At 54.5% G+C, this 70,983-nt stretch overlaps 1 long non-coding RNA gene across 3 annotated transcripts; it reads right to left on the bottom strand.

Moving 5' to 3' along the window:
• Positions 1 to 3,323: 3,323 nt before the first annotated feature.
• LOC122241978 lies at positions 3,324 to 7,707 on the bottom strand. 3 transcript variants are annotated; one of them, XR_006222096.1, is made up of 5 exons: positions 7,538 to 7,707; positions 6,359 to 6,990; positions 6,120 to 6,255; positions 5,064 to 5,137; positions 3,324 to 3,557 (listed from the first exon to the last, which is right to left on the bottom strand). It is a non-coding gene; the product is annotated as an uncharacterized LOC122241978 (long non-coding RNA). The 3 variants fall into 3 exon arrangements; XR_006222097.1 differs by adding an exon at positions 4,028 to 4,210 and having other exon boundaries at positions 6,359 to 7,707; XR_006222095.1 differs by having other exon boundaries at positions 6,359 to 7,707.
• Positions 7,708 to 70,983: the final 63,276 nt, after the last annotated feature.

Here is a 70,983-nt window from a genome sequence, read left to right on the forward strand (position 1 = left end):
ATGAGAAAGCTTATTTTAAAAAACTCTCAGCCAAGGAGGAAGGTGACCTGCTCACCTAGATAAAGGGTGTGCACAGAACGGCTACAGCAAATACCACACCTGGCGATGAAACACGAGCGTCTACACCGGGTGGAAGCCAGCGCAAGAGGGGCGCCTTGACCACCACTGCCGTGCGAGCAGTACATCTGAGGTGGCACCGGGAGCCCCAGCCAGTGCACGAGGGGAAAGTACAAAGATTAGACGGAAACAGCATCACCTGCACAACTTGATCCCCCACCTAGAAAACACGAGACACGATCGCAAGCTGTGCGCATAACCGGCATGCAAACCCAAGAGGCTCCCTGCACGGCAGCAATAAGCAATTAGAAACGTAACTGGAGAAACCACTCAGCACGTGGTAACCGTGGGCACAGGGCAGGCTGCTCGGGGAGCAGTAGGCTACCGGCTAGCCAGCGGGAGAAATGTCACACGTCACTTCCAACCATATAAAAGCAAATTTCACATAGGTTAATGAGCTAAGTGAGGAAAAGAGGCCAGAAGAAATGAAAGAGGAATGCTCCTGAGGCGGGGCAAGTGTGCTCAGACGGGACTCAAAGCCCAGGTCGTAAAGGAAATGTCCAATGCATTTTAACATATAAACATTTAAAATCGCTCTCTGGAAAAAAATAATAAACTCAAAAGACGTAGGAAAAGACCCAGGAAAAGACCTGTAGCCGCGTGAAATCCCCGATATGGGCCTCCGGTGTCCCCATCAGCCAGGGCCCCCGACCGCCTCCCGGGCACAGCGCCGCCTCCCACTGGAGCCAGGTGATCCCGACGCAACCCCCCTGCCCCTCTCCCCAGGAGTGGAAAGCACAGCTCCAGAATATGCTGCACCGCGGGCTCAAGGCCACCAGAATTCCAGTAAGATGGAAGGAGAGGGTTTCCCACTGGATACAACTCTGAATCCCCAATGGCAGCTCAGACGATGGGAGGACCGGGTGGGAGGACCAAGGAGGTGACCCCATCCTCACCCTGAGCGCCACAGGTGTCTCGTCATGTTTTGTTATGTGCTTTTTCACCTTCCTGTTTTGAAACTATAGGCTTACAGGAAAGCCGGAAACAGTAGAGAGTGCCCACCTGTCGTTCGCTCAGCCTCTCCTAACGTTTGCGTCTTACCGCATCACTGATAAATTACTAAGCTAGCAGATGATCCCGGCACAACACTATCAGCTCAATCACGAGCTGCATCTGAATTTCACCCGTTTTCCTACGAAGACCCCTCTGTGCCAGGAGCCCATCCACAACCCACGGTGCACTTCACCATCATGTCCCCCCAGACTCCTCTGAGCCTCCACCACCCCTCAAGCCTTCCTTGTCCTTTGGGACCCGGACGCTTGAAGAGCACAGGTCAGGTGTTCCTCTGGGGTCCACTACCTCCTCGTGAAAGTGCTGTGATTACGCATCTGTGGCAAGAACACTAGACACATGATGTGCCCGTGGGGCATCTGGGCTATATGATGGCGACCTGTCTTACCACAGGTGACGTTAACTTGGGTCACCTGGGTTAGCTGGTGTCTGCTGGCTTTCTCCACTCTAAAGTTACTATTTTTCCCTTTTTAATAAGTAAATAACTTGGGGAAGAGATAGAGCCCAGGCAAATATCCTGTTTCTCCTCAAACTCTCACCCACTAATCTCAGCCCCCATCCCTGAGTCTCACCTAAACTAATCGTTGCTGTACTGTCTTTTCTACGTCCTCACTCTTTCTACACTAATTAGAACCCTTCTGTCGGGAAGAGCTGCTCCTTCTCCCCCCGTTTATTTGCTTCTTGGTTCAATTATTTGTTTATATCAGTACAGAGTAGTGGGTATTTATTCTAGTCTATGGATTATAAACCGATCCTATATCATTTTATTTCCTCGCTCAGACTGACTAAACTCTGGCCATCTTTCCCGCTTGGGGTGGGCCCCCGTGCCCTCTCGACACACCCCACCCTTCCTGAGCACCTCCTTACTGTCTGCACGGCCAGGTGTCCTGGCTGCACCTGTTCCTTCCTATCGGAGGATGATATCTGGGCATACTCGCCATTGCTGGGGCCTGTCAGGGGACGGAGACCCAGGGCACGTGCGTGTAACCCTCATGCTCACATCCATCTCTGCGCGTCCCTGTACACACCTATCCCGATGTGCACACGTTAGAGACCGTGGGTTTACACTGCGACCTGGCTCTGGTCGCCCACCCAGACGGACGACCTGTTCGGTCCTGGGTGCACACAGAGTAGGTTCACCCTGCGAACCTCAACCCCATGACAAGCACGGTTCTGTACAGTCCTCAGCCTCACAGAATGCAGCCAAAATGCCGTCTTCCAAGATGAGGCTGCCACCTTTCTTCCCGTCCCTTTTCCTGTGGCTCCGTTGTCGTTTGTGGGGACACTGAGGTTTGCTTCTGTGTGTATTCCACTTTAGCGCCCCCCACCTCCTGGCTGAAGTTAATGTGCTTCATTTGGGCGTGTGTAAACAGCGCAGTGGCTCCCAGAGTCAGGCTGTAGCGAGCGGTGTGCTTGGAGGGGCACCGCGCCCCCACACCTGCAGCCGAGTCTACTCCCCTGTCCCTCCCAGCCCCTCCCACCCACCCCCGTGGAACCAGTCCAGCCCCTGGCTCCGGCTCGTCCGTCCCGTTCCCTTTGGCACGAACGCGCAGCCGCGCCCGTGTCTTCCCACGGCCCTTCTTCCTGGTGGACAGAGCACAGCACCCTCTGGCAGCGTGCCTCGCTCGCTCCCTGGGTCTTGGAAGTCACCTCGAATCAGTTCACAGAGGCCGTACCATCCTGCAGGTGGCACTTTGTGCCGTGGTCGACACACCTGCACGGATACGTAGGTCATTTCCATATGTGTTTCCATAGAGTTGGAGGTGCGCCCTCAAGCTAGACTCCTAGAAGGGAGAATGCTGGGGCGAAGCACCGGGCACACGGGGTTCCGCAGGCCGAATGGGGTGTTTTCGTGCCCAAGCACACAGCACTGATCTCCTCAGGCGGAGGAAATAAACAGTCAAATGAAGGGAAAGAGCTCATCTGCGGGGCCCGACACGGAGGGCTGTCAGCATAAGCCACCCTAGTAGCCGACGCTCCGCATCAGGACTGTGACATCTCACCCTGGAAGTAAAAGGTTCACGCGAGTCAAGAAGCTCAGCGCACGGAGACAGACGTGGTGAGCAAGCCACCCAAAATCTAGCGAATGGTCTTTACTAGCACTGTCCGTAACAGTGAAATGTTTTTATCTTAAACCCCATTTCAAAGCCCACACCCACGCGAGCACATATCCACACACAGCCGTGTTTGCTAATGTTCGGATCAGCTTTATTCACAGTAGTCGGAAAGTGCGAACACCCCTAACGCCCAGCCCCGGCCAAGGGACAGAAAGGATGTGCTGGATCCACGCAGGCAGGACCACCGAGCAAGTGACAGGAACAAAGTGTCGATCCATTCCACAACATGGGCGGACCCCAAAAGCCTTGTTAAGGGAAAGAAGCCTGACCCGAAAGACTACAGGTTGCAATGATTCCATTGAAGTGCAATGTCTAGAAAAGACAGATTTGTAGACACAGATCAGTGGCTGCCAAGGCCTGCGGCTGGAATGGGAATTCACACAAACACAGGAACATTCCGGGGTGACGGAAACTTTTTTAAACTGGACTCTGGTGGGACACCTGGGTGGCACAATCGGTTAAGCGTCCGACTCTTGGTCTGGGCTCAGCTTTGTGAGTTCAAGCCCTGCATCGGGCTCTGTTCTGACACTGCGGAACTTGCTTGGGATTCCGTCTCTCCCTCGCTGTCTCTGCCTCTCCCCGACTTGTGCGTGCGCACTCACGCTCTGTCTCCCTCTCTCTCAAAGAAAACTTGAAAAAAACTTAAAACCGGACTGTGGTAAAGGCTGCACAACTCAGACATTTGTGAAAGTCACTGAATTGTCTTGTCTACAGAGGGTACATCTCATGACAGCCGCTTATACACAAAAGAAAACAAACCCTCCTCACAGAGCTTCCCCCACCTGTTATTTCCCGAGCACGTCCCCTCAGAGCACTCAGAAAGGTGCACCCCCAGACAGCTGGGTCGCACGTGCGACGGCACCGCTTCTCCCAACGATCAGCGGGACTGGGAAACACAGGTCGGCTCTCCCACATCCTGGCTCCTCCACTCACAGCCGGGCTCTGTCCCAGGAACCCAGCGTACCCTGCACAGGGTGGTCCCGGCTCAAAAGTCTGGGAACTAAAGGGAAGAAAACTCCCTTTCCTACGGCAAGGGCTTGCGGTGAGAAACACCTAAGTTCATCAAACCCCCCTCTCCCTGCCCGGCCCTCCCCCCACACAGGGAGTTTAAGGGGAGCTGGGGGACACCGCACACGGCGCTCTCCGCTCCCTCCAGAATACTCTGCCGGTTTGCGCAACACCCGCTCTTTCTATGAAAATATCAGGCCGCTCGCAGTTTCGTCAGAGGGAGAAAATCAAAGAATAGAAAGCTTCATAGTAGAACGATCAACGATGTCACTCGTTCATGTGCATGTGGGTGAAAGCCCTCTACTGCGTGACACAAAAAACGTTAATGAGGGAAAACCCCCAGAGTAGGAGTGACAAGAAGTGAAGAGAGCGCGAGCTACATTCGGGTGACACTGCACCACGTACTCAGGACACGCAGCCAGCAGTCCTGAGAGGGCGTTCCCTCGCACCACTGCCGAAACCAGCCAAAAGGTGACGGGAGTGACTTTTCCATAGGTCTTCGGTGATGGGCAAATCTAGGTTGAACTCTCTGACCCCAAATTATCACTGCTCCGAATTCCTGTGATTCGTTCCCATGAATTGCACATCTTCCTGGATTAAGATTCTGCAGCCCCAACTCCCAAAGCGGCTTCCAGCTGACGCAGTTTACTGCATGTGCCGCGACAGCCCTGAAACTGTTAACCTAAAAAATGACTACACGAGGCCCTTGAAACATTTAGATAACTTTTCGGTGAAAGTAAAGTTTTACTGCATTGCCAACCACAAAAGAGGCGGCCCGCCCAAGAGCACCGTGCTATGACAGAAACATACCGTAAAAGCCAGCGCGGATCATGGATTCAAGAGTGACCTCTCTGTTGGACTATTATTTGGGGTAGATTCCTATTCTGAAAAAGAATCAAATTCGAAACAATCCAGACTAATAAACATACAGTTTCACGCGACTGATGTCACGCATCGCCAGGACAGAGCAGACGTAACCCCTCAAATCGCTGCTCTGTAGACGGTGGCCTGAGCACGTAGGTCCCTCTTCAGATCGAGCCCAGGTCTAGACCACGTGAAGCATCTGAGTGAAGTCTCACCGTTGTCCGTCAGTCTTCGGATAGTGAGCGCTTCACACAGGACCCTACTCCCCGTCTCTACCTGGGGACGCCCCCTGAGTGAGCCCCCCTTCCTAAGGCAGAAGCCCTGCCCTCACACAGCCCCGGCACACATCAGAGGCAGGTCGCACCGACCGACACAAAGGCTGGCCTCAAAAGAGAGAAAGCTGGCAAAGCAGGTGCCCGGCAGAACCAACTCCTCACAAGAGAAGAAACGGAGATGGAGGAGAGCCGGGTGCCAGGTGGGGGGGTGAGTGTGGGCAGAGGGGGCCCGCGGCCCCGCAGGAAACCTGCTCCTTGGCCTCACGCACAGGGCGGAGAGCTACCCGTGTCCTCGAGTAAATCCCTCTCCTCAGGAGAACCAAGCGCGCGAACACCCAGAGAACCAGAGAATTCACGCACGCCGAGCCGAAACAAGAAAAAGAAGTTGGGTCTGTGTGTGCGGCCTGCACAGAAAGGCACAGAATACGAGGCAAGCTCCAAACTTACCCCCAGCCTGACCAACAGATACGTTAACAAGCTCAGTTCCTAACTCTATGATGTCACGGCAGGGGGGCTGACTCAATACCGCCTCCCAGGGAATGATCTGTACGATAAGCTTTAGACTTAACGCACCTGAAAACAATCCTCGCTCAGTTTAGTTCCAGACAACCAACAGAGTCTAGTCCCCTAAGACTAAGAAAATGGAACAAGGGAATCCCCTGGAGCCAGAACCCATTCCTCCACCCCCGAGATGCTGCCTCCTGACCCCCCTCCTCCCGCACCTCACCTCTTTCAGCAGAGCTGCCTGGTCCAGAGCGGGGGGGGACAGGATACCCTGTGCCAGGCGCTAGCCTCTGGCGGACCGTAGCAGCCGCGAAGGGACGGGACATTGCCCACTTTCAACACAGGACTGCGCACAGGTTCTAGGATAAACATTTATTCAACAGCTCGCTGAATGGCCCCTGAAACCCTCAGAATTTATTATTTTACTCTTGCATACGAGAGTCTCCTAGAAATGGAACAAACCTTGGAAGTCACCAACGTGACCGCCCTTGTTTTCCGCTCCAGGAGCCTGCGGCAGGGTGGGAAGCAGATGGCCCAGCAAGTTCAGAGGCAGAGCCGGGACGAAATCCCCAGCTTCCTACACTCCGGGACACTCTCGCTTCCTCCTCCACCAAGCACCTTACAAGCCGCCTTCTCTCCAGGTTTTAAACCGGTTAAGCCTCCACCGCCGAGTCAGGTGTTTTTCATCATATTTGGCTGCTTTTCTGAAACCTCCCAGAATTACTCATATTCTCATTTCTGTCACAATGTCGCTATATCCGTTACGTCCCTGACGGTCATTACTTAAGAGAACGCTTTTCAGTTGTAGGGCTGCCCTCCGGGGTTCAAATGGCAGCAGCAGGACGCAGCTGCTCTCGTAGGTTGAGGGCTCCCTGTTCGCAACAGACTAATTTACTCTACCGTACTTCATGGTTTTAGAACAATTTTGAATGTTTTGTAAATGTTTCTATTCTACGAAGAAAAGCACAAAAATCTGGAGATAACACAGACATACGGGGCATAAATAGATGACTGATTCACCGAGTACAACAGGAGCATGGGAGGGGCAGTGCGGGAGGCAGGCAAACAGCTTCGATCGGCTCGCCACTTCCTACCTGCGCAGAAAGTAAGAACACGTTAGTCATTTGTCCACAGACACTGACGACTGCCTCCTCTCTGCCATGCACCGTTCTGAGCCCTCAGGAGGGAGACAGAGCAAGACCCCCGCCTTCCGGAGGCTTCTGCTCAGAGGGCAGCCTGATGGGAGGGAGGAGGAGTGGATACGGAGGGACAGCAGGGCACAGTGGGTGAGAGGTGAGGGTGCAGAGGGGTGAAGCCCAGACCCCACAGCCAGAGGGGTGACCAGAGGGGACAGCGGGCCCCTGGGGGGACTGAGATGGGGGAACTTGCAGGGCTCCGAGCAGGAGAGTGATGGACCCGTCCTCCCCACTTAGGGCTCTGCTTTGGCTGACGGTCAGGAACAGGTGGAAGGAGGCCCGGGGCAGGAGCGTGCGGAGCAGAGGGTGAGGACAGTTCCACAGGAGGGGAGCCCCCTCAGAGCATCACGAGCAGCGGGCTGGATCAAGCTCGCTCCGACATGCCTGACACACGGGAGAGCTTCATATGCGTTAGCCAACACCACCCGGCTCTCCCAGAACTTACCGAGCCCCTTACATCAGTTCGTCTGAAACACAGAGGTGACCCACGCTCAAGGGAACACTCGTGAGGAATAACTAGGTACCCGGGACTCTCAGCTCCGGACAGTTCCGTGTCACGGCAGCTTCCACACGTGCACCTGTCTGTGTTTTACAAACAACATGGTACGCAGGCTCCTGATCACACGGAAGGATATTAACATTCTGCACGTCGCACACCAAGGGATGAGCAAACTGCAGATTCGAAGAGAACCCGCTGTGAGATGACGCCCGTAAGTGAAGACCCTTCACCTCGGGTCCTTCTGCCACCGAGCATCATGGCAAGCCAGGGAGCTCCAAGGGCACTTCTTAATCCCTCCGGTCTCCTCATCTCCTGGACTCGACCCACCGCCAGACCCTGCTGACTCCCGCTCACCCTGGCACCCCGGCACCCCACCACCCCTCCCCCCAAAGCCTTCCCGCCATCTGGAAGGGTGCAGAGCCGGGCCCTGCACGCCTCAACCTTGCCTCCACCACGCCCCCCCATCAACGGCTGGACGGGGGCTACTGCCCACCCCCCAGCTGCTCCAATAAGCAGGGTTCGGGCAGGGAATGCCCTCGGCCCCTCTCTGGGCAGGAAGAAGAGCTCATCTCTCTTCCGGGCCTCAGCGCGGCACCCCTCCCGAGAGAGGCCCCTGTGCAGAGCGACGCCTCAAGAAGGCACAGCCCCGGGACGCCATCTGCCGCAGCCCTCGTGCCTTTGGTCACCGCACAGACAAAGCAGCTTCGAGGATGCCCCGGTGCCCGGTTTAGCCTCCAGCTGGAACACTGGCCCAAGGAGGCAGAGGCCTTCTCCTCCAGAGTGTGTCCTTCCACGATGACTCACACAGAACCTGTCACTGCGGGCAAGGGTGCCAGGGCAGTGGAAATCAGTTTTCCCCTTTCCCCGGCACAGACGATGGGCACACAGGGAGTCGGGGGGGCTTCTATACACTTCATCCCCTTGGCTGAACTACAGAGAACATTGACATTTCAAAACTCCACACCTAAAAAAAAAAATCAGATAACCACAAACAACAAAAACCAACACGCAAGGAAGAGATTTTACCATTTTAACAGGTAACTTTTCTTTACATTTTTATTTACTTTTGAGAGAGAGAGGAAGCAGGGGAGGGGCAGAGAGAGGGAGACACAGAATCCAAAGCAGGCTCCAGACTGTGCGCTGTCAGCACAGAGCCCGACGTGGGGCTCGAACCCACGAACCATGAGATCATGACCCGACCTGAGTCGAAGTCAGACGCTCAACCGACTGAGCCCCCCAGGCGCCCCTTGAACAGGTAACTTTCAGCGAATGCAGCCGCCCTGATGACGTTTCAGCATAACTGGGCCCAAGCAACACCTGTCCGCCTCAGGAGGTGGGGGCTCTCCTGGACGCAACACCACCATCCTTCTAGATACTGTAAGACAAATGAAGCACAAAACAGCAGGCGAATCTTGCTGGTCCTCTGCTGTGGTACCAAGTTTGGTGACTAAAGGTGCCAACTTCTAGTTAAGTTAATGACACTTTTAGAGATAAGTGAATTGTAGGGGCACTCGGGTGGCTCTGTCGGTTAAGCGTCCAACTTCAGCTCAGGTCACGATCTCACAGTTTGTGGGTTCGAGCCCCACGTCGGGCTCTGTGCTGACAGCTCGGAGCCTGGAGCCTGCTTGGGATTCTGTCCCCCTCTCTCTCTGCCCCTCCCCGGCTCACGCACTTGTGCGCTCTCTCTTTCTCTCTCTCTCTCTCTCAAAAACTAAACATTAAAAAAATTTATAAGTGAATTGTTTTAATAAAGAAAAATGCCATTTCCACATATATCTTTCTGTAAGGATGCCCCAAGGCATGTTTAAACACCGTAAGCTAATAAGAAACTGATCCTAAGTCCTAGGGCACGATTCCCCAGTTTCTTGGACTGAGCACAAAATTATCTTTTATTTTATGCCCTCCTTTCAAAAGGGCAGCATGTCTCTGAGAAATATTTTTGAAGTGAGTCAGTTCCCACGTGCAGAGGTCCTGTTCCTTCAACAACCCCTCTCACCTTCTCAAGGACTTGCCTCTTGCAATTACCCTTTTTCCAACATATTATAAATTTGTCCTTCTCTACTGGATTGCCCCTTAGCCCATAAACGCACCGTAATCGTTTCCATTTAAAAACCCAAATTACATAACTCCCTCAAGCCCATGGCCCCTCCAGCTTCTGCCAACAATTCCGCCCTGTTTTAACAAAGCTCCCCTAGAGAGTCCTCTACCTGTGACATCCTCTGTGACACCCCCTCACAGTCTCCTCGGCCATCATAAGGCTCACTCAGGAAGCCCTGGACTCCAGGCCAGCAGACCCTCCTGGTTTCCTCCTTCAACAGACCCCTTTAAGATGGGTATTGCTAGACCCTCCCCCTCCTCCACTCCTCCCTTTCCCCTCCTCCACTCCTCCCCCTCTCCTCCTCCTCTTCCCCCCCCCCTCCTCCTCTTCCCTCTCCCCTCCTCCTCCCCCCCCTCCTCCTTCTGGGCCCCCTCCTCCTCCTCCTCCTGGGCCCCTTCCCCCTCCTCTCCCCTCCCCTCCTCCCTCTCCTCCCCCTCTCCCCTTCTCTTCCTCCCCCCCTCCCCTCCTCCTCCCCCATCTCCCTCACCTCCTCCCCCTCCCCCTCCTCCTGTGCACCCCTTGCCAGAAGCCCCCAGGCTTCATCCCTACCCTTCTGCTCATCTGTATCTATATCCACTGCAAAGCCCATGGTTTCAAATACCAGCAACAGGCAAATGACTCCCAAATTCACATATTTGACCCCAATCTCTTCTTGAGCCAAACTTTGAATTTCCACTAGTATCCAAACATCTCCACTCGGATGACTGCTTATAAAAACAAGTGAGGTACTATTTTCGGCACTTTACATTGGCTCAGTTTGTAGGCCCAACAACCAGAGGATCGAGGCTGCCACTGTTCTCCCTAATTCACGGATGAGAACGCCAAGACAGAGAAAGATTAAACAGCTCGCTCAAGATCACGCTTCTGAAACGTGACGGAACAGAGATCCATCCCGCCTGCTCACGGCCCAGTCTGCGGGTGTAACTGCTGAGGAACGGTCTCCCGCAGAGTCCGAGGCCTCACGGGGCCAGTCCCCAGCTCCCGATGCCAGCCTCAGACTTCTCTATCCCAAGGCCAGCGCCAGCCAACCGCTCAGGCCAACAACCTTGGGATCATTCCGGATGTTCCATCTCACGGCAAGTCTACTGGCAATCCTGACGGGCCTGCCTACAAAACACGCTACGGTTCATCAGCTCTAGGTGTGCACTTTCCCCCTCTGAACAACTGGGAAATCGGAGGTGTCCCACAATGCTGTCAGCCGGGCAGGAGGGGAGTGTAGTGACTCTTGCCCGGGCACACTCAAACTCAGCTGTTACTCTCGGAGGCAAGACAGGAGACAGGACAACACAGCCCGCCGACAGGTCAGTCAACAAACCATTTAAGGACCAGAAACCTCTCCTTACTACCTGCCAGTAAGATCAAAAAAGCATCTAAACTCACAGACCAGGTCTCAGCCGCTTGGAAGACACCCCAGAGGGAGGCGCCTGGGGGGCTCAGTCGGTTGAGCGTCCGACTTCGGCTCAGGTCATGATCTTGTGGTTCGTGAGTACAAGCCCCGTGTCGGGCTCTGTGCTGACAGCTCAGGGCCTGGAGCCTGCTTCAGATTCTGTGTCTCCCTCTCTCTGCCCCTCCCCCGCTCACATTCTGTGTGTGTGTGTGTGTGTGTGTGTGTGTGTGTGTCTAAATTTAACTAAACATTTTTAAAAAAGGGAAAAAAAGGAAGACACCCCAGAGACAGCAGTGGTGAGGTCTTAAGGAATGCCAGCACAGGGAACAACGTGGAAGGCAGCATGACATCACATCGATGCTTGGTCGAAGGATGACCGGGAAGAATCAGATTCTAAACGGAAAGAAATTTTAGAATTACTTATTTTATTTTACTTCACTTCTATTTGCCTTTTCGATGAAAGCACCACAGTCTGATTTTAAAAGTCTTCGCTTAAAGTCCAAGAGCACTGGCGATGAGCATAAGTGAGGCCCAGGCGATATGAAAGGACTGCGTCACAGGGTAACTGGCAACATTTGCCCGCTAAGAGTACAAGCCTGAAATACAGCCTGCCAGATCTGAGCTCACCACCTGTGCCCTGGCCCATCGTGGTCCCCCCACGCTCCTGCCAGCACCCCCTGGCGGTGGCAGGGGAGGCGAGAAGGGCCCGTGCAGTCACAGGGCTCAGCGCAGTCCTGCCTTTGCCACTGACGTGTGCCCTCGCTGGGCCCCGTCTTCCCCACAAGTAACATGGAAAACTAACGTGCCTACCTCTTGGACTAATGCAAAGCCAGCTAATACACAGAAGGTGCTTTAATCCCCTGGCACGTCACAAGGACCTAATAAACATTATTAGCTGCATGAGAGCCAGAGTGCTTCTTTTATTTTTTTAAGTCTATTTATTTTGAGAGAGAGAGACAGAGAGAGAAACGAGCAGGAAATGGGCAGAGAGAGAGGGAGAGAATCCCAAGCAGGCTCCGTGCTGTCAAGGCACAGCAGCTGGGGCAGGAGCGGGGCGGGGGGGTGGGGGATCCTCAAACCCACGAACTGTGAGACCACGACCTGGGCCAAGATCAAGAGTCAGATGCTTAGCTGCTTAACCGATTGAGCCATCCGGGTGCTCCCAGAGAGATTCTTTTAAAGATAGGTCATGACATCCCCTCCTTCAAAACTCTCTAAAGTCAACTAGGAAACAAAAAGGAAAGAAGGAAGGGAGGGAGGGAAGAAGGCTTCGCATCACAGGGTGATTACAATCTAAATTCCTCGCCACAGCTCCAGACCTCCTGCCTCCCTCCTCCTCACCGGCCTCCCACGATTCCAAACCCAAACCCAGGACGAGGACGTTCCTCCGGAGCTCCCAGCTGCCTGGTAGTGCCCAGCTCCCTCCGTCCCCTGCGCCCTCTCAGGCCCCCGCCCACCCTCGATCTCATTTTGTTTGCCCTTCCTGGCACGGAGGCCTTTAGCTGGGGCGCGCTGCCCCATCATGTGAATGTCATGAAGGCAAGAGCTACCCTTTACTGTGCTCACACCCAAGTCTCCAGTGCCCAGAAGAGAATCCAGCACACGGTGAACACCTGTGGGCGACCACATGTGAGAAACAAAACCGGCCTAAAGGCAAGCAGAATTTCTCTGCACCTGCAGTGAAAACACCAGGTACCTTCAAGCCACTTCCACACACACTCAACCCCTCTCCATTTTAATCCATCACAAAGACGCTACACCGAACACCAAAGTCATGTTTTCTTTGTGCGCTCCTAGAACAGCAGCCAGGAATACTGATCACATCACGTTTTTAAACGTGATAATATGACACTCGTGGTCTACGCCCAACAGCCATCAGGCTATGCGGCAAGGTTATGTGAAGACCTCTCTCGGCTGCTGCATATTCCCTGTCCGCACCCCAAATAAAACTTAAAAACTCATTCAAGGAATAAAGACATTTTAATTATTTAAATACGCAATTTTGGGGTTTTTTAATTTTTATTTTTTTAAGTAAGCTCTATGCCCAACACGGACGGGGCTTGAACTCACGGCCCTGAGATCAAGACTCAGCATGCTTTACTGACTGAGCCAGCCAGGTGCCCCCCAACGTACAATTTTTAAAGGAAATTCTCACTATAAAGCTTTTCTACCACACACGTTACGAATGTATTTTTAAAGGGTTTTTTTTTTTTTAACACCACCATTTCCATCACACAAATTATAAATTTGGAAACTCATATTTTAGAAAATTGACACACACACACACAAAAAAATCAAGGGTTTTTTTTAATAATTTTTTTTATTTTTAAAGTATTTATTTATTTATTTATTTATTTTGAGAGAAAGAGAAAAAACGTGAGCATGGAGGGGCAGACAGTGAGAGAATGAGAGAGAATCCCAAGCAGGCTCTGTGCTGTCAGTGTGGAGCCTCACGTGGGGCTTGATCTCACAAACGGTGAGATCGTGACCTGAGCCAAATCAAGAGTCAGATGTCTAACCAACTGTGCCATCCAGGCGCCCCTAAGTTTTTAAATCAACTTGGAACTCTGTAAGTTGTTCAGTTTCACACTAAGATTGACACTTTTTTTTTTTTAATGTTTATTTCTTTTTGAGAGAGAGGGAGGGAGGAGTGAGGGAAGGGCAGAGAGAGGGGGAGACACAGAAATCGAAGCAGGCTCCAGGCTCTGAGCTGACAGCAGAGAGCCTAACACAGGGCTCAAACCCAGGAACGGTGAGATCATGACCTGAGCCGAAGTCGGACGCTTAACCGACTGAGCCACCCAGGTGCCCCAAGATTGACACTTTTTCTTAAACAAAAATTTTACAGGCTGGTAAGTGCACAGTCTCACCTATTAATCTTCAAAGTATTCTTTCTACCTCCTATTTAAATAAGAGTCCTTTATCCTAAGTATTTACATAGCTCATCACAGCATTCCAGGGAATAAAACTCCATTCTTAAATAAAACTTACGCCTAAGGGATTCTGATGGCTAATAAAAATGATTAGTAGGTTTTGCTTGCACCCACGTATAAAAAATATTCACTGCAGCACTGTTATAGCAAATATTTAACACTATATCAAAACACATATACAACTGTGTGTGTATCTTGACTGCTGCTGGGAGATACACAATCAATGGGTCACAGCAGGTGGAATGAATGGAATGAGGTTTAAATGTCGGTACTTTCTCAATGTACTTTGTGCAACCTTCCATTTTTAAATCCATATGCAAAAATTGCAATGCTATACATTTCAGAGTCTTATATTTTATTTTTAAAAATCCAGTGCTATAAAAGCGGTTACTAACACTGCCCGTGCTTGGACTTTTTGAACCCTGCCTGTCCTGTTCAGCGCTGTATTGCCCAGGCCTGTAACAGGGAGGGCCCAGCACACAACGAGCCACAGATTAAGTGTCTGTCCATCGAATTAAGTTTGCTTTATTCATTCAGCAGACAAATACAAGTTCAAAGAATTTTCTTATCCCAAAAATCTGAAAGCAACTGAAATGTTTTTAGGGCGTGTCAATTCACCAGGGCGCACCTTAACCTATGAACCAAGAAGTTGTTCTCCGGTGATGTTCTTGTTGAAGTCTCGTCTCTTTGCCTCCCAGCACTGACTTTATGAGCACACTGCACCTCGAGATACATGTGTCATCAATTTCTCAGAGCCGGACCAATTTTGTTTTCACCACTGCCCCCTGCAGAAAGGCCTCCAACCATAGCTTCAAATTTTGTCCACGAGGTAGCTGAACACATTCAGTCCCAGGAACCCTGAGACATCTAACAGGGCGTTTACTCACCGACAAGACAAGCGTTCTTTCCCAAGCCCTGGTGAGTCCCCTGCCTCCACCCCCAGCAGGGCCCGGGAACGGCATCCGCACCCAGCTCGGCGCGTCTCACCGAATACTTCCCAAGCCCCTGTGTCGGGTGCCCACTCGGAGAGGACCCGCCCACTGGCGGAAGCACGCAGGGAAAGGCCCCTAATTCCCCGTCCAGGGTGGAGCACACAGCGCCTTCTCCCCTCCCCTCCCCTCCCCTCCCCTCCCCTCCGGGCAGCCCTCGGCAGGCAGAGGGTAGTCTCTGCCCCCAAGAAAAGACGGCAGCCAAAAACATTTCCTAGGGGCTGCTCTTGAGACAACCCGCTGTTTTAGAAAATGCAGCTCTGGTGGCACCTTTCAAAGGAGTAAAACACACCGGTGAATTTCAGAGAAAAGGAAAAGGACTACATAAACACTTCTATTCCCAAAGCTTACTGATCTATCGTCTTAATTAGGGCACTAAGAGTAAAGCAGCAAGTCTGATGATCCAGCCGCTTTCTTTATACTTAAGAACGGAACGCTAACCATTACGTTTTGTTTAATAAGGGGACAAAAACGTCCTTATCAGCAGTAACGACCAAAATCTGCTGGCTAAAAATATCAACTGCGAACCAAACACAAGAGTGCGGGACTCCGGCACATATGGGCACCGGAGCACCCTTCTCGGGACCCCAACACTTTCAGCGTCCACAGCCCAATGTGACACATTCCCTCGGACCGTCCACAGCCCGGTAATTTTCCTACTGCAGATCTGAACACGTCAGAATTCACCTCGGGCCCCCAGTCGCCCCAGATTGTTCCGGATCGCTCCAGACGCCCGGCACACGCCGCGGGAACTTGCCCGCCCCGGGCCGCCCGCGGCGCGCAGCTTCCCACGCGGACACGGCGCCCTCGGGAGGGGACGCGGGGCCATCGGGGGTGTAGCCCTCTCCCGGGGGGGCGCAGGCTCAGCCCAAGGGCGCACTCTGCCCTCCGCGCACGTAGAGCCTCTGCACGGACACGGTGCCCTCCAGAAGGGGACGCGGGGCGGTCCCGGGCGCAGCCATCCTCCCCCAGGTGAAGAGCGTCGGGGCGGACACGGCACTCCTGGGCACGGGAAGGGGCTGTCCCTGGCGCAGTTTCTCCCCCCCAGGGGCTCAGCTCCATTCCGGGGTGCAACGTCCCCTCCCAGGGACGCAGTCTCCCCTTCATCCCGGGGCGCCTCTTCATCCGGGGCGCAGTGTCCCCTCCACTGGGGCGCAGCTTTATCCCGGGGCGCAGCCTCCCCTTCATCCGGGGGCGCCGCCTCATCTGGGCGCAGTGTCCCCTCCACTGGGGCGCAACCTTATCCCGGGGCGCAGTCTCCCCTTCAACCCAGGGCGCAGCCTACTCTCCCCGGGGCGCAGCCTCTCTCCTCCCAGGAACGCAGTCCGCCGCCGCCCCCCCCCCAACACACACACATACACACACCGGCGGCAGCTTCATTCTGGGGGCGCCGCCACCCCTTCATCCTGGGGCGCAGCCCCCCCGCACGGACGCAGCTTCAACCCGGGGCGCAGCACCACCACCACCACGGGCGCATCTTCACCCCGGACACAGCCTCCCCTTCATCCCGGGCGCAGCCCCCCCCTCCCCGGCACGGGCGCAGCTTCATCGCGGCGCGCAACCCCCCCCCCCAAAAAAAAAAACCACCACGGGCGCATCTTCACCCCGGACACAGCCTCCCCTTCATCCCGGGCGCAGTGCCCCCACCGGGCGCAGCTTCGTCGCGGGGCGCAGCCTCCCTCACCCGCGGCGCAGAGCATCCCGCGCAGACGCGGCGCCTCGGGGAAGAGACACGGGCCGTCCCGGGCGCAGCCTCCCCACCCCGGGCGGCCCGCACCCCGCCGGGCAGCCCCTCCGGACACCCCCGCCGGGCAGCCCCTCCAGCCTCCCGGGCCCCGGGCCCCCGGCCGGGCTTCACGGGGTCCCGCTCGAGGCGCACGCCCGGCCCGGCCTCACCACCTGCCCGGCGGCGCTTACATAAACGCGGCCCCGGCGGCGGTGCCCGGCCGCGGGGTCCGAGCCCCCGCCCTGGCCTCGCCTCGCCGCGCCTCGCCTCGCCTCGCCTCGCCTCGCCTCGCCTCACCTCAGCCGCGGGCCGCTCCGCTCCGCACGCCGCGCGGGGCTCGCACCGCCAGGCCGCCCGGGCTCCGCTCGGCCGCCGGGGCTGCGGCGCGCTGGCCGTGGCCTGGCGCGGCCCCGAGCGCGGCCCCGAGCGCGTCTCCACCCGGCCGCCTCCGCCGCCGCCGCCGCCGCCGCCGCCGCCGCCGCCGCCGCCTCAGCCTCCGCCTCAGCCTCCGCCCTCCGCCCTCGGCCCTCGCCGCCGGCTCCGCCCTCCCCACCGCCCCCGCCGCCGGACGCGCGCACGCCTGGAGCTGGGGGAGGGGGGCGCCGCGACGCAGGACGTGCGCGCGCCCGCACGCCGCGCCGAGCCCCCCGCTCTCTGAGAGCCGGCCGGCGGCCGGGGGCGGCGGGGGCGGTGCACGGGCCGGGCTCCCGGTCCAGGTGCAGCCGCGGGGTCCTGGCCGTGCCGAGCAGGATCCGGGCGCTTGATAGAAGGTGGGGTCCCCGTCCCCAGGCCCCGGAGGTGTCTCCCTCCCGCTCCTGCGGAGAGCTCTCGGGGAAGTCAGCAGCCGGTCCACCGTATCGCAGTGGAAGCTGTGGTTGGGTTGGGTTGGTTGGTTTGTGTGATAATAAAGGCATTTTAAAGCTTTTTTATTTACAGCGTATGGAGTAAACTTACTTCTTTATATTGACCGACTTTTCTACGACTATACACATGATAATAAGCACATGGAGAAATGCAGCGTTTCCGAAGACCAGAGTGACCAAGTCAAGGCTGCACTCAGTTCAAAACAGAAAATAAACTAAAGCTTAATAAGGAAACATCTGTAGTTCTTGAAGGCGGGTGCTGAGACCAGGGCAGTGACTTCCTAGGAGACAGTGGTCAGAGTCTGGCGAGTCTGCGGCTTTTCACCTGGCTCTTAACCCCTGCAGAGCACGTGGCTGTGGAGGTTAGACACCAAGGGCAAGTTGAGCTGCTGCGGCTCAGAGGTAGACTTTGGCATCTCTTGGGCCCAGCTGCCTGTTTCCCCACGTGTAAAACAGGTCAGAGAAGACTCATGCCGGTAAAGAGCCCAGTCCAGAGCCTGGCGTGTGGAAGGCACTCCATCAGTGTTCGCTAACGCTGTCATTCCCAGAGTCCCATGGCAGAACACAACACCACAAGGAGCTCGGTGCCCTGGAGCATAAATTAACCACAGGGGACGGTGCCGCAGCAGGCCGCGTATCTGCTTCAGTTTGCTGTCTGACGGTAAAGGAAAAGCCTACCTTTCGGGCCAGCTAGCTAACAGGCGAGCCCATCGCCCTGCCTGAGGGCCACGTGCTAGGTACAGAGTCCAAAGGAGCGCTGGGACAACCAAGCATGAATCAAGACCCCTGGAATGCCCTTCAGGGACTCCTCCTTAATGAACGAGTATGTGCATGAGTACCTGCGATCTGCTACGAAACAGACCACCCCCAAGACCAAGTGGCCCAAAGCAGTCGTGTAATGGCTCACGATCCTGTGGCCAGCAGCTCCCGCAGCTCATCTCTGCTTCATGGCCTGTGGGGCCGCACCCACTCTTGCGGGCCGCCAGCAGGGACCACGAGAGGAACCAGGCCGCCAGCAGAGCGGCCAAGGTCGCTTCTCATGGCAATGTGACTCCCATCGGCAGCAAGAGGATAGGCCAAGCTCAACGCACAGGGCACTTCCAGCCTCTACACCACATTTACTAAAGTCCCATTGGCCAAAGTAAGTGAGAGAGCCGCGCCCTGAGTGGGCACGAGGGGGGCTGCCCAGGGCACGGTGGAGAGACGTGTGACCCCCTCTGGAGGCCGCCTCCGCGCCGTCTCCTCCCAGTATCGTCTTCCACAGAAAGGCAGCACGCGGCCCTCCCGCAGGCGCTGACCTCCAGCACGGACCCGGCGAGGAGCCCAGGATCGCTGACTGCCCTACCAGCTCAGACAAGTGCTCTCCAGAGCCAGGCTTGGGGCACCGACCCTGACGTGGAGGGATGGCACGCAGGACGCGCCTCTTTATGCTGACGTGGTGGAAAGCGATCTCCAGACGCTGGCGCCAAGACCTGGGATTGCCAGGTGTCGTGGAGTACCAGGACGCCCACTCGGTACCTGTGAGGTCCGCCGCCTTGATGACGGATCCCACAGCCTCCGTGGGAAAGCCCTTCGGCCGCCTGCTTACAGTCCGTGTCAGACACCTGGGCGCGGGGGCTGGCAGCTTACGGCACCGGTGCTATCACCTGGCAGGGCCTTCAGCGTGAACGGCAGCCTGCAGGCCTGGCCCTGCCCTGCCCCCCAAACAGTCTGTCGTTTACCTCACTCACACAGATTGTGAAAATGAAATATCACTTGGATGTCCTGGAAAACAAACCTGACGCTCAAATGCTTGTGTACGGGAATCCAGCCTCCCTCCTCCATCTGCCCCGGTGACGGGGTGTTAGCGTTGATATGAGCGCAAGGACCTGTCGTCTGCTGTGGGAACAGTCTGTACAACACCAAAAAACCACCGTGACCCCTTTTTCCCTCTAGCTGCCGTGGCCATGTAGCTGGATCCAACAAGGAGAATTAGAAATCACTCCGGGGCCCCCAGGCACCTATCGGACAGAACAACAGGCCTCGTGAGCCCGGGACGGTGGCCTCCGGCAGACTCCGGAGATGGCGTGGAACCCGGGCCGCAGGCAGTGGCCTGGAGAGCCCACTCAGGAACTGTGGGGAGAAGGGAGGGGTCCAGCCTGACCACACTGGAGCTGCTGTACCTTCATTCCCATCCTGGGCTTCCAGAAAGACGTTCGGTTGAAGGAAATGTTCCGGGCCTGCAGGTATAGAAACGACTCGTTTGTCCAGGCCCCCAGCAGAGTGTTAGCCAGAGGGCTGAACCACAGGACCTGTGCATAGAGGGGCGCTGTGGCTCTGAGCCATCAGGCTGGCCCGGCCTGCTTTCTGCCCCTCCTTTCTAGGCCTCGGGCCCACCGTGCCCTCTGCTCGCACAGGGTGACCATGTGACCCCAATACTGCCTCCCCGAGCTGATGACATTCCCGACACGTCCTGCTGAGTTACACCCTGGTCATAGTCACGGTTTACGCAGGTGGATGACCCACGTACCTTGGGTGTGGATTTCCATCATTCAACTCCAAGGACACCTTTTCCTTGTTCTTTTGAAGCCTGCTCCACTGGGATCCCTGCGTCCAACCAAAAATGTATCTGACAAAATGTGTGTTTCCTTGTTTTATTTAGTTCTGTCCACTGTGCTTGGGAGAGGACGCCCACGGTACTTTTAGATTGTAGTCTAAAAGTAGCCTATTGATTTCTTGGATTCTAAAAAAGTCAGGAAGATACAACTGCTAATAAGAGATAACCAGTACACTGCGATATGTTTATCTGAGACAAATTTTTTGTCCTATGTTTATAAAAAGCGTGACACTGGAGTGACAAGAGCCAGATGGTTCTCAGCCTTCAATCAGCTCTTCGTGGGAGCAGAAGGCCCTGCATGGAGCCTGCCCAGCTCGTGACGTGCCTCCTTTTCTGGGTCCCCCAGCTGCCCCCCCCCCCACCTCCGTGAGACCCTGCGGTCACAGGACCTTGTTTGTGCAGAGGAACAGGCACACTCCTCCTACTTCCCAGCTCCAGGACCAAGGTGGAGTCCTGACTCCGTATGACTTCACTTGGAAGCTGGGGCTGGCGTCCAGACAAGCCCGAGTCTGTGCCTAGACCTGCCGCGTGGAAACCCGGCGTGGCTGGGATGGCCTCATCACCTGCCGTGCACACCGGCCAGGGGAGCGAGCCCGCGGTGAGAGTCACACAGCGGGCGGGTGGAGAACAGGCTGGTGGCTCTTCGGTGCCTCGTGCTGTGTGTCACGTGTGCAGGTGAGCGCAGGCGAGGAAGACGACGAATCTGCTTCTGAGTTGCGGTGACACAGGGAAGGGTGTTGTGCAGACAGCCAGAGACAGGCGGGGGTGAGGAGCACAGCATCAGGTCGCACAGGGTCCAGACTCTGCTCCACCGACGTCAGCCGTGCGACCGGACGGCTCGTCTGGCCTCTCTGAGCCTGTTCTTCGTCCGGGAAAGGAGGGTGTTGCTCACCCCCAGCTCACAGGCCGGCCCCACGCCCCGCGTGTAGAAAGGCTCCAGCGGCAGAGAGCGCGGTGCCGTGATGGAGTGTTGTGGGAGTGTATCCCGCCCGGCTCCCCAGGGCCAGAACGAGCGTCATGAAGCCGTGGCCCTCGAGCCAAGCTTCAGGGGGGAGTGGGCTGGTGGTAAGGGTGCCAAGGCAGAGGGAACAGCATGTCCCTTTGACGTGAATTCAAAGAAGACAGGGCTTCTCCGTCAATCGGGGGAGTCATCCTGATGGGGCTGGGCCACTTGGATCTTCCTCCCTGGACCACCACCAGAATGGAATGTGCCCTGTGGCTAAACCAGAGGTGTGAAGGCCAGCGGCCGGCACACTAAGGCCAAGGGTCTGTGTTTGCACAGTCTACGTGCTCAGAATGAATTGTACCTGTAGAAAGGATTGGGGGGAAGAAAGAAGAGAGAGAGAGGTATGTGGCCCCCGAAGCCTGAAATATTCACCATCAGGCCATTTACGAAAAAAGTGTGCAGACTCCTGGTTGAAGCCAAGCCTCACCCCTGCACCGGGAGTTAGACCCCGTCCCAAGCGCAAGGACCCTCGTGGGGTCCTCGTGGGGAGGGAGAGAAATGCAAACCAAAACCAGGGTGCCATTAGTGTGGGTGCGGTGGCTTGTGAGCCTCCCAGTGCTGTCTGGCCTCACCCGGGCCGAATGCCGATTGCTTCCATCAGGCGGGAGCCGTGCGAGTGGCGAGTTCAGATGTTTTTGGAAACAGACTGGGTAACACTTGGTGATAGATTGGGTGAAAGGGTGTGGAGCGGGAAGGATCTGGCTAGTGTGTACTGGAGCGAGAAGGCGCCATGCACGGAGATGAGGGACAGCTGGGAAGAAGCCACCGGGCCCTTCTGTGCGGAGTTTGCGAGGCCTCTCAGATGTCCAAGCGGCTGGACGCAGAGGAGAGGTCCATCCGTGCTGGGACACACGTTTGAGACCATGAGAGTGGAAGTGATTGCCTGGAGAGGGGCAGAGAAAAGGCGAGTCTGGGCAGACCCGACAGACAGCAGGTGCACAGTGGGGTGGGAGGGGAGCAGAGGAGAGCGCAAGGAGCCTGCTGGGGAGCGTCTTTAGAAGGAAAGGAAAGTCAGTGAAATGGTGAGTCCAAATCAAGTGAGGGATCCACAGAGGTCATGGTGACTTTGAAAAGTTCGGAGGGGTGCTGGGGACAGAAGCAGCTAGAAGGAGAGGGCACTCCCCATCTTTTAGGAAGCCAACGTTGTCTGGACTCCAGAACCTGAGAGATGGACCGACCTCATTCGTAGACTAAATAAATAACCACAAGACCCTAAACAAACACCCAGCAAGCCCGAATCCAGGCATGTGATGTGTAAAATGAGAACAAGGACACTATGACCAAGCTGGGCTCACCCAGGAATACAGCTTTGACTTAACACTTAAAAATCTGTTACATGACAGGCGCCAGGGTGGCTGTCAGTTGAGCGTCGGACTCTTGATTTTGGCTCAGGTCATGACCCCAGGGTCGTGGGATTGAGCCCCACGAGCCCTGTGTCAGGCTCCTGCATGGATCCTGCTTGGGGTCCTCTCTCTCTCTCCCTCTCCCTCTCTCTCTCTCTCTCTCTCTCTCTCTCTCTCTGTCCCTCCCCAGCTCACGTTCTCATGCTCTCTCGCTCACAAAATAAATAAACATTTTATGTTTTTATTTCTTTTTGAGAGAGGAAGAGACAGTGTGTGATCGGGGGAGGGACAGAGAGAGGGGACGACACAGAATCCCAAGCAGACTTCAGGCTCCGAGCCGTCAGCACAGAGCCCGATGCATGAACTCGTGAACCTCAAGATCATGACCCGAGCCGAAGTTGGACACTAAGCTAACTGAACTACCCAGGTGCCCCAAAATATATTTTTTAAAAATCTATTATGAGAATCACCCATCAGGAGATCAGAGAACACCTGTACAATCATCTCAGCAGATGCAGGGAAGGCTTTTAGTAACACTAGCATCTTTCACGGTTAGAAACACGAGCTCTCAGAAACTAGGAGTAACAGGGAATTTCCTTAACCTGATGAAAGGTGCCTAAAAGCACCTGAAACACTCATCAAACACATGGTGAAGTGTGAGAAACATTCTCCTCAAATCAGGAACTTTCCGCTACGAGCATCGTGAGAGAGCCCAGACAAGAGAGGAAGCAACACAGGAAGATGTATAGAGACTGGAAAGGGAGAGAGAGAACAATGGCAGGTGACATGATGACACATGCAGAAAATGAAAATAATCTGCAGCTAAATTATTAGATTTAATAAAACCTAGCAAGATTACTGAGTATAAAGCCAACACACACACACACACACACACACACACACGCCAATTTCTGTGCATCAGCAACAAGCAATGTGTAATTTAGAAAAATGAGCCTGTTTACAATTGCACACAAAAGTATGAGTTAAAAATAAATCTCACAGAAGAGGTGTGTGATTTTTAGGGAGAAAAAGTATTTGTAAAAAGTTATTAAAAGAGCTAGTGAACGTCAAGACATCATTGTAATGGATGAGAAGACCCCAGGGTCATAAGGATGTCACCTCTCCCACACATTACCTGCAGACTCACGGAATTCTAGAGACATTCTAACAGGGATTTTTATGCAACTTGACTGATTCTAAAATATGTAACAGGAAGTCAAAGGAGGTAGAGTAGCCAGGACCCTCGTAAAGAAGATGAAGGGAGGGGATTGGTTCCAGCAACTATGACGGCCTCCTCTGAAGTTAGAGTAAGTGAAGCCACATGCTATTGGCCCAGGGATGGACAAACTGACCAGTGAAACAAAACGGTGATTCCAGGACCAGGCTCACTCGCGTTTGGATATAGGGCAGAAGAGGCAGAGCAGAGTAGTGGGGAAAGAAACGACTTCAACGGGTGATGCTGGGGCGTTTGCTTGTCCGTTTGGGAAAAAATTGGATTTAGGTATAAACCTACACCCTGCACAAAACTCAGTTCCAGAAAAGTCAAGGGAAAAGAACTTTTAAACTTTTAAAACATGGGCAAATATCTTATGACCTTAGGAAAGGAAGAAGGTCTCAAGCACTTACAAAAAGTGCTGGTCATAAAAGGTAGGATTGATACATTTGACCCTATGAAAATCAAGAATGTTCATCACAAGATGCAATAAATCAGGGCACCTGGGTGGCTCAGTCGGTTAAGCGTCCGACTTCGGCTCAGGTCATGATCTCGCGGTTTGTGAGTTCGAGCCCCACATCAGGCTCTATGCTGACGGCTCGGAGCCCGGAGCCTGCTTCGGATTCTGGGTCTCCCTCTCTCTCCGCCCCTCCCCCGCTCACGCTCTGTCTCTCTCAAAAAATGAATAAATGTTTAAAAAAATTTTTTTAAAGATGCAATAAAGTAAAAAGACGCAACTCACAGGCAGATGTTTGCAGTGTGTGTGAGCTGTCAGAGGATTTGCATCCAGGACATATATACAGAACTACAGATCCAATAAGAAAACACCAACGACTTAATAAAAATGGACAAAAGGTATGAACAGAAGCAGAAACCTGTATGGCCAAAAAGCACCTGAGAAGACGTTCAGCTTCTTCACCAGTGAGGAAATGCAGATTCAGGTCACAGTAATACCATTTTACACCCGCCATATTGGCCCCCGCTTGAAAGACTAAAACATCAAGTATTGGAGAGGACGCAGATCACCAGGATTCTTAAACATTCCCAGTAGGAGTATATTTGGCAACCGCTTTGGAAAACACTCATTTCATCAAAGTGAATGTTCGTGCGCCCCGCTAACCAATGATCTCACTCTTGAGTGCATACCCAGGACAAATCCCTCCACACGTGTTTAGGAGACAGGACACAGGACGTGCATGATGGCCATGCTCACAATATCCAATTCCTCATTTCCTGGGAAAGATGAAATCCATCAGGGTAAAGCCACACATTGTGCACACGTCCTGAGGGGACAACACAGCTGCTCAATGGCTCAACTACAGTGACACCCAATATGGGTGAGTCCTGCAGACAAAATGCTCCCTGAAGAACATGCTATCTTACACTGCGTGAAAACAATGGGGGGCTAAGCACGAGAGGGCTTGGCACACACACGCATGCATTTGTGTGCATACCTATTGTGCTGTGTATACATATGTAACTTATGTGCACACGTATGCACAAACACATATACACACATGTACACATGACGCATCTCCCAGCAAGCCAGTGATGAGCCCCAGGTTTCCGGTGGAGACCGCCTCCAGCAGGAAGACCATAGGAGCCGCTTCTGGGCAGAGCGTGAAGATAACAGTTACCGGACATGGTCTCGGTCTGGGGTGTGTGGTGAGGTGGGAGGGGCGAGTACGATGCCTTATAACTTACATGTATTTTACACAGAACCTTTTGGTGAGCCAAGTAGCATACTAAGTATATTTTAAAGGCAAATTTTAAAGGAAGAAGAAGGATGCTCGAGACAGGAGAATGAAGCAGGGAGAAGTCCCTCACCCAGAATTAAGAGTGATGAAGCTGTGGGCCTGGCACAAGAGCTCCTAAGCAGTCTGCGGGGGGCGAGGGGGAGGGCGCAAAGGACAGAAGGATGAACTAATTTGGAATTTTCACGCAAAAAGTTGCACAGCCCTCAGCATCCACAGTCCCTCTGCAGAGCACGCGCCCTAAAGAAGCTCATGTTTCCCAGGAGACGTGTCCCAGCGGCGTCTATAGTATCAGAACCACGGCAAACGCTGAGCGCCCTCCACAGAGGTGGGGTTTGGTGAGGGTCCCACAGGGCAGTGCGTGCAGAACAGTTAGCAAGGAAGGGAAGTGGGTTCTCAGTGGTGAGAACACACGATCGTGAGGATTACGTAAGGCAAACTACTTTGCAAGGCATAAAGGACTATTGCTATCAGGAATTCCATTACCAAACACCTCAAATCCTTTGTGTGATGAGATGAGTACAAATAAATACAAAACCAAACTAAACCAGCAGCTTCACCAACTTCTGTTGAAGGGTGGTAGATTTTTTTTTATACATCAGGTTCAAAAGCAGTATGGCTGCTGGTAACATCCTACTCTAAAATAATGGACTAGAGCCAGTGAAAGGGGCTTTTATTTTCGTCTCTGCCGAGTTATCTCTCAATTATCATGTTAGTAGTCTTTCCGGAGAAACGGAAAGGCAGTTAGGGACTGAAGCTGGGTGAGAGAGGGAGGACCAAGCAGAGCACCGAAGGTCCCCGGCCCCCTCCTCCCAGCTTCCAGGCACCGTTCCAGAGAGGGCTGGAGGCTGAACACACACCTAATCAAAGTCTGGTTAATGACAAATTAGATGGCTCTGGGGTTATTTAAAGCCTTCTCTGGGGGGCGGGGGACTTCAGCTACCATACAGTCCAGCTAGAATTTACAGTTTTAAACTTAGAATTGTCGAGGCTCCAGCCCACTGTCACACGAGTTACTCAGGAATGCAGCAGCTCCGAATGGTTCCCCGAAAAGGGACCCTCACACGCATGTTGCTAAATATTTCTGCGGAGGCATACCGTGCGCACAAACAAGTACCCTGATCAGAAGCGTGCGGCCAAATGAATTAACCCACAGTGGACACACCTGTGGAATCTCCACCTGGGGCAAAAAGTAGACCGTGACCACCACCCAGAGTCCCCTTCCCAATCTCTGCTCCTTCCGAGCTCTGGAGGGTGATCTCCAGCACTGTAGATGAGTCGTTGTCTATATTTACTTCGCCCGTGAGCTCGCGCGGCCCTGGACTCTCAGGTCTTGCTTCTTTCGCTCCATAGCGGGTTTGTGAGATCCATTGTGCTGTGTCTAAGCAGCACTAATTAAGGTATTTTTGCTGCCATACGTATAGTGTCCAGAGTATTGACATTCTACAATATATGCACTCATCCTACTGTTGGTGGGGATTTCGGCTGTTCCCTATTTTGTGCTGTATGAATAATGCTTCAGTGAACATCGCCTGGCACACCTTTCAGGATATACACCTACACATTTCTGCTGGGTGTAAATCAAGTCACAGGGGACATGTATGTCCCACTTCAGCCAATCTTCCAAAGTGTTGGCCCACTTTCTGTCCCGCGGCGGTATGGGAGCATTCCAGGAGCTCCTCGTTGTTACCCTCATTTGGCGTTGGCGGTCTTTTTCATTTGGGCTCCCTGTGGTCTTCACCAATGACTGTGCGGTTGGTGTCTGTACCCATGTTTATTGCCCTCTGTGTGTCCTTTCTGACAAAGAAGCTGCCCAGGCTTTTTCCTATTTATTTGTAGAAGTTCTTTGTATATTGTGAACACAAACTTTCTAGTCAGTTGAGTGCAGATACCTTCTCCCGCTCAGCAGCTGCTCTTTCCATAATCCTAACGGTGTCTTTTAACAAACAGCTCTTAATTTCAGTGTGATCCAATTTATCAACATTTCCCTGTGGTTAGTGCTTTTTGGGTCCTGTTTAGAAAACCTTGACTAGCCCATGGTTATGAAGATATGCTCCTGTCACCTTCTCCAGGGTTTATTGTTCTGTTTCTGAATTCTTTGTCTGTGTGGTGTGAGGTAGGGGTCCAGATTCACTTGTCGTCATCATCGTGTGTATTGGAATCCAGTTGACCCTGTGCTGCTTTTGTTTTCACACTGGACTCACTATGAAGTGCTGTAACTTCTCTTACTGTCTCAATCACTGAGGTTTTATCCTAAGTCCTGTTATCTGGTAGAGTCATTTTCCAGTTTTGTTCTTCAGAACTTGCTGGCTATACTGGGTATTTTACAATTCCATATAACATTTTGAATTGGCTTATCAGTTCCCCCCAAATCCCGCTAGAATTTTTATTAGAATTGCATTGAAAAAAATTTTTTAATTAAAGAAAAAAAAACAATTGCATTAAAGCTGTAGGTCGATTTGGTAAGAATGAATATTCTCACACTACTGAGTGCTCCGATTCACGTTTACCCCTGTGTTTATTTAAGTATTCTTAACTGCTCTCATTAACTTATAGTATTCTGTGTAGATATTTCACACATATTTCACTTGGTTTGTTCTCAAGTATTTGATGTTTCGGATGATATTTTAAAATATTCTCTATTTTTATTTTATAACCACTGGTTTCTGGTTTATTTAGAATAGAGTTGGTTTTGTATATTGACTCTTTATCCAGGAATCTTTCCGGATTTACTTAATAATTTTAGTGTTTTTCCGTAGGTTCTATTAAATTCTCTCTATATATAGTCATTTTATCTGTGAATACTGACTTTTTAGTTTATTTTTTTTTTAATTTTATTTATTTATTGAGAGGGGGGGAAGAGCTATGAAGGGGCAGAGAGAGAGGGAGAGAATCCCAAGCAGGCTCCAGCTCAGGGCTCGACCTTATGAACCTTGAGATCATGACTGGAACAGAAATCGGGAGCCAGACGCTTAACCAACTAAGCCACCCAGGTGCCCCTAATTTATTCCTTTCAATCATTTTGTCCTTTATTGCTGTGCTCTTGGCTTGCTCCCCTTGCTGACGCAGACTGGAGGGTCAATAGCGAATATCCTTATCTTGTTCCTGACCTCAGAGGGAAAGAATTCCATATTTCATGTGGTATTCGTTATGGGGACATTTTTATAGGATGCCCTCCATCAGATTAAGAGAGTTCTCTTCCATTCCTATTTTGCTAAGAGTTTCTTTTTATGAATGCATGTTGAGTCTTATCAAGTGTTTCCTTCTGTGCCTATTGAGATGATAGCATGATTTTTCTGTTTTGTTCTATTAATATGATGAACTAAGTGTGTTGTCTGGTGAACTAGGGAGACCCCAGGCCCCGAGGCCTCGACCCAGCCCATCCCAAAGATGTCACTGAAGGTTCTTGGTCTCATCACTAGAAAGAATTCAAGGACAGACACACAAGACAGCAGACGAGCAGCACAAGTGGGAAAGCTTACTAAAGTGAAGGAACACTCTTGCGATGTGAGAGCAGGTGAGAGAGAGAGGGAGAGCTAAATAAGCTGGGGGTTGGGTTTTTATCTTTTATGGACAGTTGTTAACTAAGGGGAGGAATGCTCATTATTTGGGGCTATGATTTCTCAGTAGCAGGCTTTGGGGCCTTTTCTTCTTTATGGTCGGGAGTCAGGGGTTTCCTGTCACAGTGGCACCTGCCATCTTGGGTCTGTCTGGTGTGATCTGGCTTCTTGAGGAACGCTGCCCAATAGATATCTGACTTCCTCGTGGCTGGCCATGACTCCTCGTGGCTGGTCTCCAGGTGTCCCGTCAGAACCTAACCAACCGCCTACTCCAACAAGGTGATTGAAGTTCAGGTGTTAAACCAACCTTGCATTTCCCGAAGAAGCCCAACTAGGTCATGACATGTTGTCAACCCTTTTTGTGTAGAACTAGATTTGGTTCACTGACGTATTTGCCGGGACTCTGGTATCTGTGTTCCGAATGTTTCTTTCTTACAGTGTCCTTTTCAGGTCTTAGTGTCAAGTCATATTGAACTTCATCGCATGAGTGGGGAAGGGTTCCCTTTCCTTGCTATCCTCTGGAAGAGTGTAACGTGAGACTGGTGGAAACTCTTCCGTAAAACTGTTGAATTCAGAAGCCTTCTAAGTCTGGCGCTTGCTTTGTAAGACAGTTTTGAACTGTGGATTCAAGTTTTTTTACCGGATGTAGGACTATTACGAGTTTCTATTTCTTCTTATTCAGACAAGAGTCCACTCTGGTCTTGCTCACCCCAGCCTGCACTGGGCTGAAGAGGGCTGGTGGAGGGAGGGAGGGATGGGCAGGGGAGCCGGCTGGCTGCTTAGCAGGATGTTGCCTTCCAAAGAAATTCCAGTCTGACTCACGGAAAGAATTGAAAAGCCATGCGGATCAGGATGCCCGTGGATCAGAGCGTGCCAGAGCGGAGAGGGTATTTATACTCCCACACACGGCACAGCTTCCTGCAGCACTTCCTCTACAATGTCTTCCCTAAGAGCCCTCGTCATGGCGGGGCAGCAGCCCCCAGCTCTCTCCTAAAGGCCCAAACTGCCTCCTGCCCAGCCGCCTTCTACATCTATTGTCCTCTCTTCCGGGGGGACCTGTCCTGTCGTCCTCGGATGCAATTAAGCCGATGTCGATCTCTGTACGGATGTCATCGTCACCATGGAGGGCAGACGCAAGGAGTGCTCACCCGTGAGTGGTGCAGGACGCCCTCAGCCCCACGTGGACCCCTCCAGGGGCATCAGAGTGGGTCCAGGAGGGGAAGAACGGGGTCTGGAGGGGGGCCCGGAGGCCGCTCCAGTGCAGGCCCGGAACAGATCCCAGACCGCCTCCTGTCCTGGCCGGTCCACAGTCTCATGGCAACGCAGGCACACATTCCAGAAAGATGAGACAGCTTCTGTAGGCTATGCGGGTTCCTTTGAATCGCATACATGTATGAGCCCACCTATTTTTGCTTTCTAGAATTCCATTTCTATTTTTGGTAAGATATAAAAGCTTTGACTATTTCCCAAAATGGAAAAACACATTTTTCCCCTGACTGTCTTATAATATCTCGGTTGCCCATTAAGTGAGTGCACTCAGTCTGTACGGGTGTTCGGGGAGCCCGTTTCCCGGTTCCCTGAGCAGTGCTGGCTGCGTGCACCACAGGCGGCTTCCCCAAGCTCTACCTTTACCTCATTTGGGTTTGTCATGCTCAGTGTTTAACACATACGGCCATAGGTGGGCTTGGGTGAGGGTGTCAGACATGCCCACCCTTCTGTAGTGGGACCCCAGGCCTGTCGCCTGGGGGAAGGTGAGGGGGCGGGGAGGCAGTCCTGCCCCCTCTCTCGCTGCACTGCCCTCAAGATGTGTGTGGGCGCCGCACAATCCTGCTATTTCGGGAAGCCCGCGGCCGCCATCATGCTGGTGGGTGTGGGCCAGCTTGGCTCACCCACTCCAGTGCGCCAGCCTTCTTCACCACCAGTTGATTGGCGGAAGGATCTGAGCTTAGTGATTAAAAACGTTTCTAGAAAGTAACAGGAGCACCTGGGTGGCTCAGTCAGTTAAGCATCCAACTCTTGATTTCGGCTCGGGTCGTGATCTCGTGTTTCGTGAGTTCAAGCCCCACGTCGGGCTCTGCACTGACAGCACGGAGCCCGCTTGGGATGCTCTCTCTCCCTCTCTCTCTGCCCCTCCCCTGCTCAGGTTGTCTCTCTTTCTCAAAAAATAAATAAATATTTAAAAAAGAAAGAAACTTGTTAACACATGTGTTAAAACAGCAGTTACTCTGCGACCACCCAAAAGAGCCTGCGCTAAGTTTACCAGAAAATTCTAGCCCGGCTTCCATCTCTGGTCTGTTTGTCAGTAAGATCTGGTGGGCGTCCTGCCCCCGTCCCGTCAGCCTCTCATGCTAATCAACCCATTGCCTCGACAGACCACCTACATACTGCACAGCGGGATGGCTTGTGCCAGATTTACACTCTCTGTGACCAGACCCCAGTCGTGCTACAGCAGCCATGCCCCGCAGAGTCCCCTTTGGCTCAACCCGAGAGGAAACCAGTCTTGCGATTTCGGGCCTGCCGTGGCTCTATTTCTGGACTCCATTCTGTTCATTGATTTATTTGCTGTCCTCACTGCCGCCAGGCTGCCCTGATTCCTGTCCTTTATAGCAGGTGGAGCTGCCGTCAACCCCCCGGGTTCTTTGTCAGAACCCTCGGCTGCTCGGAGTCCTTTGCATTTATTTCCATTACGCTTTTGGAATAAACTCCTCAGTTTCTAGGTAAAAGCCTGCTGGGATATTGACGAGGGCAGTATCGATCAGTAGGTCATCCAGGACACGGGACGGCTTCGCCATGCTGATCTGTCCCCCACGGGCATCGCCTGTATCCCCGTGTATTTGGTCGCTTTGATTTTGCTTGACCGCAGTTTGGAGTCTCCGGTGTAGAGGTCCTGCGTGTCTCTTTGTTAAATCCATTCCCAGGTGTTTTATGGTTTTTGCTACTGCTGTAAACCGTGTTTTTTCATCTAATTTTCCCGCTGTCTCTTGCGAACACATAGAGATGTAATTGATTTTGTGTAATGAGTGTGTTCCCTGCCTGCTGTACTCATTTACTAATCCCAGGACCTTTTATAGGTTCTTTAGGGTTTTCTGTGCCTACATCTACGAGTTGCCTATGAGTAGACAGAGATTTATCTCTCGCTCTCCAATCTGCACGGCTCCTATCTCTTTCTCGCCCAAGTGCACTGGCCAGGGCCTGTGATCCCGTGTTGCAAAGCACGCTCACTGTGTGCACACAAGTGAGTTCATGGGGCAGGGACACAGGATGGTTCAGAGGCCCCAGGCCACCACAAGAGGAAGTGCAACACGTGATTATCCTCTGGGGGGTTTGCTGCTAAAGAGCAAACCCGGCAGGACGTCTCTTATCTGTAAAACACTTGGGGCCGGGCTGGCTGTGGAATTTGCTGGGCCTCGTGGAAAATGAAAACTGGGGGGGGGGGGGGGGTTCAGCTCATCCAAAAGGCAGGAAAGAAGGTCTTTCCTTTCCCCCGAGGTCTGTGTCTGCCCATCTGTCTGTGCCCCCTTCGCTCCCTCCCTCTTCCCCTGCCCCTAACTCCTCTCTCTGTACGTCTGCCTCTCCCTCCTGATCATGGTGTTTCTACCTGCCATTAAAGACATGCTCCCTCAGGCATGAGGATACGTTCAGAGACCAGCCCCCCACCTCCGGCACCAGGGGCCCCACCCCCCCACTCAGTATTCAGGGCACGTGTGCCCACATCACCCCTTCCCCCATTGATTGTCACTAACAAAAAAATTATTAAAATTTCAAAACGGCAACCAACCACAGAGCATTAAAACGGCAAACACTGTCCTCCTGGCAGGGCTCGCTTGAGTATGGACTCCCCACCCCACCCCCGGGCAGGGGGCCGCACGGCTGCCAGGCTGGCATGCCCACGAAGCTGCACCTGAGGGTTTATGCTTGAGACCCGTTCGCCCGCCTAACGGCAGGCACCGCGTATCACGTAAAGGGGTTCTTTTTCTTATTTTTACTGCACTTACCCTCTTCCATGACAAACACGTAAATCTATTAAATTCACTTTGGTGCGTATTTATTCAGGGCGACCATACGAGGAACACCATGTAAATCACTTCACTGGGCACATAGATGAATGAAACCATTCACCTACCTCCCACACACCAGCCGCAGGCCACTGTGGCCTGGCACTGTGCTCAGGGATCTAGAACTCTCCGACCGTCTGGGACCCAGCCTCCCACACTGATGGGGCACTTGCTACGGGCCAGGTGTTCTACAGGTGAAACTGAAGCCCGGGGAGCCTGCGAACTTGCCCCGGGTCACGTACCTGGGAGGAGGTGGTGCCATGGAACACAGGAATCTGAACCAGCCCTGTCTCCCCCTCCCAAATGACCGGCTTGGGATGACAGATCTGTGCCATGGGCACACAGGTGATCACTTTGATACTTGTGCTTAATTGGGTCAGAGATGACTTCTTTTTTTTATGTTCATTTATGTTTGAGGAAGAGACAGAGAGAGAGAGAGAGCATGCATGAGCAGGGGAGAAGCAGAGAGAGGGGGACAGAGGATCCAAAGCAGGCTCTGCACTGACAGCAGAGAGCCCAATGAGGGGCTCAAACTCACCAACCACTAGATCATGACCTGAGCCGAAGTCGGATGTTTAACCGACTGAGCCATCCAGGTGCCCCAATTGGGTCAGAGATGACTTCTTGAATGAGGTGACACCTGAGGTGAGTCTTAAAGGACTAAAGTCATTCACCAGGTCCGTGAGAGTCCTGGGGAGGAGCAAGTGCAAAGGCACTGTGGCCAGAGCACACTTCTCTTTGGGGAACTTGGAAGCAAAGGTGAGAGGGAAGTTGTACATGTTGTGCCAAGGTCAGGAGAACAGAGTTAGGGCTTGGGTTGCCTTCAGAGAACCCAGGGGGTGCCCTCTGCTCCAAGGGTAGTCAAGGGCTTCCTGGAAGAGGGGCGGATATGGCAGGGACCACCAACGGCACAAGAGGGCTGAGCAGAGAAACAGAGGAGGGCAGCTGTGGCTAGACTGCAGGGTTCTGGAGGCTGCCTCTAATCTCACGTCCCTCCTACCCGCCAGCCTGCGGAATCCCCCGTTCTCTGACCGGGCTTGACGGAAAGGCTGCCCCCTGCCCCGTCTATCCTGCACTGCTCTCCCAGGGTCCATCCTGCCCCTCTGTGCCCTCCTTCTGCCTTCTCACAGGAAGATGCTCTTCTGTAGAAAGTCTTTTCACTTGGCTCTGTTCGCACATCACTGTGTCCCAGAATCACTCCAGATCCACGGCCACGGGACATTCAGGCTTTCTCCGGCTTTTGGCAACTACACACAGGGTTGCAGTGGAACGTCCTCGTGCACAGGTATTTTCGTTTGGTTGCAGGCATCTTCAGGGCGGGTTCCGAGAGGCGGGATGCTGGGTGCAAATGTACGTGTGTACAGCATCTGCTAGGTGTTGCCAGTTTCCCGGAAGGTGCACCAAGCTGCATGGCCGCCAGCCCGGCCACACTCGCAGACTCACACCAGTAAGCTTTGCCAGCCTGATAGAAGAGAAGCAGCATCTCAGCACCGTTGAAATTTGCATCCCCCGATCGTGGGTGAGTGAACACTCGTGGATTTGAAGACTCGCCGTAACATCTTCTTTTGCGAATTGGCTCTTTACGTCCTTCGTCCATTTTCCCATCTGGTGTTTGGCCCTTTGTCAGTTTATAAGAGTTCTTCCTGTATCAGGGATATTGGTCCTCATGTGTATTTTACGGTGCACATGTTTTCTCCTTCAGTTGTCTTTGACCTTGCTTATGGCGGTTTTTTGCTGTGCAAACATTTTATTTTTTATACCCTTACGTGCCAGTCTTTTCATTGTGTCATAGGAGGAAGCTTTCCCCCCCATCCAGGCGATTGAGGACTTCACCTCGTCACCTTCCGGTGCTTGAATGGCTTCCTGTTTCACACCAGGCCCACCTCTCCTGGGAGTCCGGCCCTGAGTGTGCTGGGAGGGGCGGAGCTACCTTAATCCCTCTTCTCAGGGTTCTTCTATTTATCAAAAGTCCAGTTTTGCCGCCGGAATTTGGAGTGCCTCCTTTATCACCTGCCCAATTACTTCACCCTGCTTCTGGCTTCTCTTCCATCCCGGGTCTGGTGGTCTAGTCGTGCGCCGACCAGGATGCTGTGCCATGAGGAGGGCTGGTCCCGACCCTGAGTCTTTTTCTTTTAAGAGTATGATGGCGGTGTGCCTAGGTGGCTCAGTCGATTAAGCATCTGACTTCGGCTCAGGTCATGATCAAACTTCTCGTGGGTTCGAACCCTGAGTCGGGCTCGGTGCTGACAGCTCGGAGCCTGGAGCCCGCTTCGGATTCTGTGCTCCCTCTCTCTCTGCCCCTCCCCCGCTCATGCTCTCTGTCTCTCAATAATAAATAAACATTAAAAAAATTTATTTTCAAGACTAATTAACGTGAAGTTTAGCAGTCCTCGACTTCATGTCTTTTTCTTCTGTTAAAGTTTTTTTTTTTTAATTTTTTTTTTAACGTTTATTTATTTTTGAGACAGAGAGAGACAGAGCATGAACGGGGGAGGGGCAGAGAGAGAGGGAGACACAGAATCGGAAGCAGGCTCCAGGCTCTGGGCCATCAGCCCAGAGCCCGAAGTGGGGCTCGAACTCACGGACCGCGAGATCATGAGCTGAGCCAAAGTCGGACGCTCAACCGACTGAGCCACCCAGCTGCCCCTCCAAGTCATTATTCTAAAAAAGAATGTTAAAAGGAAGGAGACACTCAGGTGGCTTTGGGTGGGGGAAGGGAAGAAGCAAGCAGCAATGTGCAAACTAGTGTTTGGCTTATTAATATGTCCTAAAAATATCTCTGATTTGCATCTCCAACAAGTAAATGGTTTATGGGAAAACCATTTTTGTTTCAGGATTTTTGGAGCAGCCGATGGCCTCGCTCTGCCAAGACTGCCCATTTGTCCCGTGTTTCCTTCCATTCTGAGGCGGGCAGCTCTGGGCTCCCACGAACAGAAGCGGAAAGGTGCAGGAAGAGAGATAAACGTCGGCAAACGGAGCCGGCCCTGCCCTGCGTGTCAGCTTTGGTGTCCTGTCTTCCTCTGGGCAATAAAGAAATGGTTTTCTGTTTTGTTTCCCTTGTGGCTAATTTGAGATCCCGGCCGCCGAAGGAGCCCAGAGATAGCAGCCGATGACTCAAGTCCGGGTTGGAGAGGGCTCTCTTTCGCCGACCGCTGAGCCTGTGGGAGCCCAGTGCGAGCGGCCGTGCACAGTGTGGGCTTCCGTGCCCGCTTGTGCTAATCCCGCCCAAGCCACCGAGGGCCTAAAAATACTCTCCCCATCACAGCAGCTCCCGTTCGGAAAACCAACAGAGCCCTGGGGTCGATGGCGTCGGGCTAAGAAGGGGCTGGTCTCTGAACCGCCGTGGTGCGGGGGCCTCCGGGCACGCCCCTGGTGTGGCAGCACTGCTCCTGCCCTCGCAGCTCGTCCTGGGAAGCCGGGGCCTCCTGGCACCGCCCTCGGCCCCCGGGACTCTCCTCCGGCGGCATCTCAGCTCTGTGGCCAAGCGTGCCGCCTGCTGGCTGGCCTCCACGCTCACCTCCGCCACACCTCCCAGGGGCTCAGGACACCAGGGGTCAGGAGGACGCTCTGGGACGGTCCCGACAGGTGCACTTTCCTGCCCCACTGAGGGCAGTCGGGCTGACAGGGTGTGGATGGAGAAGAGAGAAGCGTGGCTTCACCCCCGCGTTGTTTCCATGGGCCTCCCTCCTCCTCACCCTCCTCGCCCTCACAGTCACCCACATGCGTCCTGACGGGGGGCTCTGCTCACCCAATGTCCCTCGGCCTCTCCTACGAGTGGCCGTCTTTGCTCCTGGGAGGGGAGGACCTAGGCAGCAGGGCAGGAGTGAGGAAGATGGGCTCCTGCCCTGCCCTTGGCAGGACCCTCCCCGAGGACCCCTCTGAGCACGAACACTCCGGAACCAAATTCTAAGCCGCTGCCCAGAACGCACCCTGCTAGCACGCATCAGTGGTGTTTTCCGGAGGAGACACGGGTCACACAGCTCCGAGGGCGCCATGTCTGAGCATTTCATCATAAAGGTTTGCAGACACGTCTCAGGCCAGCGTGCCCTTGGGTCTCCACAGGTCCCCTCCCCGTCTCCTCTGGCCCAGAAGCTTCCCGGAGCCGAGTCTATGGGTTGTCCTTGGCCTCCCTGTGTCCCGGTGGACCCTGGTAGAATATCGTTCTCCGATGTAGAGTGGGGCATGGCCTGGGGCACTCGCCCCCCAGCCCGTCATCTCCTAAAAACAGGTGCCCTGGCTCAGCCCTCTGCCCACTCCCTGGCTTTCGGCCACCGGGACGGAGCTCCGTGCTCCGAAGGGCCAGCAGCTGGCTTCTGGTTTAGACGGCTTCTTGCTAACGGCTTCCATCGGGCTGCACTCCTAAAGGGGAAGGTGGGGGCGCGTTACCCTCCAGCCCAGGCGTTGCGCACGCAGGGCACCCTGACCCCTGAGCCCTCCACCCGCACCTCCCTTCAGCCCCCAAGCCGGTCCCTGAAAGTCCCCAGGAGCCGGGCACGTGGGGGCATTTCTTAGGGACCACCTGCTCCAAACATTTGGAGGGTGGGCTCATCTTATATTTTTAATTAAAAATATTAACTTAATTTTCTGAAAAGGTTATAGTTGGTTCACTCCTCAGAAAGTGTAAAGAGCGGTGTCCCTCCACCCCTGCCCGACCTCTCCCAGGACCCCGCACCCACCACGTGTCACTGTTACCACTGCTAGAAAAGTCGCTCCCAGAGACAAACTGCAACTGTGCGTATTTTCCTCCTCCTTTTGCAAAGTAGTAACAGTTTTTTCCCTTCATCTTGCTTCTTTCAACCAATGATACATTCAACAATTACCTGTTGCGCTGGTCGTGCGGGGCGTGAGGACAGCAGGAGGCTCAGCCGAGAGCGGGACCGAGGGCGGTGTGCAGACACAGACAATCTCGGCGATGAACCTGTGCAGACAGGGAACCGGGAAGCGAGGCCCGGGGCCGGAGGAGGGTGGCCGCACGAATCCTGTGGCCAGAGCTCCAAGGGTCTGAGTTGAAAGCCTGCAGGCACCCAGAGGGAGGGCAGTCCTGGGCAGGAAAGGGGAGTCTGAGGTGATGGGAGCCCACTCGTCCCCAGGACCTTGAGGATGGTGGGGGTCGCCGCTGAAGCTGAGGTGGGAAGCTCTTGGAGGGTTTGAGGGAGGACGACTTGATCTGACCCGTCTTGTCGGCTCAGCAGCTCGGGCCGCGTCCAGTCCCCTCGGGGTCCCAGGCTGCCGGGGGGGCGGCCTCCACTCGCCACTCCTTGGCCACACCTGGAGGGGGCATCCCTAGGCTGCCCACATCCCACGGGCACCCGGGCGCAGGGCCCTGGGAAGCACATTCTCCTGCTGAAGTGGCTGTGGCCCCGCTCTGCGCCTGTGGGGTCGCTCCTTCCGCTGGGGGGCTGGGAAGGAAAGGCAGAACTTCAGTTTGGACTTGTTTCTGGTGCCTATTACCATCTGGATGAAAGTGTCTCAGGCAGCTGGGGCCTGTGACGGTTAATTTTATGTGTCAACTTGATGAGGCCACGGGGTGCCCAGGCATTTGGTCAAACGTTACTCCGCCGGGGTGTTTCTGGACAAGATTGACGTTTAAAGCAGGAGACTAAGTAAGCAGATGCCCTCTCTGGGCAGGTGGGTCTCGTCCAATCAGGCGAAGGGCTGGAGAGAGAAAGAAGACTGACCTACCCCAAGTTAGAAAGGATTCACCCGCTCGATGGCCTTTGAACTGGGGTATCAGCCTCTCCCTGCTCCTGACTGGAACTCAACCAGCCGTCCTGCACCTCCGGCCTCCCCACTCAGCCTCACCTCACTGTGTCAGCTTCCGTAATCCCATGAGCCATTGCTCACAACAAACCTTTCTCTGCTCACACCTGTTGGTTCTGAGTCTCTGGAGGGCCATGTGAAATGCAGGTGTGCTGGCCTGGAATTCGAGGGGGAGGTGTAGACGGCACACCTGGGTGTCGGCCTGCCGTCGTGAACGGGGGGACGCCGTAAGAGGAAGTGTGCACGGACGAGTCGGGGACAGACCGAGGGGCAGCGCGTGCGGGGAGCCGCGTGGCCTCCGGGGATGGGGTGGGGGTGGGGGGCACACGGCGACGCTTTCCCCAGCCCTGGGAACCGGCTCCTTGCTCTGCAAACAGCACGACAGCGTTACCTGGGATCTCACGCCCCTCGGCCTGCGCTGCCGGGAGCGGGCCTGCCCGAAGCAAGGGCACGTCATTTGGAATCTGGCTCCACCGGCCCCGTAGGGGAGGTGAGCTCATCATGTTAAGATGACGAATGGAGCAAACCCTCTAGCCTAGCAACTCCTGGAGCGGCCGTGTCCTCCCCGGTCGATGAGCGGCGGCTGCATTAAGGTTCCTGGACGCGGGCCGGTGTGGTTCACGGTAGCTGCTTAAGGCTTCCGTCTGTTACCATCCAGGCTGCGGGGCCAAGCTGGCGTCTGAAGGACATTCGTCTGTTTAACGGGTAGTCTCTGGAGGGCTCCGGTTGTCCTTCCAGGTTTCTCCTTCCTGGGGACGCGTCTTTGCTGCTCATTTCCTGCCGGGCGGCGGCTGCTTCCCTGGGCTCCGCTCGCCTGCGGCTCAGAGCACCCCCTCCCGCTGGACCGCCAGCCCGGGGGCCGGGGGCTCGCCCTGGCAAATGTGACCTCCGGCTGTGCCCTCGGGTTCCCGCCGTGCCCGTGGCGGCAGATGTGCATCTGACGACGTGGAGACATCTGAAGGAGAGCTTATGAGACACTAATGTGCGATTGTGCGCAGCAAACCCACCGTGTCTCTTCGTACAGTTTCGACCAGACTTTCAGCAGCGACACTTCCGCGGTGCTGACGACTCTCCAGATGCTGATGGGTGCTTGACGTGTATTTGCCTATTTGACCTTCAGAACAACCCACGAGGTTCCCGCCCACGGTGAGAAGATCCACGCGGCCGGAGGGGGGCCTTCGGGGGCGGCACAGCCGGGGCGTGAGGCGGGCCCCCCGGGGTCCCTCCGCGGCGCCTGCTCTCCCGCGGACACGAGGGGCGGGGGCGTCACCACGACCCCGAGGATGGCTCGCCCGTGCCTGCGATGGGGAATTCGCCAGGCCCCGCCCTGAAGGAGGCGCCCGGCCTTTGCAAGAAAACGCACAGACCCAGGAGCACAGGATGACGGGCCCTCTTTCGTCAGTAACCGCGTGGAAAGGCATAAATCGTAACGGGAGGGGAAACTGGTGGACTGGGAGAAGACAACAAAACCAAACACCAAGCAACAGAATGATGACAAACCGGGAGAGACATCCACAAGCTGTGCAGCAAGCCAGGGGCCGCTGTCCTGCTATTTAAAGAACGTTTACGTGTCCATCAGAGAGAGACAAAGAAAGATCAGTAGGCAGGTAACCGGTGGGACGGCACCAGATCGACACATCGGCAAGACAGTAAACTGAACCAGAGTGACAACATGCCACGCTCCAGTTGTCGGATTAGGAAGTACTACAAGGAATGTCATTCCCGCGCAGAGGGAACGTGGGGGACACTGGAGTTTTTGCCACCTGTTTCTGCAGGATCCTTCAACAACACCTCCCAGAAACCTCTACAAGGTGCACGATTTGTTGGCAATTCATCCAGATGATACAGTGAGATATTCGCCACCAAACAGATGCACACCGGTGTTTTCATAACTTTCTTACACACCTAGGACCTGAGCAAACTGAGTGGTCAACAGCACCAGATTAGGGGCACCTCAGCCGGTTAAGCATGCGACTCTTTTTTTTTTTTAATGCTTCTTTTTGAGAGAGAGACAGAGACAGAGCACAAGGTGGGGAGGGGCAGAGAGAGAGAGGGAGACACAGAATCCGAAGCGGGCTCCAGGCTCCGAGCTGTCGGCACACAGCCCGACGCGGGGCTCGAACTCACGAACCCCAAGATCATGACCTGAGCCGAAGTCAGATGCTTAACCGACTGAGCCACCCGGACGCCCTTAAGCATCTGACTCTTGGTTTCAGCTGAGTCATGATCCCAGGGTCTCGGCAGCGAGCCCCACATCAGGCTCTGTGCTGAGTGTGGACCCTGCTTGAGATTCTCTCTCTCTCTCTCTCTCTCTCTCTCTCTCCCTCTCTCTCTCTCTCTCCCTCTGCCCCTCTCCCCTGCTCTCTCTCTTGCAAAAATAAACTTCCAACAATACAAGATTAGCCAATAAGTTGTATCTATTCAAGTAACGTCAGTAGATGCGACTATTAAAATGACCCAGTAGGTCTGCACCTACTGACTTAACTGCTAGTGATGTGATTATCACATAAAAATTGTACACAGTAGGTCATATACTGCATACTCACATAAACCATGTGCCTGTTCTGTCTGTCACATAGACACAGATATGAGCCATTTTTCTCTGTGATGGGCTCATGAGTGACTTCTTCTCCTTTTTCTTATTAATTTTATATTTTTCTGCAAGGAATATATATCCCTCATATAGTAAAAGCATTTCCCCATGGTATGAGCTGAACCTGCATTCTGTTCCCGAGGTGTCTGTCCTCTGGAAAACGCGGTCTGGAACGGCCATCTGCAGTCTTGCTCCGGACCCATCACCTGTTCAAAGCTCTGCTGAAGAGTAGAGCAGAGCCTTCTGGAAGGAAAAGCTTTGTAAGCTCCCTGCACTGGAAGAATCTGCAGGTCATTAAAGGCTCTCCTGAAAGCACCTCCGACTGGAGTCTGAGCCGGTTACCCAGCCCCACTGAGTGCCTGCTGTGTGCTCGGACACCCCTGGAGATGGAATGTTCTGGAACTGCAGCAGCAGGTTAGAACGGGAGCGCCGGCACAGACACCCGCCGTCCAATCCCCGGGTGGATACAGACCACAGCAAGCAGTGAGCAGAGCTTCAGCGAGGCACCGTAAACCCACTGCTGCTGGGGAAACAGCGTTCAGAACAAAAACTCAGTGTCTGAGAATAACATTTCTAACGCAGTTCCAATTACAGAACAGAAGCTAATGTCATGAGGTGAGCAGAAAACACAGCGACGCCCAGCAATATTTTAGGAAAAAGGGGTGAAAGGAAATCTCACAGCTCACTGGGTGTGTTAGCAATCACACAGAACGTGTGCAGTGGCTCAAACTCGGGGGACTGAGTTTACTGCTCCCGCAAAGGGTTGCAAGAGGCTGTAGCCGGCGGGGCGGGCAGGGTGGGGGTGTCGGGGGTCCGAGCAGGAAAGAAGGTCCCTCCTCTGCTCAGCCATCAGGGAGGAGGCAACACCCCTGCCAGTGACGGCCGGGTCACCGCCAGCCGGCTCAGGAGGGCGAGAGGCCCTTCTGGGAGGGGCGTGTCGCTCCCACCCAGGGGCTGTCGGCTGGAACCTGGCCGGAGCCCAGCGGCCACAGGGCATTGGGAGATGAGGTCAGACCGCGGGGCAGGGACAGCATGAGACGGGTCTGTGACAGCTGACAGCTTGGGGCCTGCTTGGGATTCTCTCTCCCTCTCTCTCTGCCCCTCCCCAGCTCACACGCATGCACGCTCTTTCTCTCTCTCAAAAAAATTAATAGACTTAAAAACAAGAAAGAGAAGTTTGAATGTGGCCGTGGCGTAGTCACAAGAGGCCCTCTCGCAGAGACACAGAGGGCGGCTCTAAGTCTGCCACTGAGAGTGGGAAACAGGGAATTCCTAGACCCACAAATCCGCCGGTTATGGACTATTCTTTCCCTTTAAATGCGCAACTATAGGGGCGCCTGGGTGGCGCAGTCGGCTAAGCGTCCGACTTCAGCTCAGGTCACGATCTCGCGGTCTGTGAGTTCGAGCCCCGTGTCAGGCTCTGGGCGGATGGTTCGGAGCCTGGAGCCTGTTTCCGATTCTGTGTCTCCCTCTCTCTCTGCCCCTCCCCCGTTCATGCTCTGTCTCTCTCTGTCCCAAAAATAAATAAAAAACGTTGAAAAAAAAATTTTAAATGCGCAACTATAGCGGGCAGAGTTACGAGCAGACAGAGAAACGTACTGGTTTTAGACTCACAAATCACTGCAATATTCATCTACGTGGTTCTTTTCAAGCAAAATTAAAGCAAATACCATAAAAATGTTGAATTGAAGATTTCATTCCTAAGAAGAACTTTTGTGGCAAACATTGCATATCTTTGAATGGCCTTTAATATTTTTAAACAAATTTTCCTGCATTCTCTCTGTTTTTTTTTTTTTTTTGATCTCCGTACGACTTTGCTCTGACCACACTTATTTTTCTAAATTCTTTTGTAATCGAATACTGTATTTTCAGTTTGTACCAAAACTATGTGAAAGTTACCTCGACCAAGAAGTCCCTAGACTAATGTTCACCAGATGGGCTGCGTCTGGCAGTCTGTGCAGAAGGCGTCTGCGTCCTGCCCAGATGGTCCGATTTCCTGAAAATGGGCTGGGCGGAGGAAGATAGGTGGACAGCCTGCCTCATCGCTGCTGCCAGGGTCCAGAAATGAAGAGAATTGCCAAGGAAAGAGAAGAAACCATCCCTCGTCTCTAAATCGCCTTCAGATGGAAGGACGTCACATTGGAAATCCAACCGAAAGAAGATAAATTTAGTTGTGAGCCTAGAAATGACCTTATTCATTAATAACAATCTCCACCCAACGTATTTTTAATCAGCAGAACCCAAAACAATATTTAAAGCTGGAGCTGTTGAATATGGAAATTTCCTTGAGGATTACTTCTTACCGAAGGACTAAATCGTCTAGTGCCGGGAATCTAGTTTAGGGCTCGCTTGCTTTCCGCAGTGGGAGGCCCGGGGCCCACGGCCAGATCGCGAAAGCCGGGCCACGGTCTCGGTCTCCGTGTAGCACTCAGCCAATTCTTAGGATTTTCAAAAGGATTGAACGTATTCTGCAGGAAAATCTTAAAAGTTAACCATCCAACCGTTTGTTGGCTTACGAAACGTAATCTTGAGAGAAGAGATAAAAACAGCTCTAAAATTCTATCTCATTGAGCCCCTCCGAGAATAGACTTGTACAATCACAAAACGGAAGTGGCTTTTTTGCCACAGCATCTGGCTACCCGGTCTCGACCACCACAGCTTTTGGATACGCAATTTAAAAGAGCAGCATAAAAGGGGTGATGTCCATATTGGCAATGCCTCTCCCTCATCACGTTTGTGTAAAATAAATGCCTAATGTTTTAACAACGACTTTGAGTTTATTGCTTTTATTTTTAAGTTTTAAGCAATTAATTTTTGTGTTTTGTAATCGTCTATTCTCCTACCTGGAAGCAGTAGGCGCCGGGCGCCCCCGTGGATGGGAGTCTCGCCCCTCCCCCGTCCCCAGCACCTTCCAGGGCTTCTCGCCGTCCGATATCCTTGCACGTCTCCTACTTGCTTTATTGATTTTATCGATCTTTTAGCCCCTGGCCATAAAGATGAAGAAATCAGCACACTTGTCCTGATTCCCAAAGACAGTTGACCCTGAACAACGCAGGCGTGAGAGGCACAACCCCCTGCCCCCCCACGGAGTCTAAAATCCACGTGTCATTTTTGACCCCTCCAGACTTAATCCGCCAAGAAGCCTCACTGATAGCATAAACAAGTCAATTAACACATATTTTGCGTGTTGTATGTCTTATATGCTGCGTTCTTACAGTAAAGTAATGTAGAGACAAGAAAATGTAAGTAAGCAAATCATAAGGAAGAGAGGCGCCCCCGTGGCCCACTGGGTGGAGCATCCCACTTTGGCTCAGGTCATGATCTCATGGTTCATGAGTTTCGAGCCTCACGTCGGGCTCACTGCGCTCAGTGCAGATCCTGCCTCGGACCCTCTGTCCTCCTCTCTCTTTCTGTCCTTCTCCTGCTCATGCTCTCTCTCTCGAAAATAAATAAGACATTAAAAAAAGGAAGAAAACAATAAGGAAGCGAAAATACATTTACTGTACTGTATTTGTCGAGAAAAATCCACTTGTCCACGGGCCCAAGGGTCAGCCAGACTTGCTTCTTCTAAACCGCTGTGAGGGCTATGACTTCTCTGTAGTCAGAAATCTATTACTGAACACTCTTGCAAATTTGTTCTAGCCTTAGTCCTATAGTTAAATAGACACAAGTCTCACTGCGGGTTATTTTGATGTTTTCTAACTCATTTCTCAGTTGGCTGAGGTTTGCCCTCCAGCTCACAGGAATAACATCCCCTGAGCTTTGCTTGTGGAAAGGTGTTGGCTGGTCGCCTTTCACTTAATGACACCTCAGCTGGATACGAAATTGGGCTCCTGTCGTCTGCCCCTGAGACTCTCCCGGGTGCCGTCCTGCTACCTTCTAGCATCAGTTATGGCTGCAGAGGTGTCTCAGGCCTGACTGATGTTTCCTTTTATAACTAACCTTATGCTCTTGCTAGGCTGCTAAGAAAATATTTTTATTTCAATTAATGGAAGCTTAGTAAATTTCCAGGGTGTCTTACTGTCGACAATAGGGTGTTAATTTTTCTTGAAATCCAATGTGACATTTTTAACCTAAAGTGTGTTTCCCTTTATTATAAAGAGGATGCTTAAATTGTATTCTTAAATTACATGTTCTGTTCCTTAGTGTAATTTTCTTCCTCAGGGGCTCCAATTGTGCCCAGGGTGAATCTCTTTTGACTATTTTCCATTTTGCTTGCAATTGCTTTTTTAAGAAAACATCATGTTGTGGGAGATTTCCAGCACGTACACGTACACAGAATCGTGTCATGCACTTGGATGTACCCGCCCCCTCAATACCCGTCCACGTTCTTCCATTCTTGTGACGTCATCAGCACCCAGAGTCCACACTTTACATCAGGGTCCACACTGAGTGCTGTACAGTCTGTGGGTGTGGAAAAATGTGTAATGACAGGTAGCCACCATTATAGTTAAAAATCCTCTGTGCTCACGTAACCACCCCTGCGTCCTCCCCGCCCCCTGGCAACCACTGATCCTTTGACTCTCTCCATGGTCCTGCCTTTTCCAGAATTCCAGGTAGTTGGAATCATACAGGATGCAGCCTCTTCAGACTGGCTTTTGTCACTTGGTGAGATGCACTTAAGGACCCTCCGTGTCTTTTTAATAAATTTTTTGTTATGTTTCTTTATTTTGAGAGAGAGAGAGAGAGAGAGAGACAGAGCATGAGTGGGGGAGGGGCAGAGAGAGAGGGAGACACAGAATCCAAAGCATTATCCAGGCTCCCAGCTGTCAGCACGGAGCCCGACGCTGGGCTTGAGCCCACAAGCGTGAGATCGTGACCTGAGCCGAAGTCAGACGCTTAACTGAGCCACCCAGGCGCCCCGGGGACCTTCCGTGTCTTTTCGTGGCGTGACGGCCCATTTCTTCTTAGCGCCGAAGACCATCCCGTTGTCTGGACGCAGCCGTGTGTTTGCCCATCACCTCCCGAAGGGCACCTTGGTTGCTTCCAAGGTTTGGCAGTTATGAATAAAGGCAGCTGGAAACATTCACGAGCAGGGGTTTGTGTGGGCACCTGTTTTCAGCTCCTTTGGGTACATATCAAGGAGCACAATGGCTGGGGTGCATGCTAAGAGCGTGTTTAGCTTTGTAACACGCTGCCAACTGTCTTCAAAAGTGGCTGCACCATCGTGTGTCCCCACCAGCAGTGAGACCCCCGTTGCTCCACACCCTCCCCCGGATTTGGTGTCACCAGGGTTCCAGATTTTGGCCACACTAGTAAACGTGCAGTGGTATCTCCTTGTTTTGACTTGGATTTCCCTGATAGCATATGGTATGAAGCCTCTTCTCATATGCTTAGTAGTTGCCATCCATACATTTTCTTTCATGAGGGATCTGTTGCCATCTTTGGCTTAAATTTTTTAATTTTATTTTCCTATTGTTGAATTTTAAGAGCTCTTTGTATATTGTGGATAACAGCTCTTTATCAGATATATGTTTTGCAAATATTTTCTGCTGATCTGTGGCTTGTCCTTTTGTTCCCGACAGTGTCTATTACAGAGGAAAAATTTTAATTTTGATGAAATCCAGCTTACCAGTTCTGTCCTTCATGCAGTGTGCCTTTGGTGTTGTATCTAAAAAGTTATCGCCAAACCCGTGGTTATCTAGGTTTTCTCCTATATTACCTTCTAGGAGGTTTATAGTTTTGCATTTTATGTGTACATCTATGATCCATGGTGAGTTAATTTTTGTGAAGGGTGTAAGGTCTGTGTCTAGATTAATTTCTTTTCCGTGCGGATGTCCCATTGTTCTAGCTCCTTTTGTTGAAAAAACTACCTTGGCTCCACTGTATTGCCTTTGCTCCTTTACTGAAGATCAGTTAAGTATATTTATGTGGTCTATTTCTGGGCTGTCTGTTCTGTGCCATTGGCCTAATTCTCTATTCTTTCGCCAACACCACACTGCCTTGATTATTGTAGCTTGAGAGTATGTCTTGAAGTCAGGGAGGGTGAGTCCTCCAACTTCGTTCTTCTCCTCTAATACTGAACTGACTCTTCCCAGTATTTCGCCTCTCCATATAAAGTTTATTTTGGCCAGGGGCAGGGGGGCCTGGGTGGCTCAGTCAGTTAAGCGTCCAGTTTCAGCTCAGGTCACGAACTCACAGTTCATGAGTTGGAGCCCCACGTCAGGCTCTGTGCTGACAGCTCAGAGCCCAGAGCCTGCTTTGGATTCTGTGTCTCCCTCTCTCTCTGCCCCTTCCCCACTCTCTCTCTCTCTCAAAAATAAATAAACATAAAAAAATTAAAAATTATTTTTTTTTTTACTGTTCGTTTATTTTTGAGAGAGGGGACATGTGCATGCATGTGAGCAAAGGGAGGGGCAGAGAGAGAGAATCCCAAGCAGGCTCCGTGCTGTCAGCCCAGAGCCCGATGTGGAGCTTGATCCCAGGAACCATGGGATCATGACCTGAGCCGAAATCAAGACTCGGACGTTTAACTGACTGAGCCACCCAGGCACCCCTCCCCGTATAAACTTCAGAATCAGTTTGTCAATATCCACAAAATAACTTCATGGGATTTTTATTGGGATTGTGTTGAACCTGCAGATCAAATTGGGAAGAGCTCACATCTTGACAATGCTGAGTCTTTCTATCCATGAACATGGACCATCTCTGCATTTATTTAGCTCTTTGACTTCTTTCATCAGAGATTTGTACTTTTCCTCACGCAAATCTTGTACATATTTTGTTAGATTCAAATCTAAATATTTCATTTCGGGAGAGTGCTAATGTAAATGGTATTGTGTTCTTAATTTCAAGTTCCATTTGTTTATTGCTGGCAAATGGGAAAACAATTGACATTTGTATATTATTCTTGCAATCCTGTAACCTTCCTATAACCACCTATTTGTTCCAGGAATTGAGGTTTTTCATCAGTCCTTCTGGATTTTCTACATAGACACTCATGTCATCTGCAACATAGTTCCATTTCTACTTTCTCAATCTCTGTGTCCTTTCCCTCTTTTTTATTGCTTGGGTGAGACTTCTGTATGATATTAAAAGTCAGTGAGAGGGGTACATCCTTGACTTATACCTGATTTTAGTGGGAAAGCTTCAAGTTTCTCACCATTAAGTATGATGCCAGCTGTAGGTTTTCTGTAGATATTCTTTGCCAAGTTGAGGAGGTTCTCTTCTATTTCTGTTTACCAAGAGTGCTTACCATGAATAGATGTTGGATTTTGCCCAATGTCTTTATTGCATCTGTTGATATGATATGTGATTTTTCTTCTTTAGCATGCTCAGACAATGGATTAACTGATTTCTGAGTGTTGACTCAGTCTTGCTTACCTAAGACAAATCTCACTTGCTTGTGATGTATAGTTATTTTTATACTTTGTTGGATTCAATTTGCTAATAATTTGTTGAGGATTTTTGCGTCAATGCTCCTGGGAGATATTGATGTATAGTTTTCTTTTCTTGCAATGTCTTTGTCTGGTTTTTGTATTAAGGTAATGCTGGTCACATCAAATGAATTAAGAAGTATTCCCTCTGCTTCTGTCTTCTGCAAGAAATTGTAAATAAATGGTAGAATTTCTTCCTTGAGTGTTTGGTAGAATTCACCACTAAACCCATCTGGGCCTGGTGCTTTCTGTTTTGAAAGGTCATTAAGTCTTGATTCAATACCTTTAATAGATATAGGCGTCTTCAGATTGTCTGTTTCTTCTTGTGTGGGTTTTGGAAGATTGTGTCTTTCAAGGAATTGATCTTTTCCACCTGGGCTATCACCTTTGTGAGCACAGAATTATTCACCATACTCATCATTTTGATGTCCTGGGAACCCTTCGTGATGGCCTCTCTCTCATTTCTGATACTAGTAATTTGTGCACTCCTTTTTCTTAGAGGCTTATTGATTTTATCGATCTTTTCAAAGAACCATCCTTTGGCTTTGTTGACTTTATCTATTAATTCCCTCTTTTTATTTTCATTGAGTTCTGTCCCGATTTTTATTATTTCTTTTCATCTGCCTACTTTAGATTTAATTTGCTCTTCTTTTTCTAGTTTCCCAAGATAGAAGCTTAGATGATCGATCTCAAATCTTTCTTCTTTTCTAATATAGGCATTTAATGCTATAAATTCCCCCGCCAAACACTGCTTTCGCTGCATCACACAAATTCTAATAAATTGTTTTTCATTTATCTCAAAACATTTTTAAATTTCTCTTGAGATTCCTTCTTTGATCCATGTGTTCTTTAGAAGTGTTGTTTTTTTTTTTTATCTCTGTGTATTTGGGGATTTTTCAGTTACCTTTCTATTATTGATTTCTCGTTCAATTCCATTGTGGTCTGAGAGCACACATTGTATGGTTTCTATTCTTTTAAATTTGTTGAGGTGTGTTTATGGCCCAGAATGTGGTCTGCCTTCCTGAAAGTTCCACGTGAGCTTAGGCAAATGGGTATCCTGCTGCTATTGAAGTGGTCTGTGGAGGTCAACTGCACCCAGTTGATTGATGGTGATGTTGAGTTCAGCTATGTCCTTACTGATTTTCAGCCTAGCGGAGACTCCACATTTTTATTCAATCATTTGATCGCTGTTACTGCTGTATGGTGCTCCTATGACTGCTGTCACGATTTTCTATTGATCTTTGGTTTTCAGTGCTTTGACTATGATGTACATAAGCGTGGTTTTCTTGGTATTTATTCTGCCCGGGGTTTGCTGAGCTTCTTCTTAAATCTATCAATTTATCTTTTCCAACAGAATTGGAAAATGTTCAGCTGTTACTTCTCTCCTCTCTTCCTTAGACTGTAATTAAATGTACACTCAACTTCTTAATATTACCTATGGGCTCCTGAGAGTCATTTCATTTTCTGAGTCTTTTTTTCCTCTCTGTCCTTCCGATTGCAGGAGCACATTAAAAAGTGATCGATAACGTTACCTGTCTATTTAAAAGTGAGCTAGAGCCCGCTCTGGGGCCGAGGATTATTACATATAGGAAATTCATCCTGTGTCCCCACCCCCGTCCTCTCCAAATCCTCCTGCTTTGGGGCACTACCCCGAGTCCTCATGGCAGTGCTGTCGTCTACCGTGGTGAGTTTCTGGTTGTCATCTGTGAAAGGGATGGTCTGATCAGGAGCTACCTGGCCGTGAATGGAAGCAGAAGCTGTTGGATTTGAGACTTTTGGTCACAAGAAGATCACAACAGCAATATCCTCAAACATTAAGGCAACACTAGCAGAGGAGACATCAGCCATAGCCTGAACTCTCTCAGAGAAGAGTCACATTTCCTGATCAGATCTTCATAACTTCACACTAAAATTTCTTCAGATGCAAATAAGCACCACACATTTTATTTCTAACGTTGCAAATAGTTTACTGATTTATATTTAGACTGACAACCAAGTCATCTTTGCGCGAACAACAGTAAAGACCTTTCTGCAGCTCCAGCGTCGGGCGTGGGTAGGTTCCCTCGGGCTCTGCCACATCCACTCGGGGCTCACATTCCCAGGGAGGCCACAGCTGGGAACGGAATGGGCATTTGGTAATCAGCCGGCTTTGTGGCCTCATGTGCCCCATGGGATAGATGGAATCTGTCATGTTATTTTCCACTTTCCTTTGGTTGGGTGTTAAATTCACTTAAAAAAATAAGAAACAAACACAGTAACAAAACCCCAGGTTGAACATGTCCACCTTCAGCATCACTGCGCTCACCCCAGAGCCTGCTTCTCCCAGCCCCACGGTCGGGAGCTGTAGGGACCCGCCATCGCGGGCAGAGCATGTGTCACCCCCCGCTGTCTGGGCCCCGGTCTCAGCCAAAGAGATGACGTCGACTTGAGAGAGTCCAGCGTTGCTGTTGTGCTCGGGCTGTGAGGAAGGGTTCTGGAGCTGGCTTTGGGGGGACCGGGAGCCTCGGGGAGGGAGCGGTCCTCCAAGGCCCCTCCGTCGGCGTCCCACGGGCTGCGTGCTGTTCTCCTGGCAGTGCAGCCCCGAATCTAAGCCAGGCTGAGAGAGAAGCGCCTAACAGGTAAGTTTACATTAACAGCTAAGTGAGCTTCACACATCACACAGCGATGCGGTCGCACCAACAAAACGCCTCCCAGAGACTTGTAAAGTGATGAAACGCGAAAAGGCCACGGGCCAGCTCACGCTTTCCTCTTAAGGCCAGAATGGACCCTTGGAGCACATAAGCGTGTCCGGGCGATAACGCGGCCTTGGGTCAGCCTCACCGAGACCTGCGCCCTCCCCTGCCTTCCAGTGGCCACCTATTAAACTGCTCAGATGGGGCTTCTGCTTACGTGAATGAAGTATTCCGGTTAGAGGGATTCATTTGGAAAGGTGTTTGCACACTTTTGCTTTTTTTAGTGTTCTAATTTTTAAAACTTTTTATCGTAGGGGCGCCCGGGTGGCTCAGTCGGTTAAGCGTCCGACTCTTAATTTCGGCTCGGGTCAGGATCTCACGGTTCGTGGGTTCGAGCCCTGAGTCGGGCTCTGTGCTGATGGTGTGGAGCCTGCTTCTGATCCTCTCTCCCCCTCCCTCTCTTTCTCTCTCGCTCTGCCCCGCCCCTGCTCGTGCTCTCTCTCAAAAATGAGCATTAAAAAAACGTTTTATTGCCACATAAAACATAAATCGGGAAGATCACACAAAAGCAGCACAGCTGAACGAGCTGTGAAGCGATCGTCCATGAAGGAGAAGAATGTTGCCGACGCCCAGGAGCCCTGCCACGTGCTGCACGAGCTCCCCCCTTCCCTCGTCTCCAGCCTCTGCAACCTTGACTTTCATAGGAGTCACGTGCATGCATCTGTGCAGTTTTATCACCCGATGTGCACCTCTACACGCTGGTTGAGTCTTGCCCAGGCTCCTATAAATCTGGTGTGCCATCCGGGTCTCCGAATCTATAGGGTCTCCCTCCAGCCTTGTCTTGTCCTTCTTCCTGGGCCAACTGGCCCAGAGGCTTCCGGAGCGGCCGAGTGCACCCTCGTGGTGCGGTGCAGCATGTTCCTCTGTCCTCCGTCTCCCGAGGGGTGGCGGGTGGATCAGGGACAGGGGCAGACTGAGATTCTGTCCCTCCGCCAGGACCCGGGAAACATGGCAGGTGGTCTTTCTTTGGGACGTCAGCAGCCGCCGCCTCTTAATACATGTATCTCTGAATTCACTGGGTCTACAACGTGGTGACGGTGTCATTTCACTATTTATATCATCCATGTATTAGTTATAGCACTGTCATAAAGAGACACTGGCCTCTTCTGTTACCTGGGTACCCAGGGTGACAGTTTGCACAAGGAGGGCAGGACAGATGCTTGACTTTCCCTTCACTTACAGTTTTCAGGATAATGAATTGACTCCCTGTCCTCTGAAGACGAGCAATTCTTTTATTTAACATCACAACGGAGTCATGGAGCTACACACGTCCCATGGGTCTGCGGCCATTGCCATGATCATGATGGAAGCTTGGGTTGTCCCTGTAAGGAAGAACCCCTTCAAACGGCTTCCTGGGTCTCCGTTTTTTTAAATAAATTTTAAATTTTGGACGACTTCTAGGTGTACAGAGAAGTTGCACGGATGGCACAGAGAGTCCACGTGCCTGTGCCCAGTTGCCCCTTCGCTAAGGGATCGCCGTGGTATCTCTGTCACAAATAACAAACCAATACTATTGCATTATTATTAACGTAAGTTCATGCATTTCTTAGATTTCATTAGTTTTCTCTTAACCTTGTTCTGTGCCAGGACCTCACCCAGGACACCACCGTACATCGTATCGTTGTTCGTTATTGGCCCTAACTCTTCTTTTCTTTTCCTTTCTATTTTTGTAAGATTTTGCCTGTAAGTAATCTCTGCCCCCAACGTGGGGTTCGAACCCACAACCCGAGATCAAGAGCCATAACCTCCACCAATGGAACCAGCCAGGTGCTCCTCAATCTCTTCTTCTAAAAACAACTTATTTTCTTTTTGTCATCGATGCTGCACAATGATAAATATATGGGTAGCTATGGAAAAATCATGGTAAGATTTGACTGTACATTTGCTTATCACTGTCCATGAAAACATTACATATATTACACAATTTTGGCGGTTTTACAAAATACCTGTGATATAGGGAAAGCCAGTGATAACGTTCCTGTTTTTCAAAACCAGAGGAGAAAGTGAGTGTCCAAGGAGGAGAAGGGCTTTTCCAGGCCCCGGAGGTCTCAGCTTTTCCCCTGGAAGATCCAGGGAGCTCAAAGGCTCTGGTCAGAACACACGGTGGCCTGAGCCCAGGGCCCGGAGGCGGCTCTGACCGCACCCGGGGGAGGAGAGGACTTCCCACTGACGGGAGCTGTGGCCGAAGAAGCTTGTGGGTCAAGGATATCCTTAAGTCAGGAATGCAAAATCATCTTTCTTTTTTAATTAGGGGACATTACAATCACATAAGTTGAATATTGGGTCGGTTTAGTTGAATATTTTTTCTTTTTCTTTTTTTTTTAGTTGAATATTTTTTCTTCCTAAATTGTTTTACTTTGAAAAATTTCAAACTCGCAGAAAAGTTGAAATAGTGCAACGAACAGCTGTGTTCTCTGCTCCTACACGCACCCGTGTTAGACATTTTTATATTTGCTCTCTCTCCCTACACACACACACACACACACACAGACCTTTTTTTTAGAAGGCACCCACCAATTTACGAATCAATATAAATAACATTTTAATGCAATATTTTACAAGTGGAATTGGATGGAAAGAACTCACGATGAGCAAACTATCAACATGGTAGACGCAGGAGAGGCACTACGCACCCCTGTCCCGATACGCGCCCCCATCCCAATACGCCCCCCCGTCCCGATACGCGACCCCGGCCCGATACGCGCCCCCGTCCCGATACGCACCCCCGTCCCGATACGCACCCCGTCCCGATACGCACCCCTGTCCCTGTCCCGATACGCGCCCCCGTCCCGATACGCACCCCGTCCTGATACGCACCCCTGTCCCTGTCCCGATACGCGCCCCCGTCCCGATACGCACCCCCGTCCTGATACGCACCCCTGTCCCTGTCCCGATACGCGCTCCCGTCCCGATACGCACCCCGTCCTGATACGCACCCCTGTCCCTGTCCCGATACGCGCCCCCGTCCCGATACGCACCCCGTCCTGATACGCACCCCTGTCCCTGTCCCGATACGCGCCCCCGTCCCGATACGCACCCCCGTCCTGATACGCACCCCTGTCCCTGTCCCGATACGCGCTCCCGTCCCGATACGCACCCCCGTCCCGATACGCACCCCCGTCCTGAAGCCCCGGTCCAGCCTCAGGCGCCGCAGCCTACCCGGCTGTCCGGGCCTCCACCACTCATCTCTAGGTGACAGGATGTTCCCGCAGCGGCCCCTCGGGGCTGGTCGGGACAGGGGCCAGCAGCCCTGGCCAGCCCAGCATCTTGGCAGGGCCCCCAGGCCTGGCGTGTTTCTCCTCGCGTCTCTGCCCTAAAGTGGACTTTTGGGAACAGGGAACAGCCGGCATGGGGAGGGCGGGGGGAGCTGCCGTGTCACTCTCCTCCCCCACCTGGGAGACCGCCCCGTTGGCCATGTGACCCGCCAGGAGACCACGGGGCCGCCGCAGACCTTCTCTGGCATAGATGGCTTTGAACATTGGGGAGATTCCCGACTCATCGTGGCCTAGTGATTTTCTGATTCCTTAGGCTTTTGTTTTTTCTCTTTTTCTCCCCAGAATCACCTGGCTGGGGGGAGAGGGCGCGCAGACTTTCAGAGATGACCAGACAAATGGAAAATGCCAACTTTCAAGTCCAGACATTTTTATTTATCTGTGGGCAAAACTAACAAAACCCTTCAGGACACTTTTAAAGCGGCAAGAACTTCCTCACCTTATGCAGATTTAAAAAATGAATGAAAGTGATTCAATTAGACTGTAAAATGTGAATTTAGACAGAGAACTTCGGGCTGAAAATAAACATTTGCGGAGCCTTAAAATACCAGCAACTGCAGTGAGGGTGGCTTCCCCCCTTAATTACCACGTTCACGTCCAGAAATAGAGAGACCTCTGTGCCGGGCATACAGCTCGAAGCCACAAACTCACATTCTCTGTGGCTTTGACCAAAAAACCAAAAATCAAGGCAGTCTCCAGAGCCAAGTCCACTCGGAGAGCTGAGCACCCACTGGGTGGGCTGGGTGCACAGCGGCTTTCTACCCTTTTTATGATCAGCGGCAAGAACTCTTTCTTCACAGATAAAATCTGACCCCATCGTATACGTCAGGTCAGGGGGAGCTGCCCCAGCCAGCCTCCCCACCCCCTGAAGGGCCGCGGCATCGCCTGTCCCCTCTGGAGTCCAGGCAGCCGTCAGCAGGACCGAGACCCCTGCCTGAGGGACACAGACACAGGGAGCGGGGCGGGGGGGACGGGGATGTCGTCTCTGGAGCTGCAGCGTGGAGTCTAGACTGGGGGGTGGGCGTTTCACGGAGAAGGGGGTGCTGGTGACAGCCTGGGGTCCGTCCAGGCGGGCCCAGGGTTCACAGAGCAGCTGACACCAGGGTGGCCGGAGCAGGGTGCCAGACCAGGTGGAACGCAAGAGGTTCGCTTCTCGTACAGGAAAAGGTGGCACCGTCTTCCCTACCGCCGACCCCCTGGGTCTCGCGGTGGCATGTGTGATGGCTTCCACCAGACCTTGGGTCTCAAGGACAACCCAGCAGGCTGTCTGCTCCTGTCCCCCCTCACACCTTTGCCCTGAGGGCTCCTCCCAGTCTGTCATCTGGCCTGGGAGGCATGAAGGACCACCCTGGGAGTGCCCCCCAATCGCTCCAGGCACATTTGCAGGAGCACCACCCCCCAGGGAACACCCCTTCCCAGTATCTTCCCAAGAGTTACCCCCAGGAGCACCTCCCAGGAGCATCCCCCGGGAGCACCCTTCCCAGGAATGTCCCCCCCCCCAGGAGATCCCCCCCCAGGAATATCCCCCCAGGAACATCCAGGAACATTCCCCCAGGAGCACCCCCCCAGGAACACCCCCAGGAGCTCCCTGCCCCACTGCCCAGGGGGGGATGCCCTGTGCCACCTCATGCCTCTGGTAGTGGCCAGACGTGAAACGAGAGCCGTACGCCTCGGCTTCTTTGAAAATGCCGACGCTTCCGTTTGAGGACAGATAACACCTGTCAGGGGCTTGAAGTCAGGGAGCACAGGTGGCTCCTCTCCCCCGTGCCCCCGCCCTGGGCATCCTGCCGACGACCACTGTGTCAGGGTTCTGTGGTGTCTCTGGGGATATCGCAGGAGGGTATCTCTTCCCTCCTGCCCTTGCTGTTGTCTGTACTGAGGACTGGCCCTCCCTCGCTGCTCAGAAAGAGCGTCCCCTGCTCCGTCCTGCGGCGAGCAGCCCGGGCCGGGCCTCGGCCGGGCTCACCTCGGGGGGGCGGCTGTCGGTTTCCCGTCTCAGGGTCCGACGGACGGAAGCCTGGCACGCTGGTGCTGGCGGTCCGGGAGAAAGTCCTACGAGTGGCCACCTGAGGTCCAGGGGTCTGTTCATGTAGCACCACCTCCCTGTGACGCCCCGCTCACAGCCCACTGCACCGGGGGGACCCCCGGCCGTCCCCAGTCGGACGGGGCATCGGGCAGGGCTGATGGGCGTTTCTCTCTTGGGGCACTGGGCTCACATTTTAGAACGGGTGCATTTTACTGTGCGTGGGGTGTTGGGTGTGTGTGGTGTGTGTGTGTGAGTGTGCTATGTGTGTTGTGTGCATGTGTATGTGTGTTTAATGAGTGTATGTGTGTGCAGGTATGTGGTATGTGTGTGGTGTGTACGTGTGGGTGTGTGCATGTGTGTGCTGTGCCTGTGTGCGTGTGTGCATGTGTGTGTGCGTGTGTGTGCATGTGCGTGTGTGTGCCGTACGTGTGTGCGTGTGTGTGCATGTGCATGTGTGTGCGCGTGTGCATGCGCGTGTGTATGCATGTGTGTGTGTGCCGTGCGTGTGTGTGCATGTGCGTGTGTGCCGTGCATGTGTGCGTGTGTGTGTGCATCTGCGTGTGTGTGCCGTGCGTGTGTGTGTGCACGTGTGCGTGTGTGTGCGTGTGTGTGTGCGTGCGTGCGTGCTTTGTCCATGGCGCGTACAGCCCACTTTGTCCTGTACCTTTGGTTACAATGGCCTTGCTGTGCAGAAATAGCATAACTTCTACGGAGCCAAATATATCTGCCTTTCATAGCTCCTGGGTCTTGTGTCACCGTTTTAGACGCCCTTTCTTGCCGCGATGAGCACCGGGTGTTGTATGGAAGCTGTGAATCATGGGAATCCACCCCCAAGACCAAGAGCACGCTGTACACACGGGGGGTTAGCTACCTTGACAGTAAATTAGATATATAACAAATAAATAAGAAGAAAGATAAATAAGTACATAAATAAAAACCCCTTTTCAGCTTCAACGTTCTAAAGAAATCTCCGATTTTTAAAGCCGTCGGACCCTGCCGAATGGTGTGGCGCACGACCCCGGCCGTTCTTTCCAGATGGCTAGCGGGTGCCCGCCCCACCGCCCCACCGCCCGCCCGCCAGGTGCCGGGCGCCCATCGGTCCGCGCTGGGGTCTGCCGGGGCCCTTCTGCCCCTCCACACCTGCCCTGAGCGCGCGGCTTCATGACACGTGCTAAACACTCTTCTGTCCCCAGACGGTCCCCGCTTCTCCTGCGCCCTTGCTTTTCCCGACAGCCTCGCTAAGAGACTGCCTCCCGCGGGTGAGCTCACGCCGCCCGTCCAGCCCGCTGCGGATCCTCCTCGGCCGCCGCCCAGGAGCGCCGTGGGACTCGCCTCGGCCGCGGGTCTCTCCCGCACGTCGCCCTTGCTCGCAGCCATTCCCCTTCCTCAGCCTCCGGGAAATGCTTTGCACGACCGTCCCCCCTCCTCGTGGCGTCCGGACGATTGTGGGGGTGGGCGAGGGCGTTATGGTGGCGGAGCGGATCCGTGAGCGCCTCAGCGCACCTGCGCCTCCGCCCCGGCCCGTGGCCCGAGTGGCGCTGCGTGCACATTCCCTGGGTGACACCCCTCACGTGCCCTTCTATGGCGAGAGCGGAGAGCTCTGCTTTGCGTCCGGGGCGGGGGCGGTCAGCGCATCCGTCCTCTGTCATGTGTCGGGTCCGGGCCGGCTCCGGGGTCTGGCCCTCGCCCTCAGCCAGCGGTGTCTTTAGAGCAAGTGGGGGATCTGGCCTCGAGGGAGGGTGCACAGGCGCTGTGCGCAGCACCTGACGGGACTGTGAAGGCTGAGGACCCCTGCCCCGGGATCGCGGGGCGGAGGGAAGCCCGCGGCCGAGCTCCTGATGGAGAGCAGAGCTCGCGCCACATTTATTTAGACGTGTCCAGATCTCCCCAGCCGGCCGGCTCTGAGCCTCTCTCTGCTCCCTGGGCCAAAAGTGTTAGGCGCCTCGGCCTCTGTGACGAACACAGGAGAGGGATCCACAAGCCAGGGAAGAAGAAACCCAAGTCCGCTGTCATTTCGTCCTAGAGCTGCCCAAGGTGAGGCCCACGCTCCCGGCGCCCAGCCTCCCCCGGCCACGGCCAGGGCCAGCTTCCTTCCACCCGGACCGTGACCCTGGGGGGCACACGGCCCCTGGGACTCAGCGTGTGCCAGACACCAGGCACCGAGGGAGGGCACACGGGCCCTGTCTTCTCTCACTTCCTCAACTGCCCTGACTCTTGCCACAGCCGGCTTGCTTCATCCTTGGACGCCGACTCACTGGGACACGTTGTGTTTTTCTTGGAATTTCTAACTGCATTTCTTTCCTCCTGATGACAGAAATACGTGTCTTCACCCCAGCCCATCCCGCTCCTGAATTACTCTGTTGTTGAAAGGGCGCCACCTGTCCTCACAGGGACCTGTGACTCCTGCCTCCCCCGGAAGGTAGCTGTGTGGACCGGGGCCACGTCCGTCAACCCCACTCACTGTCTGCGCTCTTGGTGTGCGGCCACTTTTTTCCAGACCCCAGGTCTTCCTCTCTCTTTCAAATGTCGTTTCAGATGGGAAGTGCGTGTTCTGAGCTCTTGCGGGTCCGAACGCAGCTCTCTTCGCTGTCAGCCATGCTGGACTGTTTGGCTGGGTATAGAATTCTAGGTTCTGAATCACTATTATCAGAAGCCTGAAGCCCCTTCCACAGAAACCTAACACGAGCAGCACTGATGCCAGTGCGATTCTGTTCTTTTGTAGACAGCTTCTTCTTTCCCCCCTGCCAAACTTCCAGAATCTTCTCTACATGCTTGACACTTGAAAACTTAAGCAGGTGTATCCAGTGTGGGTGCCTTGTCCTTCACCCTGTGTAGGACACTCGGCCTTTCCATCTGTCTTTATTCAGCCCCAGGAAACTTCTTTATACTAACGTTGTTAGTATTTCCTTCCCTGAATTTTAGGTTTCTCATCCTGGAACTTCCATCAGGTGGGTTTTGGAGTACCTGGGTTAAGCCTCCAGACTTCTTAATGTTTCCCTCATAAAACCACGTCTTTGTCTATTTTCTCTGCATTTTAGAAACTTCTGCTTCTTCCTCTTCTGGCCTTTCCACTGAGTTTTGATTTTGAAAATTGCATTCCAAATTTCAAGAACTCTGATGTTCTCCAGTTGCTCCTTGTTTCCAGAGTTCTGTTCCTGCTGTGGGTGTGGTATCTCCAGGGGCCTCTTCCAGTAACTGCGGTTTCCAGAATATTCCAGCTCTGACACACCAAGTATGAGGACCTGAACCCCATTTCTAACTATGGCGCCTGAGGCTGTGTGGAGACCATCAGGGGCTGTTGGGGGCATATTGGGAAGCTGTGTGGGAGCTGTGTTGGGAGGGCTGTGGGGGGGGGGCTGGGCAGGGGATGCTGTGGAGGAGGCTGTGGGAGAGGTGTGTTGGGGGTCTGAGCTCATCCCTGATCACTCTGCCTCTTCCTCCCAGAAACTTTCTGCCCTGTGTCCCTGTCAGCTCAGGGCCACACACCCTTGGAGCCCTGGACTTCTCTCTCACACTGCGTGTAACCTCGGCTGCTCTTCCCCTCCACCTGTAGAGTGCCCCGGACCCACAACCTCCCCTGCACCTGCTCCGTGGCTCCCCCGGAAGCTATCATCCACCTGGACCCCTGGATGTCCCCCTACCCCACGCCTCTCCCCAGGGCCATGCTCCTCTCAGCAGAAGGACAGTTCCCAGATACTAGCAAGGTCCACCCTCTGCAGTGCCCAGCGTCCCCTCGGCCCAGCCGGTGGCCCCCACCTCCCGTGCTGTCCCAGCAGAACCTGTCACCTGCCACCAGCCAGCTGATTTGAGGTATGGTTTGCTGTGCTTGCCCCTCAGACTGTAAGCCACAGAGGCCCTGGCCTCACTGCCATATCCCTAGGGACACCTAGGTGGCTGACCTGTCCAGTAGGAGCTCTACAGATAGACATCGAACAGCCCAAGTGAGCAAAGGCTGTGACCTGAGACCCAGCGTCTGCAGGGTTAAGAGAGGCAGCTGAGAAACACAGTTGGGGGGGGGGGGCAGGGAAGGCCACGGGGGGAGGAAGGAATAGATACAAGGGATGAGTGAGTGGACAAGAGATGCGGGATGCTCTTTGCCCCAGGGAGCAAGTCACAGGCTATTGGAAATCTCCTGAGTCACCTGTTGTGGATGCACCAAGCAGCCTCCCAAATGGAGAAGAGCCAGCCTCCAGGGTCGCCCCCGCCCCCAGTGCCGGGTCACGGGGCCCACGCAGGCTCTGGCGTGAGGTGGCCTCTCCGGGTACTCTGCCCTGGTCCCTTCTGGGTCAGTGTTGGCCCCCACTGAGCCTCCTGCCACATCGGGTCTTAGCTGCTCAGATGAGGCCACTGGCTCCCTGTCCCTAATTCTGTCCTCTCCCCCCCCCCGCCCCCCGCTCATACACGTGTCAGCTGAAGGCCACTTCCCCGAAGGATGGGGGCCATCCCAAAGGGCAGTGGCTCTGTGCTCACAGTGGACACTGGGGAGACCCCAGTAACAAGGCAAGAGGGGCCCCCAAAGAAGCCCATACAAAGTCAATAAAGAGAAGTCAAAACTCCTTAATAATAAACCTGAATAAATAGCAAATACTCATGCTTTTTTCCTCTTAAAAATATGCATATTTCCAGGACGCCCGGGTGGCTCAGTCGGTTAAGCACCCAACTCTGTATTTCAACTCAGGTCATGATCTCACAGTTTGTGAGTTCGAGCCCCGAATCAGGCTTTGCACTAACAGTGCAGAGCCTGCTTGGGATTCTGTCTCTCTCTCTCTCTATCTCTCTATCTCTCTTTCTGCCCCTTCCCCCGCTCCTCTCCCAGAATAAATAAATACACATTTTCTAAAATATGCATATTTCCTAAATCTGTCCACCGACAAAGCTTAGAAACAACAGCAAACTAGTTTAGCACCTCCCAAGTTGTGGTCTCTAAAGACCATTTCTCACTCTGAGAAACCAGGACTTCCTGGAGAAATGGCTGTTCCAGGTTTGGGACAGGAAATCCCCAAGATGAGTCTTGCCAGAGCAAGGGGGGGGGGGCCCAGGCAGACTTGGAGGGGAGCACATGGCCGTGGTATGACATATGACCCACGGTGGGGACAGGTTGCAGTTCAGACCCAGCACCCCCCAGCAGGACCCTGGAGGAGGGGATGTGTCACAAGAGCTCCATAGAGCCTTCCGGAGCAAGGCTGGCAACACAGATGCCTAGTTTTCAAAATTACTCCAGACATTTAAAAATTAGTTTTCTAAATTATAAAAATGATGTAGAAACTGTGGAAACCCCAGAGAAATAGGAAGAAGAGAGAAAACTCCAGAGCTAATCCCACCCCCCAATAGACCAGCTGACTTTCAAAGCACCCGTGAGACCAAGAGGGGCCCCACCAGCTCCCCAGGATGCTCATGGCTGGACAGGTTGTTGCGAATGGAGACAAACATGTCTGGCACCTTGCAAACCACCCCGTGCCCGGGGCAGCAAGCCTGCTGTTCTCCTGCCTCCCTAAGCAGCAGCGGGGGGACCCCCTCAGTGGGGTCAGATTCTGCACCCTGTGGGCCACTTCAGGGCGACAAAGGTTCACCTGCACCCTCGCTAAGCCTATCACATACTCAACTGAACCAACATTTTAGGAGCCTTCCTGTGTGCTGTGCTTGGGGGCTCAGAGAAAAATGTGGCATCCTGACAGGGACAATGGACAGGCACACTGGGTCTTGGAGGGGCCATGGTTTCTGCAGGGCTGGGGCCGGGGCCTGGGAAGCCCCTCCCTGTCCAGCCCACTGGGTCTCCTGTCCCCGGGGACCGGCAGCCGCAGCCATGTTGCTCTCCTGGGGCGTCACCAAGGGTCGGCTGGCCTCCGTGAGCCCGATGTGACTGGCATACTCCCCTTAATGTTGGAGAAGCCTTTGAACTTCCCATTAAAAACAATCCCTGTGCAATGGGGGACAGTGAAGCTGTTATAGAAGCAAATGCCCAGAGGCTCCGGGCCTCGATTCAGAACCTAGAAGAGATACGCTGGCACCAACTCCGCCGAGAGCGCTTGCCCCCCCGACGTGGTGTCCCCCAACTTGAGGATCCCCCTGCCTGGGACCACGGGGCCGACTGCCACACCCCGATCGGTGCCAGGACCGGCCTGGGCCCTGCCGCAGACCCTCTGCCCCATCGCAGGCGCGTCTCTCAGTGCCTGCTGTCCTTTCAGTCCCGAACTTCAGGACCCCAGGACGTGCAATTCAGAGAGACCGCGCACATCCCGGCCATTGGGACTGGATTTTCCTGGGAGCGTTTCGTGCCCTTACAGCACCCGGGCAATGGCAGGAGGGAGACACGGCAACAGGGACGAGAGCCGGTGCCCAGGCCGGGGGCCCGAGGGTGCACAAGCCAGATGGGGCAGGGCCCCGAAACAGGCTGCGAGTCAAGGGAGGCACCTTCTGTTTCCAAACACCTGGCCTGGGAGACACGAGCACTTCCGTGCAGACTCGGTCGTACCCTGCTGTCCAGGCAGGAGAGAGGGGCCAGGGTGGGCGTCTGCCGTGTTTCCTGACACGTCATCCAGGCTTCTCCTCTCCCAGCAGGAGTTGAGCCTGGGGCATGCATGTGACTCGTCCAGGACGGTCATTGTGAACAACCAAGATTCAGACCCAGGTCTCCCTGTCGGAGGCCACGCCCTGCCACATGCCGTGCTTAGAAATGACGAACACTGAAACATGAGCTGGCGTGAATGGGGGCGGGCTGGGCCTCTCAGACGGAGGAAGTGAGGGCAGCTGAACGCAGGGTCTGGGTGTGAAATCACGGCACCCGGTCCCAGCTCTGCAGCCATTATTGCCACAGGGACCCCTGGGACAGGTCTGGAAGGCTCCACCTGAGGCCAAGGCTGTAACACCAGCCTTCTCCTGGGCTGTAACTGTGCCACAGAGAGAAGTGCCCCCTGACATGCACACTGAAAACCCCAGGGCAACTCAGGGGCCAAAAGCATCCTGCCTGCTGTGTGCTCAGCCGACGGCTCGCGCGGGGCGGCTTCCCTGCAGCCTGTCACCTGGGGTGGGAACTGGTCGCCACTCACAGAGAGACCCCTGTCCTCCAGCCCGAGAACCCGGGTCCTGCCCCAGACTGGAGAGTTGTTTGTTTTCTGGAGCCTGTGGGCCTGGGCCAGTGACATGGGGCCCCAGGCACACCAAGGACCTTCAGTAGAAATCTCCCTGTAGGGACAGAGCACAGGACGGCTTGTTTTCCATGTGGCACTTCGACAGGAGTGTTCTGGGATTGGCACGGGGTGAAGGGACATAGTTCTCATCTTAAAGTTGGCCCATCTTAAAAAACCCAAATAATATCAAGCATCGCATTCCTAAAGCTAAAAATAAAAGTGCAACCCAACATTTCCTAAGACACGAATGTCCTGGCCAAGAACTTTCGTGGCTGCAGATCCCACTGCAAAGCAAGGTTCAGACAGGAAAATAAATCACTGTGCTCCCAAACAGACGTGCGGGGACTGGCCCCGCGCGGCCGTGACCCCTGCTAAACCCGGCCTCTCCCGTCACACGTGTTTCCGCACCGGGTCCTCAGAGGCAGGCCACAGCACGTCAGCAAAGGGGGCCCTCTCGGCTCGGGCGTCAGGCAGGCCAGGCCTTGACCCGACTCCCGGCCCAGGGGCCTCGGCAGTCACCGCAAGCCCCAGAACTCAGACGCTCCTGCGCGCGCGGTGAAGGTGCCGAGGGCGCCACGGTGGGCGTGTGGAGGTGGGCGCTCGGGCTCACCGCGGGCAAGCGCAGTCTCCCACTGCCACCCTTCCCCCATCCCAGGTCTTGCTAAAATCACAAGGAACAGTCACGTGGGAGCAGGAGGCGCGTGGCCCACGGGAGAAATTGCTCGGAGTTTCTAGAATACACACAAAGCCCAGAGGGGGCTTGACCACCCCATAATTCCTCCCATTCCGGGCGCAGAGGAGTTTGGTAGAGGCCCCGGGTGTCAAACTCTGGTAAGGCAGGGGGCCAGGAGGCAGGAGGGGTCCCACCCACAGCCCCTCCCCCAGCCCAGCAGGTGCTGGAGAGAGGTCACCGGAGGGGACCTTGGGTCTATAAAGCGAGTGCCCGTGGCGGGGGCAGAAGTCGCCCTGGGTGGGACAGGGTCTTGGAGAGAAATCGGGCTCGTCAGCTCTGAAACAGTGAAAACAGCAAAGGGCGGCTTGGCCACCCCAGAAAAACGAACCAGGAATCTGGGGAGTTCAGAAATCTCCCCAGGACTGAAACACAGATGTCAGGAGGTGCCTGTGGTCAGAGGGGCCGCGCCCTGGGATGGAGTAGGTGGCTGGCACACGGGAGAGCAAAGTCAGGAGCAGGGCCCCTCCCCAAGTTAGAGCAGGCTCGCGTCCTCAGTCTTCAGACCGGAAGGGCCCGTGGGGACAGACCCCAGTGCTGGCTTGCAGTCCGGGGTCCTCTCTTGGCTGCTGGCCACTGACCTGCTGAGCTGCGGCGAGGCCGGGCCCCGCTGTCCCAGCACAGACTCCAATGTCCCCAAGAACTGGGCGCTTTAGCCCTCTCTTTGCCCTTTACTTGTGGGTCTTGAATTTCCCCTTCAGGACTTGGGGGACGTGAGAGGCATTTCACTGGGGGGGGGGGTCTCGGGCATCATCTGTCACTGCCACCCCCTCCCGAGAGAGGCCATATGCTGGATGTCATTTGGAACGGAAGGGACAAGGGTGCGGGGTGGTCTTGGGGGTTAGGGGGGGAAGGGGGCAGCCTCACGAAGGGGCGGCTGTCCCAAGAGCCCACTTCCTTTCGTCCCCACCACGCCAGGGCCCCTGCCAGGGGTGCCCAGGCCCTCTCTCCCCCGGACAGACTCCTCTCTCCGGGCCCAGGGGACACCCGGTGACCGTGTGTGGAGGAGCGACAGCCCCTGCCCCATGTGCCCGGAAGGGGGAGTGAGGACGTTTCACCGGTGGCCCTGGTGCAGACGCGACGCGCCCCACGCCCTCGCCCTGGGCGGGCAGCACAGGCACCTGACCCCGACCCGCCTCCCCCAGGCCGGCGGACTCTCGGGACAGCGGCGGCCGAGTGCGCCGTGTGGGATGGGCAGCGGGAAGGCCCAGCACTGTCCTGCGCTCGGTGGCCGCCAAGACCCCGAGCAGGCAAAGGGGACAGATGGGCCGAGGCGCCCAGACGTGCGCACTCCCGACTCTCCTCGGAGCTGGGCCTTGGCGCGCCTCGCTTCCGCTATAAATATCTGTGTGAGTCAGAAGAGAGAACACTGCCAGCCAGGCAGCCCGCCTCTCCCGGTGGCGGCCCCGCGCAGCCTGCGTGAGGGTCCAGGCACCCCCCACGCTCGCCGGGCCCCGGCCTACTTTCCAGGCCAAAGAGAGGTTTCGTCGGAAAATGATTAACAAAGGAAGGATCTCTGCTTCTCTGCTCCTCTGCTCTGGCTCCCGCCGGGCTGGGGGCTGGGGTGACCGTGTGCCCTGTGAGCTGGGGGCGGGGGGCCCCAGGAGGGACTGGGGAGCCCCCGCCGGCAGGAGCTGAGGACCGGGGCCCGGCCGGCCGGGCTGTCTCCCAGAGGGGTCCCCCCGAGGAGGGCCCAGCTGTCGGCCTCCTGCTCCTGCCCCTTCCTTCCCTCCTCCCTGCAGACAGCAAGTTCTTCCAGCAAGACCCAACCAAGTGAGTCCTGATGCGTCTCGCTCGCCTGCCAGGAGCCCGGCCGGGGCCAGGGCCGGCCTGGGGCCAAGACCCCAGACGGGGGGGCCCGCCCCTCCTGCCCCGCTGTGGCCTTTGCTTCCCATCCGCTCCCCCAGCCCAGCGGCACAACGGAGCCCCCGATGTCCAGCAACAAGGACTCGGTCCAGCCCTGACCTCCACCGTCTGACCCCCGAGCTCCGAGGTGGCTGATGGAGACAGGCCGCGGGTTCCCGCGTCCGGTGCTCCCGTGAGCTTCTTCCAGAGTTCGGGGGACACTCAAGGAGCCCCGCTCGTCAGCTGCCTTAGGGGTTCAGAGAAACAGCTCTTGTCCTGTCCTCTCCTCTCCCGGGGCCACCGATCCCGGGGGACGCTCAGCTCCAGCCCTGCAGGTGCCCCCGCCGAGGCGGGACCCGGCTCCGAGACAGAAACTTAACTAAATTGGGAACGTGCGATGCGCACGTCGAGGGCTCACGACCGGGAAGGCAAGGGGCCAGAAAGAAAATGAACCTAGCGACAGGGTGTGTGATTTGCTGCATCTTCCTGGACTTCCCCGGATTTGCTGCCCGAGCCCCAGCACTCACAGCGCCGACCTCACCCCTGCTTGCCCTCCACGCCACCGGAGGCTTCTCCGCCCCACACCCCCATCTCTCCCTGTAGTCTCCGCACGACCTCCCCACGCCTGCCGAGCAGGAAGGGGACCGGGACACGGACCCTGCTGCTGGCGGGGGGCGGCGGGAGGGGGGGTGGCACCGGCACCCGGGGCTGCTCAGACCCGCCCGCCCCAGACCACGCTCAGAACCTGCAGTCAACAGGCTCCCTGGGACGCGATGCTCCCCAGAGCATGAGAAGCTTCGGCGATTCAGATACCGAAACTCGAAACAGTTTTTAACTGTCCTCGGCAGCAGGAGATGCACGCCTGGGGAGAGGCGGAGACGCGCACGGCACTTTTGGGGACACTGTGCTTCCAAAGTCGCTTGGCGAGTACCCCTCGTGCTCTGGCGTCCTCGTAAGATACTACGCTTCGCGTACTGAGCCGGAAAGTGTGTTTATTTGTACGCTGAACTTTTCCCTTTGACTTTGCTCTGCACTCACTTAACTGTTTCAAATGGGGCAGAGGCTCCCAGACCCGCACGAGCCCGCCATCTGCTAGCCTTTGCCGGGACGCCCTGCACGCTGCCCTCCTGCAGCCCGTCCATTAGTTCCAGGTTCTGAGAGGTCACACCAGGGCTTCCTGCCTGTCCGAGGCCTCATGACACTCATAGGGACAGAGGGGATGGGGAGACGGAGGCAGACTCCCCTCCTGGGGGAGGGAGGGGCCCGGGTCACTCTGGGCGTCCTGCCACGGGGACCACGCCCAGCTCAGCCCCAACAGGGGCGGGTGACAGGCTGGGGGACCTGGACCTGGCGGTCAGTCGTGGACCCTGCTTTCAACGTGAGTCCCAACGCCGGGACGTCGGCGCACGCCCTACGCACAGCCTGTCTGGAGGTCGGGGCCCCTCGTGTGGGGGCCCCACGCCGCCGCTCGGTGAGGGTGAAGGCCTCTTCCCTCCCACCCTGTCCTCGGCCAGGGGACTGAACCCTCTGAGGCGGAGGGTCAGGGACGAGGTCCCAGCTGTGCTGCGCTCTGATGGAAGGTGGGAGGGGCGGTGAGGAGGCCACAGCGGCTCCCTGAGGGGGCAGTGCCCCAGGGGCTCCGGGCTCATTGACCGTCACGTTCCGAGTGGGGCAGGGGCGCCCAGATGCACCCGCCAGTGGCCGCCCCCGGTCCCCCACCCTACAGAGGCGCCAGCTCAACACCCCCCCGGAGCGGGTTGAACGTGGCCCCCAAAAGACGTGCCCATGTCCTAAAGCCCGGAGCCTGCGCGTGTGGAAACAGGGTCTCTGCAGATGTGACTGAACTGACAGTCCTGAGACAGTCATCTCGGGTCATCTTGAGGCCCTGAGTCCACGGAGGGGCATCCCCGTAAGAGAGGACGTGAGGGAGGGGCCACATGGAGGGGGACGCGAAGCTGGCAGACATGAGGCCAGCAGGCAGGGGCCACCCGGCCTTGGAGGGGGCGGGAAGAGTCCCCGCCCAGAGCCGCCAGAGGGACCGTGGCCCATGGTGCACGGACACGGGACGTCCTGCCTCCAGAGGCGAGTCCCGGGTTTCTGCTGCGGCAGTCCCAGAGAACGTCGGCCCAGACTCAGCATGCGCACGGTGCACCCCAGCTCAGGGGCCTGGAGGCCACCGGGGCCCCCGCTGGCGCAGGAGGGGACACAGTCCACAGAGAGGATGGAGCTGGGGGCCCGGGGCAGCCAGGGTCAGGCCCCAGAGCTGAGGGCAGGCCTGGGAGGAGGCCCCGCCTAGACCTCGGGAGGGGAGCACCCCCCCCACCCCACGCAGCGCCCCCTCCCACCGGGGCATCACTGCTATCCGGGCAGGATAGGCAGGGGGCTCCCTTCCCCAGGAAGACATGAGGTGCTGACCTGCCCTTATGGGCAAGGACTCCAGGAAAGTTATAGCTGAGCGGGTCTTACCCACGTGGGAAAGGCTCAACCCCGGGGTCTTCAACAAAGTCCCTGTCCAGGCCCCGCCCCCTCGACCAATAGGCCCTCGGGGGGGCAGGACACCCTGACGCTGAAAGGGCTCCGGGGGATTCTGAAACACACGCCTGGGGAGACCCACAGTCCCGGGGCCCTGGGTGGCCTGCTGTGGGTCCCAGTCTCCTGCACCCACACGTGCAAGGAAGGGGCTACCCCGAGCCCCCCGGGAGGCTGGCAGCCTGGCCACAGGGGGAGGCGGCAGGGGCGGGGGTCTGGCGCTGGCGGGCTCGCCCAGCCCTCCTGTCCGGCAGACGCGCACGTGCCCCGCGTGACCCGACCGTCTGCACATCTGGTCTTGTTGTAACATTCTGGGCTTTGGGCCCTCGGTCCCGTATCCCGCTTACTTGTGGGGCTGGTGGTGCCCGTGACCCCTTCCAGAAGACCCAGGAGGGGCCAGCCCTGCTCGGAGGGGGCCCGCGGGGCAGTGCGTTCCCGGTCACAGGTCCCCTGAGCTGGACACTCACACCCCTCGCTGGTCCAGCCTGCAGAGGTCCCTCGAAGCCCGTGCGTGCAGTGGCGCTGAGGACGGTCCCAACCCCCGGCCGAGGGCACACGCCCCTCCCGGCCACTCTAGTCTCCGAGATGACCTCGGTGAGGGATCTGCAAGGCTGGGGCCTTCCTGCAGGAAGGATCTGCAAGGCTGGGGCCTTCCTGCAGGAAGTGGGTTCTAGGGAACCCTAGCTGGGGGAAGCCCAGCGCCCCTCCCAGACCTCGCCCCGGCCACCACCTCGGAGCCAGGCCCCGGTGGGACACCGGGGCCGCGGGGCTGCCTGGCAAGGGTTCAGGGCCCGTGCTGCTCCCGCCCCCGGCCGTCCGCCTCAAACAGGGCCTGGGAAGCTGCTTGCCGCCAGGGTGTCGGGCCACACTCCCAGCCCAGCCCTCCCCACCCCCAGCCGTGTCCCCGCGTGGCATCTCCGTGCCCCTCCGCTCTGCCGCAGCACACACACCAGGCGCCCCCCGCCTCCGGGCGATGCCAGCCTCCACCGGGACGGCCGTGCCGTGGCTACAACGCTCCCGGCCCCGGGGGACCCGACAGACCTTGGGTTTCGGCCTCCCTGTGGGGCCGGCAGCCGGCGCCTGGGCTCTGACAGCACCTGTCAGGCTCGGAGGCCGCACAGTCGGCTCCCGAGACCTCGAGCTAGAAATACGCTCGCTGAGGTCCTAACAGAGCAGACAGCCTGCGCTGCAAGCCCTCCCGCCGGCTCACGGATCCGCGGCCGAACAGCCGCTCCGAGCGCTTTCTCTGCGGGTAACGCTGACCCGGGCAAGGTCACGGGCAGCTCGCGTCCCGGGCCACAGTCCTCCCCCACCAGCTCTGTCCCCGCCACGGCCGCCCTGGCCTCCTTTCCTGGTCTCCCCCGGGGGCTGGCGCCCGGGCAGGCTGCGGACAGTGGGGCACGGCTCCCGGCAGGGCGGACAACCTCTAGTGGCCTGGGCCACCGGTGTGCCCCCCGCCTGGGCTCTCCCCTCAGTCCCGAGTGCTCGTCTCCGGTCCCTGGACCCATTCTCTATTTGTTCCGGAGTCATGGCCAACCGGAATCACGGTGAGAGGGCTGCACGTGGAAGTGGCCGATGTGCCCCTCAAGTAATGTCCAGACGGCAGGCACCTTTCTCCCATCGGCTGGAATACAGATGTGGTGGCTGGCGCTCAGGCAGCCCTCTTAGACCGAGTTAGCAACCAAGCCTTGACGATGGACTTCTGCAAGATGGCGTCCCAGTCCCAGCCCTGGCATGCCTGCTTTTCGGTGAGAAGATGAAAACTCTATCTTTAAGCCACTCATTTCTTTTCCAGCCTTTCCCATGCACCTTTCCTGGACGGCACAACGTTGCTAAGAACAGTGGCGACGGCTGTTCAAAGGAGCGCTTGCCAGAGGCC

This window comes from Panthera tigris, chromosome C2, assembly GCF_018350195.1.
Source record: "Panthera tigris isolate Pti1 chromosome C2, P.tigris_Pti1_mat1.1, whole genome shotgun sequence".
In the NCBI taxonomy this organism is placed as follows: domain Eukaryota; kingdom Metazoa; phylum Chordata; class Mammalia; order Carnivora; family Felidae; genus Panthera; species Panthera tigris.